Source organism: Papio anubis, chromosome 5 (assembly GCF_008728515.1).
Source record: "Papio anubis isolate 15944 chromosome 5, Panubis1.0, whole genome shotgun sequence".
In the NCBI taxonomy this organism is placed as follows: domain Eukaryota; kingdom Metazoa; phylum Chordata; class Mammalia; order Primates; family Cercopithecidae; genus Papio; species Papio anubis.
In genome coordinates, this window is record NC_044980.1 from 200,340 (window position 1) to 260,438 (window position 60,099).

At 53.1% G+C, this 60,099-nt stretch overlaps 1 protein-coding gene, 1 long non-coding RNA gene and 1 pseudogene across 6 annotated transcripts; 2 read left to right on the forward strand and 1 right to left on the reverse strand.

The window, feature by feature from the left end:
• The first annotated feature begins 5,355 nt into the window (after positions 1 to 5,355).
• LOC108586224 lies at positions 5,356 to 11,191 on the forward strand. The gene is made up of 3 exons (XR_001903169.3): positions 5,356 to 6,057; positions 6,519 to 6,598; positions 10,594 to 11,191. It is a non-coding gene; the product is annotated as an uncharacterized LOC108586224 (long non-coding RNA).
• A 23,125-nt stretch (positions 11,192 to 34,316) lies between these two features.
• LOC108586223 lies at positions 34,317 to 36,659 on the reverse strand (annotated as a pseudogene). Its single transcript, XR_004183616.1, has one exon. The product of XR_004183616.1 is annotated as an uncharacterized LOC108586223 (transcript).
• A 91-nt stretch (positions 36,660 to 36,750) lies between these two features.
• CLPTM1L (CLPTM1 like) lies at positions 36,751 to 59,564 on the forward strand. Of its 4 annotated transcripts, none has more exons than XM_017959419.3 (17): positions 36,751 to 37,170; positions 37,413 to 37,513; positions 40,183 to 40,372; positions 42,141 to 42,286; positions 43,464 to 43,542; positions 46,332 to 46,449; positions 47,111 to 47,205; positions 48,978 to 49,062; positions 50,637 to 50,740; positions 51,843 to 51,908; positions 52,847 to 52,897; positions 53,782 to 53,864; positions 54,520 to 54,554; positions 55,539 to 55,594; positions 55,679 to 55,723; positions 56,572 to 56,687; positions 58,857 to 59,451. In XM_017959419.3, the coding sequence occupies exons 1-17, from the start codon at positions 37,009 to 37,011 to the stop codon at positions 58,939 to 58,941; spliced, it is 1,617 nt and encodes a 538-aa protein (XP_017814908.2). In that variant the 5' UTR covers positions 36,751 to 37,008; the 3' UTR covers positions 58,942 to 59,451. The 4 variants fall into 4 exon arrangements, 3 of the variants coding, with proteins under 3 accessions (XP_017814908.2, XP_031521917.1, XP_021794908.1); XM_021939216.2 differs by having other exon boundaries at positions 37,009 to 37,170; positions 42,138 to 42,286; positions 58,857 to 59,564; XR_004183615.1 differs by lacking the exon at positions 53,782 to 53,864 and having other exon boundaries at positions 36,756 to 37,170; positions 42,138 to 42,286; positions 58,857 to 59,564.
• The last annotated feature ends 535 nt before the right edge of the window (positions 59,565 to 60,099 follow it).

Sequence of the window (60,099 nt, forward strand, 5' to 3'; positions counted from 1 at the left end):
GCTGGGACCACCCTCTTAAAAAAGAAACAAGAAAACAGGCCTCGGGAAACAGCCAAGGAGGGTCTTCCCCAGGGCAGCTCAGTGGTTGGTGATGAGGCCTCTCAGGGGTGGAGGCAGGGGTTGCGCAGGGAGACTAGGGGGTCACGGCCTTCTCCTCTGGGGCTTCCCCAAGTCCCCAGACAGCAGGCAGAAGTGCTGGCCCCTGAGCTCTAGAGTGCAGCATGTGAGCCCGGGGGCCCATCCTCCCTAAGACGATGCCTGTGCCCGGCAGCCCTGGCGCCTGCCGCCCACAACTGCGTCTGGGTGAGGGCAGCACCACCACCTTCTCCTCCTGGACAGTGGCTCCTGTCAGTGCCTGGAGGGGTGAGGAGGGCCTGCCTCCCCACGTCCTCAAACACAGGTTGAGCACTTCCTGTGTGCACGTGCCACGTGGGGTTTCACATCTAAGCCTTGGCATGACCCTTGCACAGGCCCCACCATCTCCCAGGCTGTCAGAGGCGAGGAGACACCCTGACTCGCCAGATCATGCAGCAGGCGGGCGTGCCCTCCCGGGGTGCCAGCTGGCAACCACCATACGGTCCCCCGGGTTCTCAGCTGGGGGAACCCCCGCCCCACTGGAGACGTGTAGCAATACCTGGAGGCACTTCTGATTGCCACTATGGGAGGGAGAGGTGCTCTATCCGATGGGCAGAGGCCAGCGTGGCTACATGATGTCCTATGCATCCCCAGTCTCTGTGCTGTGGTTGAAAAACACTGCTATCTGGTCAAGTGAGTGGTTTAGGTGGGCATGTGTGTATATGTGGGAGTGTGTGGGTGTGTGCCCATGAAAGTGGCCATGTCTGTGTGCATGTGCGCATGTGTGCATGTAGGAGTGCCTGAGTGGGTGGGTGTTGACCATGTGCATATGTGGGTGTGTGCAGGTATGTACAGTGTGTGCACATGTGGGTGTGGGAATGATGTGTATGGGCGTGTGCACAGGTGTGTGGGTCTGTGTGTGGGGTGTGCATGCGTGTATGATTGTGTGCACAGGTGAGTGTGCAAGCATGTGCAGGTATGGATGGGTGTGAGGTGTGCATGGCACGTGTGTGGAGGGGGTATGCCTGTGTGTGGATGTGTTTGGGTGTGTGCAGGCATGCATGGGTGTGGGATGTGCACAGGCGGGTGTGTGCATGGGTGTGTGTGTGCATGTGTATGGGCACATGCACATGTGTGGGTGTGTGCGCCTGTGTATGGGTGTGCATGCAGGGGTGCGTGTATGGATGTGTGCACACGTGTGCCCAGGTGGGTGTGCGACTGTGTGCAGGTGTGTGTGGGGGTGGGGTATGCACAGGTGGGTGTAGGTGTGCACATGCCTGATGGGGAACAGGAACCTCGGGTTCCTTCCTACAGTTCTTTCTGGCCCCGCCAGTGGACCCAGAGTAGAAACCAGCCGGAGAGAAGCGCAGGGGGAAGCACAGCCATCACTTTGCAAAATCACTTAGTGAAATCTGGGGGAAAATGAGAGTGGGCTGAAGGCAAAATCAGTGTGATCTTTGAGTCGGAGGACACAGCAATTAGGGGCACAGGCGCATGGAACAGCCCGGAAGCTGGATGCAGAGGGCTGCGCAGCCCTTACCTGCCCCAGGAGTAGGAGGGTGGCGGGCATGGTCACGCACCACGTGCAGCCCTGGCTGCTTTGCTGCTAGAGTCCGTTCTGGCTGCTGTGGCAACATGCCTGAGCCTGGGCCACTTGTCAACAACAGACATTTACTGCTCACAGTTCTGGAGGCTGCAAATCCAAGACCAGCGTGCTGGCGGATGCGGCGTCTCACGAGGCTGCCCTCTGCTTCCAAGATGGCACCTCTTGACAAGGCTCATGGTGGACAGAGTGAGGGAGCTCCCTGGAGCCTCTTCTACCCGGGCACTCATGCCATTCGTGAGAGCACAGCCCTGGTGATCTACTCACCTCCCAAAGGTCCTACCTATTAACACTATCACACTGGGTATTAGGTTCCAGCCTATGAATTTTGGGGGTCGCCAACGCTTAGGCCACAGAAACTACTAATGCATCCTGGGATATTGTGAAACTACCCCAAAATGTGAGTTTCTAAAGGATGAGCTACAAATGAAATAAGGACCATGAAAATGTGCTGATGTTGCCAATGGCCATGACTCCACATCAGGAGCCGATGTTTCACGGCCGCTCCAGGAGAGGTGTGCGGGCAGAGCGGGGAGCGGCGTCCCTCCATGGGCCTGCCCTCGAGGGCTGGTGCCTGCATCGTGGTTGCATTCAGCCCCTAAGAGGCTGCAGGCAGCCGCCCCGTGTGGTGCTGGGGAAGCCGGTAAGGGCATTACTCCCCAGCTTTCTGTGCGGTTTCCTCTCGGGAGCGATGTGAAGCCACTGCCTCCACCGTGAGGTTTAGCTAATGCCAGATGACAGTCTGATCTCACTTAGCCAGGTACAGATAAAGTACAACACACTCCTTAGTCCCCTCGCGTTCCTGTCCACAGGTGCCCAGAGGGAGCCTGCACTCCACCTCCTGAGCACCTGGGCTCCCACCCCCAGCCTGAGCCCCGCTGTTTCCCGCTCTCTCTGCCCTGTACCCTTCTCAGAGTCTCAGCCCTCCTGTGCTGGGCTGGCCAGGTGAGACGGAGGGATGCCTGGTCCCCACGCCAGTGCCCAGGGAACACTTACCCAGTGTGTGCATGGCCAGCCAGTGGCACCCAGCCATGGGGTGGCAGGAGCCCCTCACCCCCTGCAGTCCTGCCACCCTGCTCCTCTGCCTCCCCAGGGAGTCTCCACTTTGCAGGAGAAGTGGGGGCTCAGATAGGTGGGGGAGTCAGTGGAGGGAACAGGGAGACAGGACCTTCCCTCCTGGTCCTTAAAAGTGCAGGCACTGGTGGGCTTGGCTCTTGTGGAGGCTGCAGCTTTTGTGTTCCTTCCAGGACCACAGAAATATACCACACACCCTCCAAAGTAAATAGGTGATTAACATCAACCAGGATGGGGGCATGTCGCCAAAATGGAATACAAGCAGTAACAAATGAACATCGAAGGAAGTGGGGAAAAGAAAACCTACCACACGCTTTGGAAGACAGTATTTTGATCATGGGCTGTAAGACAAAAAGAACGGTGTGTAGACACCGTGCCCTAGTTTGTGAAGCCGTCTTGCACAGCAACCTGAGTTACCAATTATGGAATTACTGTGTGTGCTCCAGAACTGAGTGAGCAAGCACATTGTGGGTAATTAGAGCCAGATATGTAATTTACGGGACCCGGCACAAAACGAGATTGTGGGGCCCTTGCTCAAAGTTCATTAAGAACTTCAGGATGGCAACAGCAGAGTCTTAAACCCTCTGAGCAGGAAGCCCCATGTGGCCACTCAGGTCACCTCCCCGTGGCCATGCTGTGGGTGGCAAGTCTCGCTGCGGGAGAAGGGAGCTACGAGTAAGGAGCGTGAGAAGCTGGGGGGAGAGGCAGCAGTTGGAGCTTGTAGTTTCAGCACAGAAATATCAGTAGACAGCTGGGTAGACAGGGGTGAGCCTGACATGGGCCCGTGTGTTCTCAGCAAGGTTTTAGCTGTGTCCACTAGGGGACCTCAGAGCAGGGACACCCCACAGCCACAGGCACTCCCAGAGCTGGATCTTGGGCACTAATATCCCTCTCCAGGGCCAGGCACTGGGGCCCCCAGCACCGAGGCAGGGAGGGTCCCGGGTGAACCTGGAGCACCTGTGGTCCCACAAAGTAAGGCAGAGCGCCCAAAGGGCAGCGGGGTGTCAAAAGGACACAGGACCAATCTAAATGGCTCCAGAGCCAAACCTGGGACAATCAGAGCAAAACAATACTTAAGTATAGCAATGGGCCAGGCGCAGTGGCACAAGCACTTTGGGAGGCTGAGGCGGGCAGATTGCTTGAGTCCCGGAGTTCTAGACCAGCCTGGACAACATGGTGAAACCCTGCCTCTACAGAAAATAAAAAATTAGCTGAGCATGGTGGTGCGTGCCTGTGGTCCCAGCCACTCAGCAGGCTGAGGTGGAAGGATCATTTGAACCCGGGAGACAGAGGTTGCAGTGAGCTGAGATCATGCCACTGCACTCCAGTCTGGGTGACAGAGCGAGACCCTGTCTCAAAAAAGAAAATTATAGTAATAGCTCATAACCCATCTTATAAGGCTAAATGCCCACAAGTCCATACATAATTGCATAGATAAATAATAGCTAAATAAGCGGAAAGAGAGGGTGAAATGCTTGTCTCCTCCGAATTGCAGTTAATAAATGCAGAAGCGATGATGGCAACAGAGAATTGCCATTTTGCGGACAACACAGGAACCATCGAGAGATGTTATGATTAGTAGGCAAAATTAAGATGAGAAATGGGATATTTCTTGGCCTCAAACTATCTCCCCACGAGATAATTAAAGGGAAAACGCAAATTGGCGGCGGAGAGGCCTGGCAGACGCCCCTGATCCCAGCAACCAAGCTTAACACACCAGTAAAGGACAGGCCCACATCATAGATCTCCTGATGAGATGCCCTGAGGTCAGCCTGGCATAGCTTCTGTGGGTCCTGCCCAGAGGATGTGCCCTCAATGCAGCCGTGAGAAGCAGCTGTGTGCTGGACAATGACCACACTCCCCAAGCTGTCCCCACTGGGAGGCAGCCACGGAGAATGACAAGCAAATGCAATGTGTGGTCCTGGACTGGGCCGTGGGCCAGAAAGACACTGGGATGGGGCCTGTACGTTAGTTAATAGTATTGCATTTAAAAGAATTTTTTAAAAATAGTATTGCATTGGTGTTAATTTCCTGATTTTGAACCTTGCACCATGGTTCTATATGAGATAACCTCTACGGAAACGGCTTACAGGATATGCTGGAATTCTTTGCACTGTTTTTGTTTTTTGTAACTTTTTTCATAACTCTGAAATCATTTCAAAATGACTATTTAGAAATTAAAAATGAAAACAAAAGATGATCTTTTGTCCTCAGAGAATATCCTTCTAAGTATAAACAGTGTGAATGCTATGCTTACAAGTCACCTGAAGGCTGGGCGTGGTGGTTCACGCCTGTAATCCCAGCACTTTGGGAGGCCGAGGTAGGCAGATCACCTGAGGTCAGGAGTTCAAGACCAGCCTGATCAACATGGTGAAACTCCGTCTCTACTAAAAATGCAGACATTTTCCAGGCGTGGTGGCTCACATCTGTATCCCAGCTACTTGGGAGGTTGAAACAGGAGAATTGCTGGAACCCAGGAGGTGGAGGTTGCAGTGAGCCGAGACCACGTCACTGCACTCCAGCCTGGGCAACACAGCGAGACTCTGACTCAAAAAAAAAAAAAAAAAAGTCACGGCTGTTGGCAACCGTATTTCATTTGTGTGGTCACATCACCAGCACTGTGATACGTAGTTGTCCTGTGGCAAACAGTGCCCTCCAAACACCTGTTCACCGAGAACTCCAGAATGTGAACTTGTTTGGAAACAGGTTCTTCGCAGGTGCAGTGAGTTAAAGTGAAGTCATTCTGGATTAGGGCCAGCCCTAAATCCTATGGCTGATGTCATAGGATTATGACATCATACACTGTGCCCATACGCTGTGGACTCAGGGCGCACTGCCTGTGAGTAGAGACAGACCAGCACAGAGCAAGAGCCCCAGGCCGAGAGGCAGCAGACTGGAGGGATGCCACCACCAGCCAGGGTGCACCCAGGGCCTCCAGCAGCCACTGTGTGGGAGAAGGGCGTGGGAGGAGCCCACTCTGCCCACACCTCACTGTCAGACCTTGGCCTTGGAGACAGAGAGCGAGCAGGTGCCTGTTGTCCCAAGCCATGCAGTGTGCAGCACCCTGTTATGGCAGCCACGGGAGACCAACGTCACCATCCAGCTCATGTCTCCACCTCCGAGTTCACCTTCTTCCTTCCGATGCGAGGATGGCATTCTGCAGACGCGGAAGTCGTACTCGCTCGGAAGCCAAAACCACAAAGCGGGATTCCTTCGGAGAGGGCTAGCTGCCGTACAGATAACTGCTTTGTTAGACTTTAGGTTTCTTCCCACCCAACCTTCATTTCCCTGTGATCAGACGAATGGTAAGGCAGCCTCCCCCTTTTTCTGCCCCTTCGTCCTTCAATGCAGGAAAAATGGGCCCTAAAATTGGAGTTTTGCTGGGAGGGTTCTTGACTTGACCCAGGAAAGACTTGGAGGGCGAGCCGGTGGTGTTAGCTGCTCCCTGTGGAGCGGGGCTGACTCACAGGCAGTGAATCCACAGCCTTCAGGCTGTCGCAACCGTATTTATACCCACTTCTTTTAGGTGCAGATTAAGCAGGGATCAATGCAAATTGAGGGGTGGGTTACTTAGAATTGTCTAGGAAAGGAGTGACAACTTCTGGGTCATTGCCGTGGAAAAAGGTGGTAACTTCCAGGTCATTGCATGGCATTTGCAAACTATCATGGCACCGGTGGGAGGGTCTTACGCCATGAGCAATGATGGCAGCCAGGGATTACCTTTCTCGCCATCCCCTGATTCCTGTCTCCACTTCATCCCATCCAGACCAGATCCTGTTTTGGTCAGCGGGGCTGTGACCAGAAAACAAGTCCTGCCATCTTCCTACCTTATCCGCGCCCTCAGAGGTGAGATCCTTCGCCTTAATCTTAAGGGGGTGCAGAAGGGCAGGGTCTGTCTTCTAGAACTGTTCCTGCTGCGTTCGTGGGCATAGGCCCTGCATAACATTGGAGGAGGGAAAATCTCTGGTGCCCGATCTAAGGGCTCCTGAGGCCGGGTGCTTTCATTCTCCAGGTCAGAGGATAGGATGGGTTGAAGCCTGTACCAGCGTTGTCTTTGTGGAGAATTGCTGCAGTCAACAGGACTTGAGCTTTGCTACGAGCCAAAAGTTAGTAATGATAAGATAGTTATTAGAGGTCCTGGGAAAGGTCCTTTGCCTTTCCAACAGCCCACGTGGTTGCCAACAGCCCATACGCTGTGGACTCGGGGCGCACTGCCTGTGAGTCAGCCCCGCTCCACAGGGAGCAGCTAACACCGTGGGCTTGCCCTCGAACTCTTTCCTGGGTGAAGCCAAGAACCCTCCTGGCAAAACTCCAATTTTAGGGCTCATCTTTCTTGCATCAAAGGAAGAGGGGGCAGAAAAAGGGTGAGGCTGCCTTACAAGTTGGTCTGATCATGGGGGAAACGAAGGTTGGGTGGGAAGAAACCCAAAATCCAATAAGGGAGCCAAAAGTTAGTAATGATAAGATAGTAAAGGTCCTGAGAAAGGTCAAAGCCAGGCGAGAATAATCAGTACGGCTGATGACTGCATGTGCTCCTCACCGCGTGATTTGTGTGTATTTGCAAAACAACAGCTTTATGCCTTCCAGGGGCTCACAGGTGAAGGGCATGGTGCCCTCCTCTCATGCCTGCAGGGACGCAGAAGACGCAGGTTAAGTGCACCCAGCGAGTGACTTCCTAAAGTTTAACAGCAGAGGGAACACTTAACAATGCCCCACATAGGACCTTTTATTTTGGTTGTAATTGATCCTTGGGGGAATCCTCCTTTTTAAGGTTTTAATAAGACCAAGTTTTCTGGCTGAACAGGGAGCTATTTGCCATCGTTAGCTGCCATCGTGCCCGGCTAATTTTTGTATTTTTCGTAGAGACAGGGTTTCACCATGTTGGCCAGGCTAGTCTCCAACTCCTGACCTCAGGTGATCCTCCCACCTCAGCTTCCCAGAGTGCTGAGATTACAGGCGTGAGCCACTGCTCCTGGCCTTCTTATAATTTTTGAAGGGCCTTTGTGCCTGGCCTAAATTCCAGGCAGGGGGGCATAGTGAGACGTGTCCAACCCCTGTTTCCTGTCATGGCCTGAATTAGCTTTTTAGGGTTTTTTTTTTTTTTTTTTGGTGGGGGGAGTGGGAAGGGGATTTCCTTTGGACAAAGGACTTAGAGTCAAAAGACCTCTAGCCAATAGAACATTCTAGGCCAGACAAGAATAGAGGGGGGCAGGCAAGCATTAGTCCTCAAAACCCTTTAGAGCAATAAGAGTCAAAAACTAAAAGCCAAAAATAAAGTTATAAATAAAGAAAATCCAGGAACATAGCATCAAGCTGTACCGGGGAAAACGTTGCTCCCACAGACCTCTAAGATGAAACACTTTGGCATCAGGCCATGACATCAGTTAGAAATGGAAGAGAAAACATTACAGGAGCTGACGAAGAAGCTAAAGGAAAGAGCCACCATCCCGGACCTTTTCAAGGGGAGAAAGAGCTGACAGAAGAGACACACAACAGCTGAACCTCTGGGACACCAACCCAAGAAGTTTTTGCTTCTGTTTTGTGAGACAGGGTTTCGCTCTGCTGCCCAGGCTGGAGTGCAGTGGTGTGATCACAGCTCACTGCAGCCTTGACTTCCTGGCCTCAAGTGATCTTCCCACCTCAGCCTCCCAAGTAGCTGGGACTACAGACACACACCACCACGCCCAGACTACACTGTTTTTTTTAAATGTATTTTTTGTAGAGATGGGGTTTTGCCATGTTGCCCAGGCTGGTCGTGAACTCCTAGGCTCAAGTGATCCACCTGCCTCGGCCTCCCAAAGTGCTGGGATTTACAGGTGTGAGCCACTGCACTTAGCCCAAAGAAGTTTTAAAAGAAGCTGGTTGGAGCTTTAAAAGCAGCAATTCTCATAACTTGATAAATCAATACCTTAAGAAAACCCAGTTCCAATACATAGACCATTCCCTAGAAAGTCTACCACAAACAATTTTTCTTTAATCGGCGGGGCGCGGTGGCTCATGCCCGTAATCCCAGCACTTTAGGAGGCCGAGGCAGGTGGATCACAAGGTCAGGAGTTCAAGACCAGCCTGGCCAATATGGTAAAACCCCGTCTCTACTAAAAATACAAAAATTAGCCAGGCGTGGTGGTGGGCACCTGTAAGTCACTCGTCATATCCCTCCTGCAAAAAAATAAAAATAAATAATAAATAATAATAATATAGATAGATAGATATAGATATAGCTTCCATCAATAACTCTCCCCACTTCTCTCTTTTCTACTCGCTGGTTCCCTCATATTCTGAGCCTCTCATTTAATACTTTCTGGACAAAAGTTATTTTTTCCCAATAAAGAATATATCTTCCCTGGCACATTTTATATACATGTAGGAAGCAAGAAATCTTGAACTGCCCAACAGACATTAGCATTCTGTAGATGAGAAGTATTCTACAATTTCAAGATTTTTAAGCCATACAAAAGCTCACTACTTAAAGCCATTTTAACCATTCCAAAACCTATGAACATCAGTGGTTTACATAGGTAAAAATTTTCAAGTTAAATTTTAGAAGACACAACATTCCCTTCAAACTAACATATTTAGACTGACTTGTTTAATTTATGAGCACTCTTATTTATAAGCCAATTTGATAGCATGCTAGACACAACACACATCACACAAATGACATGACCCATGCAAGACAGCTGGATCCAAATTATTTATAAAATTGGGACCTGTTTACCTAACCACATTTTATTTTCCCTGGTAAGTATGAAAGATAGGGGGAAGTGGAGAAAGATTCTGTAGAAAGGAGGGGGTGAACCACATGGCTCAATGTGAGACCTTGCAGTCCCTGAGCCACCAGAGAGCTCACCCAGCAGCAGACACACCAAAGAAAAACGTTTAAGTGGCCACTTGTCTGCCTGCAGGAAGCCATCCACCAGGCCAAGGGTCCAAGGCCCCCAGTACACTTACTTGAGCAAAACGCCTCGTTGGGGTCAGGAGATTGAGACCATCATGGTTAACACAGTGAAACCCCATCTCTACTAAAAATAAAAAAATTAGTTGGGTGTGGTAGTGCACACCTGTAGTCCCAGCTACTCGGGAGGCTGAGGCAGGAGAATTGCTTGAACCCAGGAGACGGAGGTTGCAGTGAGCCGAGATCACACCACTGTACTCCAGGCTGGATGACAGAGCGAGACTCCCCCTCAAAAAAACAAAACAAAACAAAACAAAACAAAACAGAAAACAAAAAATAACGACAACAACAAAAGCACCTCGCTGGGACTACCCGAAGAAGGTTAGCTCTAGTATTGGCAGGCAGCTTTTTTCTTTCTCACCAGGGAAGGTTAGGACATTCTCATTGCCAAAGGCCCTTTTGCTTATGGTAGGCACACTGATTTTGACCCAGGGGCCAGCAAGTCAAGAGCTCTTGTCTGGGCATGTCAGATGCCAATCTCACGACACTCTCTCAGGACAGGTAAGGCTGAGGGGCAAGGCACTGACAGCAACTGTTAGCAATTGCACATTTTGGCTATTTATCTTGCTTTTAATTCTACCCCTTTTGCCCTATTCCTATTGTTGCAAACTTTAAAGGGCATATTCAGGAGTTGGCTCACAGGGTTTCAGGTCCCATTTCTGCTTTCTGTAGCTTCCTCCTCATGTTGGAGGCAGATTCAGGGATAAAATGTATACCCAGGAGAGCCTGCCTTTCTGGGTGTTCGTGATCTGCGTCATTACGTTTCCTGAGTGCCTCAACCAAACTTCCTTGAAACAGATTTTCATCCTTCCCTGACTTATTTTTCTAACCTTGTCATAACTGACTGGCTTAATCTCACACTTTTCCCTCTGCTTCTCCCTCACAGCACAGCAAGTGAGCAACAGTGCTTACAAGTCATGACAAGTGAAAGAACATGGTAGACTTAGATTCTTCCAAAAACCCCAGATTATCTGAAAACTGGCCACATGCCTCGTTGCACGAAGCCACGTCAGACCTCGTAGACTTAGATTCTTCCATAAAACTCCGGATCATCTGAAAACCGGCCACGTGCCTCCTTGCACGGAGCCACGTCAGACATAGAAAATGGCACCTGCCCTTCAGCTGCCCCCATTTCCATCAGCTGCCCCCATTTCCATCAGCTGCCCCCGTTTCCATCAGCTGCCTCTCGCCACAGACACAAGTTTGACTTTAAGGGCTGATATGGGGCCCCGCTTCTGAGGGTGCCTGTTGGGCTTGCTTCCTCAGCAGTCGGGGGTATAGGCTGGGGCTGGCTGTATAAGGGGGATGGGGGCCTGATGACCCTGGGTGGAATCCTGCACTGGCTGAACCCCCCTCAGGTCAGAACTGGGGAACTGAGGAGTCTCCAAGGAGGGCACAGGCCCTCTAGGGGGAGCAGCTAGGACGGGTTCCCTTAGATGTGCCTTCCTGGTGCCTGGAAGTAACAAGAGCCAGTAAAGGGCCATAAAAGCCTGTACATAAGGGACCTCCTCCCATTTTTCTTCTTTTTTACACAATAAATCCAAATGTGAAATAGCATTATAATGTATAGAGCCATGTTTAGACCAAATCTCTTGATTTTCTAATTTTTGTATTGGACCCAAACGGTCTTGCAATAGAAAATGAATTTCTTTAAGTTGAACTTCATCTAGTACATATTTTATACATCAAAGATGAAATTAATAGCCCTTTGCTTACCATCAAAACTATAGGACATTGATGATATTGATGCTATGAATATGCAGATTATGAAGACTTAAATTTTAATTCTTACATACTCAACAGATCTAAAGCCAGGAGAGTTATGATTACTATGAGCTATGGTGAAGCTGACAATTGAGTAGTCTTCCCTATAGAAATATCAATTTATATACTAATTTCATCAGAAGATGTTTTACGTTCATGAGTCATACTGTTACCGGGCCTGAAAACAGATGCAATTCCAGAACATTTAAACCAAGCAACCTTAACGTCTACACCACCAGGCCTTTACCAAGACCAATGCTCAGAAATCTGCAGGTCTAACCACAGCTTTATGCCAATTGTTCTTGGGCTAGAACTAGCAGAAGAACATTAAACACTGGCCAGCATAAAAGACACCCTAGCTGTAAGTATTCTGGGATGCTCATGATCGTCCCCGTGTCTAGCAAGGATTTCAACTGGGCGCAGGCGTTTTTCTAAGTTTAGCAACAGGAGAAGAAGCTGGACCTTTGCTGTCGTCCCCTTTCAGATTCCCATGTCCTGCAGAGAAGGAATAAGTCAAGGTAGCAAGGCATTAAAAAAGTGCTGGCAAACAAAATATGACAAAACAAAGCATAGAAGAAAAAGTGTAGATAAAGTGACAATAAGAAAAGGTGGTTTCAGGAAATAACTCTTGGTACGAAACAAGAAAAGGCAAGGCCAAGATTCCCCTAGGGTAGCCTCTAACCCACAATCCCAGAGGGAATGCCAGTGCCAAAAACTCTGGAGCGCCTAGGGGTGGCCTACAATCCCAAATGCCAGAAACCCAGAGCAGTCGAGTGTCAGCCAACAAGTATCCCCACACCAACGTCGAAAACCCCAGAGCATCTAGCTGAGGCCAACAGTGAACCCCAAAGGCCACGCTGGGGCCACAGGACAACATGATCCTGCTGTCCTAGGATCAACACAACAGGAGACCTCCCACAACCAAGTGTCTTGCCTTAAATAATTGCCCAAATAGAGTTAGCAGGGAGCCAAAGCAAAAATTCCAGATGAAACATACATTTCAAAGCAGAAATTAAAATAAAACAAAATGGCCAACAGACAATGAAATGGCATTAGAGGAGAAAGGATCAAGAGAAGGAATGACAAGGATGTAGCTAGTCAGGCTACGGGGACTTCAAACTGACCATCTAGCCGAAGGCCGAAGTTCCTGGCTCACCTGATTGGCAGGGGTGGGCAGAGGGGAGGACACTCACCCAACCACAGGAGCCAAAATGGCGCTGACCAGTCTCCACCTTAATCCCTCGGTAAAGGTCTCCTCCCAGGGTGTCCCCAACTTGGGCAGGCTCGGCTGTTTTGAGGAGACTGGCACGTGGACCGGTGACCTGCCAGCCAGGGCAGGGGTCCCGCATGTGGTGGTGGCACTATGGCCACTCCCCCAACCACTCGGCTCTGCTGCCAGCCAGGAAAGATGATGGCTCTGAAAAGAGCCTTTGGCTAAGGTTACAGCTCTGCTGCACTAGCAGCTCTATGACTTTGATTTTCTTTGATCGCTGCAGAGCCAATCGCCATCTCTCTCTAATCACTGCTTCTTCCGATCTCACCAATCACCGTCTAGCCAATCCCCAGATTGCTGGTTGCCGTCTTGCTACCTCTCCACTGTCCAGCCTTTTTGTCAGTTGCCCCCTCATCACTTCTCTTCTTCTGAGAGATATCAGTTGTCCCACCAACTGCGGACCACCACCTCTCTGCTGTCTCACCACCTGCCCACCCACCACCGCCACCTCCACTGTTTCATCTTCATGGCTGCCAGGTGATGCAGGGCAGGTGAGCCCCAAAACTGGGGCTTAGCCCAGGAGGGTTCTCGGCTTTGCCCAGGAAAGAATTCAAGGGTGAGCCGGTGGTGCTAGGCAGCAAACTTCTATTGAGCAGCACTCTTCCTTGCAGAGTGAGGCTGACTCACAGGCAGTGTGCCCAGAGTCCATAGCATATGGGTTGTTGGCAACTATATTTACACCCACTTCTACCCACTTTCAATTACATGCAACTTAAGGGGCAGGTCAATGCAAATTGAGGGGCGGGTTATATAGAACTTCCTAGGAAAGGGGTGATAACTTCCAGGTCATTGCCATAAAAAAAGCAGTGGTAACTTCCGGGTTGTTGCCATGGCATTTGTAAACTCTCATGGCACTGGTAGGCATGTCTTATGCTAATGACCAACAAGGGCAGTCAGGGTTTGCTCTCTTACCATCTGCTGGTCTCTGCCAGCTTCTCCACTTCACCCCATCTGGACTGGGTCCTGCTTTGGTCAGCAAGGCTGTGACCAAGAAACCAGCCCCACCACTCTCCTGCCTCCCTTGCACTTAACGCCACCTCTGGAAGATAACTTCTTATCAGCACAGAGATAACTTTTTTATTCTTCTTTACAGATGCATTTTGCAGGTGTGTCTCAGTTATTCATTAAACCTTCTGCTCTTTGATATCTGGGTGTTTCCAAACCTTCGCCACTGCATGTGATGCCACAGTGAATAGCATGGAGCACTTGCTGCATGTCTGGCCATCTCAGGGACAGATGTCACATTTGTTGCTGCAGCTGGGTAAGTGGGAGGCCCCCCCCAAGAGCCACCTCCCCTCCCAGGCAGCGGCACCCCATGAGCTGCCCATCTCCTTGGGGATACAGAGGCGCTGTTGGAAGTCTGCATCTCGGACAATCTGATGGATGGGAAATGGCGTGCGGAGGACCTGGGGGGTGCACTTTGACTGTAAGTGAGGCTGAGTCTTCACAGGGGACAGCCCTTTGCCTTTATTTTTTCTGTGCCTATTTTTCCAAGAGATAATTGGGTTTTTGCCTTGATTGTTAGGAGCTTGTTACAGTTTGCAGAGCTTGATCCTTTGTGCGATAAGTTGTAAGCATTTTCTCATATTCTATGGCTTTCATTTCCCTGTGTGCTACACCTTTGATTTTCTTCATGGGTTTTTTTTCATGCAAAAATGTATATTTCTTTTTCTTTCTCTCTCTTTTTTTTTTTTTTTTTTTTTTGAGATGGAGTTTCGCTCTTGCTGTCCAGGCTGGAGTGCAATGGCACCATCTCGGCTCACTGCAACCTCCGCCTCCCGGGTTCAAACAATTCTCCTGCCTCAGCCTCCCGAGTAGCTGGGATTACAGGCATGCACCATCACACCTGGCTAATTTTTGTATTTTTTTTTTTTTTTTTTTTTTTTGAGAGGGAGTCTCGCTCTGTTGCCCAGGCTGGAGTGCTGTGGCCGGATCTCAGCTCACTGCAAGCTCCGCCTCCCGGGTTCCCGCCATTCTCCTGCCTCAGCCTCCCGAGTAGCTGGGACTACAGGCGCCCGCCACCTCACCCGGCTAGTTTTTTGTATTTTTTAGTAGAGACGGGGTTTCACCGTGTTAGCCAGGGTGGTCTCGATCTCCTGACCTCGTGATCCGCCCATCTCGGCCTCCCAAAGTGCTGGGATTACAGGCTTGAGCCACCGCGCCCGGCCAATTTTTGTATTTTTAGTAGAGACGAGGTTTCACCATGTTGGCCAGGCTGGTCTTGAACTCCTGCCTCAGGTGATCTGCCCTCCTTGGCCTCCCAAAGTGCTGGGATTACAGGCGTGAACCACTGTGCCCAGCCTGTATATTTCACTTTTAATGTTTTATTTTTTAGAGCAGTTTTAGGTTCACAGTAAAAAAGACGAAGGTACAGAGATTTCCTAGAGTCCCCTCCCGACGATGAACTTTCCACCAGCAGTGCATGTGTTACAGCTGATTTTCCTGGTCCAACCCCCGTCATCATCACCCAGCGTCTGTAGCCTATATTCAGGCTCACTGTCGGTGCTGTACCCTCTGAGGGTTTGGACAAACACCTAACGACACGTGTCTGCCATCATAGCATCACACAGAGGAGTTTCCCTGCGCTAAAAATCCTCTGTGCTCCTCCTGTTCAACCTTCCCTCCCCTCAGCCTCTGGCAACCACTCATCTATTTACCATCTCCATGGTTTTCCGAAATGTCCTAGAGTTGGAAACCCACAGGGTGCAGCCTTTTCACAAGGGCTTCTTTCGCTCAGTGATAAGTATTTAAGTTCTTTCTATGTCTTTTCACAGTTTGGCAGCTCATTCCTTTTTAGTGCTGAGTCCACTGTCTGGATGTACCACAGCTTATTCACCCATTCACCTACTGAAGGGCATCTCGGTCGTTTCCAGGTTTTGAAACTTATGAATAAAACTGCTATAAACACCCACGTACAGGTTTTGTGTGAACAGAAGTTTTCAACCCCTTTGGGTACATGCGGAGAACATGATTACTGGACCGTGCGGTGAGATCATCTCTAGTTTTGTGAGAAAATGCCAAGCTGTCTTCCACGGTGGCGGCCCCATTTTGCATTCCCACCAGCGATGAGCAAGAGTTCCTGCTGTTCCACATCCTCATCAGCATTTGATGTTGCCAGTGTCTGGGTTTTGGCCACGCTAGTAGGAGTGTGTGGTGTCTCAGTGTTGCTATAATTTGCATTTCTCCGATGACGCGTGACGCCGAACATCCTCATGCACGCCTTGCCCCGTGCAGAAGTTCTTCTGTGAGATTTATGTTCCAGTGTTTTGCTCACTTTTAAAATCTGTTGTTCGTTTGTTATTGTTGAGTTTTAAGAGTTCTTTGCATATTTTCAGTACTGTCCTTTATCAGATAAGCCTTTTGCAAATATTTTCTCCCAGTCTGTGGTTTGTCTTCTCTTGACAGTGTCTTTTGCAGAGCAGAAGCTTCTCACCTTCATGAAGTGCAACTTACCCATTATTTCTCTCATGGATCATGCCTTTAGATTCTACAGGCATGTCGAATGTTGAATCTAAAAGGTCATCTCCATATCCAAGGCCACCTAGGTTTTGTTCTATGTTATCTTCTAGGAGCTATACAGTTTTGTGTTTTACACTGAGGTCTGTGATCCATTTGGAGTTCGTTTTTGTGAAGGGTGGGAAGTCTGGGTCTGGATTTGTTTTTCGGCACATGGGTCTCCTGTTGTCCCAGCACCATGTATTGAGAAGACTCTCTTTGCCCCATGGAATTGGCTTTGCTCCTCTGACTGCATCCACATGGGTCTGTTTCTGGGTTCTGTACTCTGCCCCCTTACCCGCCCCCTTATCTACTGCCTACCCACCCCCTTACCTGTCTTTCATTCACCGCCCTGCTTTGATTAGTGCAGCTTCATCATGAGCCTGGAAGTCGGGCAGCATGAGTCCTGTGACTTTGTTCTTCTTCAATTTTGTGTTGGTTGTGCTGGGTCTTTTCTTTCTCTATATACATTTCAGAATCATTTCTCAATACCCACAAAATAGCTTGCTAGGATTTTGATTGAGTATACACACACACACACACAAAATTTGAGACACTCCTGGAGTGCAGTGATGCGATCTCAGCTCACTGCAGCCTCCGCCTCCTGGGTTCATGCAATTCTCCAGCCTCAGCCTCCCTAGTAGCTGGGGTTACAGGTGTGTGCCACCAGGCCTGGCTAATTTTTGTATTTTTAGTAGAGATAGGGTTTCACCATGTTGACCAGGCTGGTCTTGATCTCCTGACCTCAGGTGATCCTCCTGCCTCAGCCTCCCAAAATGCTGGGATTATAGGCATGAGCCACCGTGCCAGACCTGAGTATACACTATTTTAAGTGGTAAATTTTGGCAATCTTGTATTTGTCCTTCTGAATTGTAAGATGTGGTTAGAAAGCCTTTTCCCCTCCTGTGACATCCTGCCGTTGTGTTTTCAGCCAGACCTTACTTGCTTCCTTCTCACATGAAGATCTCTGGTCCTTGCGGGTTATTCCGGTGTTGAAGATGAGCTAAAGGTTAAGTTGCATCTTTTTCTTTTCTTTTCTTTTCTTTTTGAGATAGAGTCTTGCTCTGTCACTCAGGCTGGAGTGCAGTGGCACAATCTCAGCTCACTGCAACCTCCACTTCCTGGGTTCAAGCAATTCTCTTGCCTCAGCCTCCCAAGTAGCTGACACTGCAGGCGCCCACCACCATATCCGGCTAATCTGTATTTTTAGTAGAAACGGGGTTTCACTGTGTTGACCAGGATGGTCTCGAACTCCTGGCCTTGTGATCCGCCCACCTCTGCCTCCCAAAGTGCTGGGATGACAGGCTGAGTCACCGTGCCCCGCCTGTTACATCATTTTCAATGTGGCTATCCAACTGTTCCAAAAAATTATTGTCAAAAGTCCATCTTTTTCCACCTCACCATATACCTAATCTCTACATACATCTGGTTCTATTCCATCAGTCTGCCTATCTAAAAAGCAAAATTTCAGATATTGACACTGACAGATGAAGACGCTTTCGCTTATTCCCGTTTCATCCAGTTGGGGGCTAAGTGTCCTTTGGTTTGGACTACGCAGCCCATGTCACCTTCTCTCTGTGGAACAGCAAGTGAAGAACGAGGCAGAGCCGTGTGCTCCAAACCTCAGAGACAACTGAGAAAGTGGGAACCCATCGTTCCCCAGGCCCAGCCAGCAAACCTCACCGATGGAACAGAGAAGCACTTCCTGCAGGTGGGGCTGACCCTGGCCAGGACGCGGCCCTCTCTCTCACCGCGGTTCCAGGTTGTTCACACACAACGCTTCACAAAGGTCAGAGCTCGTCTCTCCACACAGATGAGCTTTGAGGTTAACCTGAATTCACTGAACTGGCATTTATTATTATTGTTATTCTATTTCACCTCTAACGGAAGTTTAAGGTCCACATAAGTTTCGTTCCTCTCTCTGATTCTAGGGGAGACGCCCAGCGCGCCGTTTGGAGGAGAGAGCCTGGCGTCCTTTCCCTACCTTCATTTCGAGTACCCAGCTCCTAGCAAATGTGTCTTCCTCCGGGTTCTTTGGGGTAAAGACTTTGGTGAGAAGGAGCCGAACGTTACGGCTGCACTTCTCAGACACCTGCTCAGGGCCAAGCATCCTCTCACCCTTTCTTTCAACTGGTAGCCAGAAAATATGGGCTGAGCATCAGGGATTCTCAACCTCGTCAAGCTCCAGGCCCTGCCTGTTGTGACAGACATTTCCTGATGCCCTCTTGCTCTCTGGAATGCAGGTCATGGGCAGTATTACCCACACAGCCATTCAAAATCAATCGGCTTCATGACCTGTTGTGAAAGGATGGTGATTGCCGTGCCAGCACGTGACATGGACTCGGATGCCTGCACGCACAGGTGTACCTTCCAGAAGGTGAGGTCAGCCCGAGTGCCCACCCCCATGTGAGTGCGCAGTTGCACAATGACCAGTTGCTGGAATGTTCTCAACAGAGCCCAATGCCACCGACTTTGATGTGCGCTATTGTCAGATATCCGGAAAAATCAGAGTGCATTAAATTTCCGCAAAAATTCTGTGTGTCTGTCTCTATGTAAATGAGCTAGGGCTTTGCTCAGCCTCCTCCCTGCATCTGGCAAGAGGAGAAGCAATTTTTAATGCTTGTACTTCAGGGCAGCCAGCACCCAACACACCACAGCCCTTCCCAGCCAGTGGGACAATCAGTGAGAGCCCCGAGAACTCCCACGGCAGCCCCCGGGGAGGGCAGCGCAGGGCCGTGCATGCAGGGAGGAGGGAAGAACCAGGAGCAGTCCAGGCTGCCTGGACCCCAGCAGATGACTCCACTGGTCCACAGAGCGCTCACTGCATGGCCCAAACTGCTTTTTTTTTTTTTCTTTTGAGACAGAGTCTCGCTCTGTCACCCAGGCTGGAGTGCAGTGGTGTGATCTCGGCTCACTTGCAACCTCCACCTCCCCGGTTCCAGTGATTCTCCTGCCTCAGCCTTCTGAGTAGCTGGGACTACAGGCACCCGCCACCATGCCTGGCTAATTTTTGTATTTTTAGTAGAGACAGGATTTCCCACATGTTGACCAGGCTGGTCTCGAACTCCTGACTTCAGGTGATCTGCCCTCCTCAGCCTCCCAAAGTGCTGGGATGACAGGCGTGAGCCACTGCGCCCAGCCAAACTGCTTCTTTTACTTTCATTTCCCTGTGGAGCGCCAACGCCAGTCACTTTCCATGGAAACCTGACATTGGCTCTCACTGAACTGGAAACAGAAGGAAGATGGCCGTGTGGACTCCTCCGGAACTTTCTCAGCCTCGCTCACAGTATCCTCCTCACCACGATAAGGGCTAGAATTATTGTGAAAGCTGGAGTCATGCACTTAAGAATAGGGTGGAAACTCGCTTTCTTTTGTGTAGATAAAGGAAAGCTGCTCCTCGATTCACAACACGGCCGACAACAAGCGTGTGGGTTTTGCACACCAGCCAGTTCTCCAGTTCTCTGCAGACACCACACGAGTGTCCTGTAATTTAATTCAACTCCGACACTGTCCGGCGCTAGTGCAGACCCTGAAGGTTGAAGGCTTTGCCCATAAGGCTGCCCCCACTCCGCCAGTCACAAGCATCGTGTCCCCGGGCCACCCACAGGTCTGTCCAGCGTGGCTGCAAACGGAGGGTCCTACTATCCCCTCCTTAAATTCATACTTTGCTGGGACGGCTCGTGGAAGTCAGCGAAACACTTTACTTACCATTACTGCTTTCTTGGAGAAGATATTGTGAAGAATACAAGCGAACAGTCAGATGCAGAGGGGCCTGGGGCAAGGTCTGGTGCCTGGGGCGAGGGCTGGAGGGGTCCTGAGCACAGGAGACTCCGTTGTCCCTGTGGGCTCGGGGTGCGCCCCTCCCACATGCGGATGTGTTCACCAACTCTGAAGCTCTCCAAACCCCATGGCCAAGGGTTTCTGATGGAGGTGTCATCACATGGACACAACTGGTGACATCACTGGCGATTGTTCACTGGCCTCCATCTCCAGCCCCTGGCCCCAGAGATTGAGGAATGGGGCTGAAAGTTTCAGCCTTCGATCATGCGGCTGGTTCCTCTAGCAACCAACCCCACCCTCAAGCTATCTAGGGGCCTACCAAGAGTCCCTCACAGCATAAACTCAGGAGAGGTTGAAAGGGGCTTGTTACGAATACTCACCTCCTACCACGCAGGACATTCCAAGAAGTACTGCGTCAGGAACTGGGGACAAAATAGAATAGATATTTTCTTTTTTTTTTTTTTTGAGACAGAGTGTAGCTCTGTTGCACAGGCTGGAGTGCAGTGGTGCGACCTTGTTTACAACTTCCACCGCCCAGGTTCAGCTTTCCGAGCAGTTGGGATTACAGGCATGCGCCACCACACCCGGCTGATTTTATTATTTTTAGTAGAGATGGGGTTTCACTATGTTGGCCAGGCTGGTCTTAAACTCCTGGCCTCAAGTGATCTGCCCGTCTCTGCCCCGCAAAGTGCTGGGATTACAGGTGTGAGCTACCACACCAGGCCTGAATATACATTTTCTACTATGTCACAGCAGATATTCCCAGCATCCCCTCCCAACTTCCCGCCCCTGAACCCAGCCCCACCGCGAGCCCCAGCCTGCAGAAGACCCCACACCAGCCTCAGTCCTAACCCAAGACAGCCTCCAGCCCTGACCAGCCCCCGAGCGTCCCCTCCAATGTGCCCCCGGAACCCGCGGACCTGCCCTCCACCCTGCCCTGACTGGCCCCAGGCCTCTGCACCCCACCCCTGTGTCCTCACCAGCTTTCTCCTCTCTGACAGGGTAACCCACCACCAGCCACACCCGAGGCTTTTTTCTTAAAAAAGAAAACCCCCACCCACGAGCCCACCGCACATCTCACTGATGCTGCCAGTTACCTGCGTCGTCAACGCCACAGCCCACCCCTCCCGTGGCTTAGCACCTGCACTGGACGCCATTAACCACACCCTCCTCCTGCCCTCTCCCCTCAAAACCCCCAGGGCTCCCCAGCTTCTTGTCCCCCAGTCCCTGCGTGTGGATGTCTGGGACACTCAGTAGCCTGGGTGCCCCTGGGACCTTGCAGAGTGCAAAGGTAGCTAGGGCTGTGCTCCACCTGTCCGGAAGATTCCAGGGTGTCCCCAGGACCATGAGGGGCCCCTGCAGGGACCCCTTGGCTACCATCTCACTCCATCTGTCCAAAGCCGGTGCCTTTGGAAAACTCTCCTTATACCCCTCGTGCTTTGAAGCAGGAGCTGGATGCCGACCGGAGGGTCCCCGCCAGGAATCCTCTAGGCAACCAGGGCCTGAGAAAGGAGGAGCCTCAGGCTGTGATCAGGCCGAGAGCCAGAGTCAGGCCCCACGTGGAACAGAAGCCACTTGAGGGTCAGACCCCAGGAGAAGGGTCCCTCCATCGGGCCCACTCAGGGCCCTGTGCAAAATGAAAATGTGGAGTGCCTCATTAAAAAGCAGGGGAAAGTGCCAGCAAGGTATTAAAATATACAACTTTTTCTTTTCTTTTCCTTTTTATCAGACAGAGTCTTGCTTTGTTGCTCAGGCTGGAGTGCAATGTCACCATCTTAGCTCACTGCAACCTCTGCCTCCCGGGTTCAAGTGATTCTCCTGCCTCAGCCTCCCAGGTAGCTGGGACTACAGGCATAAGCCACCACGCCCAGCTAATTTTAGCATTTTTAGTAGAGACGGGGTTTTGCCATGTTGGCCAGGCTGGTCTTGAACTCCTGACCTCAGATGATCTGCCCACCTCAGCCTCTCAAAGTGCTGGGATTATAGGCATGAGCCACCGTGCCCGGCCTAGCTTTTTCTTTTTCCACGGTTTCTCTCTCAACTTGTAATGTTATTTTTTAGTTGCTATTTTACGTCATTCTAAGAAATTCTGAAAATTAGAATCATTAGCATGGATCTGCCATTCATCTTATATTGTCCAGTTTTTTTTTTTTTTACTTTTATTTTAAGAAACACATACAAGAGTTTTAAGAAATGATGAATATAACCCAAAATCACGGTGAGTTATTAAACCCATTTTCTGTATTCAAACACTAAAATTCTGAAGGTAGAGTATCATCCAATGTGAGACACATCATAGCCCGGCCCATATGTACACGGCACACGGAGCTCTGCCTGCACTAACCTGTGAATTCCTCATTTGCAGGTCACTGATACAAAAACTTGCAAGGGAACTTCTACTCTTCACTTCTCCTCTTTCCCATACATTGTCACATATTTTTAAGGAACTTTAGAGATATGAAGAAAACGCATTAAAGTGGGCTTCTGCTAAGGGCTCTCCATGTTTTGCTCTGACCAATTACGCACTACATCTTGAGAAAAGCTTTTGCAGCTCATTTCCAGCTAAGATAGCAGAAAACTCTAGGTCTTTGCTGATATGACATTGTCCAGTTTTAAATGCAAAAAAGAAAGCATGGAACTCACCCGGAAGGTGAAATCTCAGTTTCTGTTTCACAGTTCGCACATGCACCTGTCCTCAGCGACGCCCAGAAAGGAGGAAAGGTCCCACAAAACCAACACAGAGGCTGCTTTTATTCCACCTCCCAGTCACCACATCCCACCAGCACCGTGCCTTCCACGGGACCGGCTGAGGAGGAAGGTCGGGGGCCTGGTTGCTGGCGTTTCCTCCCACTGGAAGCTGCTCAGCTTGAAGGGAAGGCGAGGCTGGGGCTGCAGCCCCTCACCCCGTCCTAGCTGCGACCAGCCCTGTGGCTGCTGTGAGCCTCGCTCATGCACTCTGTGCAGGTTCTGAGTGGCGCTGGGCTCAGAAGGCGCCCGTGGCTTGCTCTTGCAGGGGCTCCATGCCCGTCCTACGTTGCTTGAAAAACACAAGCTTAGTGATAAAATTGGTAAGAATTTCAAGACAGTGACCCTGGAGCCTTAAACCCGAAGTGGCCCTTGCCCTCCACAGGCACAGCGGGGCACCCAGGGCAGGCAGGGTGGTCCTGGAGGTCATTCTGGGAGGGGCCAGTGCCTCTGCCTTGATGCCCATGCTGTCCCCTCTCCACACGTCCTCGCCTATCCCCGATTGCTGAGTGACTGGCAGGAGCCAGCCTGCACCCCCGCCGTGAGGCCTGGCCCTGCTCCTGGCACTGCAGGCTGGAGTTGCCTGTGGGACTGCCCAGTGCACAGCTCCTGCACCACGCGGGCATGGGTCCTTGTCTCCATGGAAGGGCGGTGCTGCTGCCGAGTTCACGCATCGGCCTGGGCAGACGCAGGGGTGCAGCCCAGCTCCTGCATGGTGTGCTGGGTCCCCCACGTGTGACCCTGTGGTTGGGGGCTTGCAGCCCTTCCTGCCACCTGGTGGCCTCTCCATGGCCACATGCTTCCTTCCCACTCCCTGGATGGCGCAGGTGTGGCGTGGCCTGTGTCCTCCGACGGCAGGGGGCACATGCACAGCTCCCAGCCTTGTTCTCCCACCCTCTTTCCCCTGAGGTGGGGCTGGGACTCTCAGGACAACAGCACCTCTTCCCCACGGCCCTCCTCGTCGGCACCACTGGGCCCTTGCACCTGCTTGCCAGGGTGGGCCGGGTGGGCAGCTCAGCGGGTGGTCCTGAGCCCTGGCCCCAGCCCAGGCATCTGGTGAAACCCTTCCTGGCCTCGGCTCCTCGTCTGTGCGGTGGGCATGGCCATCACTCCACCTCAGGCAGTCGTGGGCATGGAACTGAGTTAATCCACCAACAGGGCTCAGGATGGCACCCACTTAGGTCCATTGGTTTCTTTTACATCATCTGATGCCATCTCTTGTCAAGCGCCTGGGGCCACATCTCTGTGACATGGGGCTTTCCGCCACTGGCATGCACCTAGGAGCATCCCAGGCCCTGTCTGCACCCGCACCCCGTGTCCCAGGAGCCCAGGGTCCCCCAGTAGCCTGGTCCCCTCGGCCCACAGGGGTGCTGCCTTGCTCTGGGAGGGCTCTGTGTCCCACTTTGTAATTGTACATCACAGCTGTCACCATTACACTAGTCAAGGGGGCAGTGACAGCAACAGTCAGGCCATGGGCTGAACTCCGGGCACCCATCGGCGCAGAGCTAGGGGAAGCTGGATGAAGCAGCAGGCGCGGCTGTGGGGAACTGACTTCTTCCAGAAAAAGAGCTATTTCCATAAGCTGCTGGCTGTCAAAAGGCATTTAGCTCCCCCTGTGTTCCAGAGAACATAATCTATTATTTGTTCAAAAGTAGGTTTCCTGAGGTAGCTACAAACCCCCCCCCCCAGTATTGATGCTAAGTCACATGGAAAGCTGCGGGAGGCTGGCCTGGCTTTTTGTAAGATAATAGCAGGGCTTGTGTGCTCTCTGCTGAAACCTGCCATCCCATCCATTTCCTCCTGGGAAACTGGGCCATCGATGAGGGTGACAGCCCTGCCAGCCAGAAACGTCCTCCTATACTCAGTGCCCAGGCAGCGTGGTCAAAGGGTGCAAATCTGAGTGCTGGAGAGCCCTCTCCTTCCCCCAGTGTCTGCCACCCACCCCCTTCCTCCTTCTGACACTGGCCCCCAGTAAGCACAAGGGCAGCATGCTGCCCCTCCCTACAGCCCTGCCCAGGTGGGAACCCCGGGGGCGGAGTCCAAGGTCCTCCCGCTTCCCAGATCCCTCCCATCCCCTCCGGCTCCTCCACTTTACCCCCTTGACCCTCATTCTCATGAAGCTCACAACGGCAGAGCCTGTGCTGACCCTTGGAGAAGACGCAAAGTGAGATTGGAGGACTGTGGAGGACTGTGGAGGACTGTGGGGGACTGTGGAGGACAGTAGGGGACTGTGGGGGACTGTGGGGGACTGTGGAGGACTGTGGAGGACAATGGGCTGTGACGGGCGGGACTGTGCCTGCCTCCGAGTTTAAATGTGGAAGTCCTGACCCCCAGGACCTGAGAATGTGACGGTATTTGGAGATGGGGTCTTTACAGAAAGGATTTCAGTTAAACGAGATCATGAGGGTAGACCCGTTGTGACTGGTGTCCTTGTAAGAACAGGAGATCAGGAGGAAGACACGCAGAGAGGGGCGTCCCAGTGAGGACTCAGGGAGAAGACGGTGTCTGGAAGCCAAGGAGAGGCATCGGGAGGCAGTAGCCCCGCCACACCTCGATGTGGGACCGCCAGCCTCTTGGACTGTACTTTGAGCAATAAATGTCCTGTTTAAGCCCCAGTCTGCGGTCATCAGAGGCGCTGGAACCAGAGCGACTCCATCTTGAGTGAGGGCTAGAAAATGAGGCTAGGGCTTGCTGGGCTTCGTTCCCAGAGAGTCGGGCGTTCCCAGCCTCTAGATATTTATGGATAAGGGAACAAATAAATAATGTTCACTAAACAGACCCAGACTTGGGAGTCCAGATACCCCGATATCCAGAGAACAAAGGCATTCCTAATTTTGCCTTGAAGATAAATAATATCGATTCTTGCAAAATATAGTAATGAAGAAAATTCTTTATCACCAACCCTCGTAGCAGAGCACATCTCCCCATATATACCAGGATTGTGCCCAGGGTGGGCGCCTTTCTCCTCTTAGTTTTGGGAATGTCCTACTGTGTCTATGGAGTAGCTGTCCTTTCACCACTTTACTCTCTTAATAAACTTGCTTTCACATGAGACTGCGGACTCACCCTGAATTCTTTCTTGTGCAAGATCCAAGAACCCTCTCTTGGGGTCTGGACCGGGACCCCTTTGCTGTGACATGGTGCTGCTCCGTGGCCACGTGGGCCGACCGATGCAGAGACCGACGGCGGGCTCTTCGTCACCCTGGCCCACCCACCAGGCTCCCACGCTCCCCAGCCCTTCCGTCCTGATGCTCTGATGGTGGCGCCGTGTGGCTGCTCTGCGTACTGTGCCCTGCTCAGCTGCTGCTCTGCGGGGCGTGGGCACTTCCTGACACTCTACAGAGCGCAGCCTTTCTGGAGTCATGAGACAGGACACTGAGGCGGCCGCCTCGTCTGGAGACTGAGTCCAGTGTCAGGGACAAGCAGTGACAGCCTCCCTGACCTCTGCCTCCTCCACTCTGGCAACAAGGGTGGGAAGCAGGAGGCCGGCCTGATACCAACGAGCAGATGCGAGGGGCCGCACTTCATCCCAACGCCCAGCAGCTATTTCTGAGAGTTCTGCTTGTATGTAGGTGACGCCGGGAACTGCATTGTCCACACTTCCCCAAGCCTACAAATTCGCTTTGTAGGATTTTTTTTTTACTGAATGAATCCTACAGGGCTTGTCTCCCAAGTGCTGAGATGAACAGATGGTGGTGGCTATCATCCCTCAAGCTCACACATCCCCCAAGGGCACCACAACTCCTGATGCAAATAAGCCTGTTACTTTCTTTTTTCTGTTCTTTCTTTCTTTTTTTTTTTTTTTTGAGATGGAGTCTCACTTTCTTGCCCAGGCTGGAGTGCAGTGGCGCAATCTCGGCTCACTGCAACCTCTGCCCTCCAGGTTCAGGCAATTCTCCTGCCTCACCCTCCTGAGTAGCTGCGATTACAGGCGCCTGCCACCACGTCCGGCTAATTTTTTGTATTTTTAGTAGAGATGGGGTTTCACCGTGTTGGCCAGGCTGGTCTTGAACTCCTGACCTCAGGTGATACGCTCACCTTGGCCTCCCAAAGTGCTGGGATTACAGGCGTGAGCCACTACATCCAGCCAAGCCTGTTAGTTTTCATGATCAGAGAACTAGAAATGAAAACACGGAGTTACAACATCTCTCCCATCAGGTTGGCAAAACTCCACAAGGTCACCACCACACCCTGATGGGGAGGAAACACAGTCTCATGCTTTGCTGCCGGGATACAAACAGCACAGCCCCTGTGGGAAGAAGCTCGGAGATGCCCGGAAAGATGCGTGTGCATTCACAACTGCATCCTTCAATTCCACTTCTAAGCAGCTACCTTAAAGTCACACTGTCAAAATATCAGAAAATGGATGTTCAAGGTCATTCAATGTAACCCTGCTTTTAATACCTACAGACTTTTTTTTAACCAAAGGATATATCTCGGCAAAATATATTATGTATGTATATAACTAAACGGAACCTCTGAGATGAAAAATACATTTGAAATGAAAAATTCATAAAATGAGCTTAGCAGCAGTTTGAAAACTGCAGAAAAATGCCAGTGAACTTGAACACAAGTGAGAACTTGAATACAAGTATTAGAAAATATTCAAACCTAAGCACGGAGATGGGAGAAAAGTTTCAACATAAAAATAAACAGAACCTCACTGACACTGAAACAGCATCAAGCGTCTCATATACATATAACTGGACTTCCAAAAGGAAGAGGTAGGCAGAAAAATATGTGAAGAAACCTTGACTTCAACATTTTCAAACTTGAAGAATCTCACAGATTGATAAGCTTAGTAAGCCCCAAGCAGGACAAACAAGGCAAAAGCAGCCAGACGAATGCACACTGACCACAAAGAGACACAGAACAGCCGGCAATCTGTCATCACACGCGGTGCACTGACCACAAAGAGACACACAACAGCCGCAATCTGCCATCACACGCCGTGCACTGGACCACAAAGAGACACACAACAGCCGGCAATCTACATCACACGCCGTGCAATTTCAATTCACAAAGAGAGACACACAACAGCCGCAATCTGCCACACGCCGCACTGACCACAAAGAGACACACAACAGCCGCAATCTGCCATCACACGCACTGACCACAAAGAGACACAACAGCCGGCAATCTGCCATCACACGCTGCGCACTGACCACAAAGAGACACACAACAGCCGGGTAATCTGCTACATCACACGCTGGTGCACTGACCACAAAGAGACACACAACAGCCGGCAATCTGCTACCACACGCTGCACTGACCACAAGAGACACACAACAGCCGCACATCACACGTGCACTGACCACAAAGAGACACACAACAGCCGGCAATCTGCCATCACATACGCTGCACTGACCACAAAGAGACATACACGCCGGCAATCTGCCATCACACGCGGTGCACTGACCACAAAGAGACACACAACAGCCGGCAATCTGCCATCACACGCGGTGCACTGACCACAAAGAGACACACAACAGCCGGCAATCTGCCATCACACGCGGTGCACTGACCACAAAGAGACACACAACAGCCGGCAATCTGCCATCATACGCGGTGCATTGACCACAAAGAGACACACAACAGCCGGCAATCTGTCATCATACGCGGTGCAAGTCAGAAGACAGCGGACGGAACGGTGTGATTTCACGTGGCAGACGAAAAAATGTCCGTCAACCTAGAGAATCAGTGAAAATATCTTCCAAAAAATGAGGGCAAATTAAGGATATTTCCATACAAATGACAACTGGTAGAATCCATTTTCAGTAGATCTGCATCACACGAAATGCTAAAGGAGGTTATTGGGGCTAAAGGAGTATACATCAGCTTATTTCATGTGAAAGTGAAATGTATGACAATAAAGAAAGGAATAGGACAGAGACGGAACGTTACTGTTTAAAGTCATTAAAATCCACATGAAGGGTTTTAATATCACCGGGAAGTATACTAGCTGAAGTTTAAGCTACAAATTGACAATTGTAGAAAACACTGAACAAGTAAAGCAAAAAGATCTAGCTGAAAAGCCAGTAAGAAGACACATTTGAATCCAAAAAAGATAAATTTATAATTCTAAAAGAAGGAAGAAAAAAGAGGGAAAAGAACGAAGAATGGATAGGACAAATAAGAAAACATTGATAATTACATTAAATTTAAATGATGTAACACTGTAATTAAATGGCAGAGATTGTTGACTGAAATAAACAAAGAACTAACTCTAAGCTGCCTACAAGAGACCCGTTTTAAATATAAATACACAGATAGGTTAAGGCCGAGCATGGTGGCTCACGCCTGTAATCTCAGCACTTTGGGAGGCCGAGGTGGGAAGATTGCTTGAGTCCAGGAGTTCAAGACCAGCCTGGGAAACATGGTGGAACTCCATCTCTACAAAAATTACAAATATTACCTGGGTGTGGTGGCACACCCCTATGGTCCCAGTTACTTGGGAGGCTGAGGTGGGAGGATTGCTTGAGCCTGGAGGGTGAGGCTGCAGTGAGTCAAGATGGTGCCACTGCACTCCAGGCTGGGTGACAGAGCAAAACTCTGTCTCAAAATTTTACTTAAAAAAAAACAAAACAAAAAAACAGGCTGGGTGTGGTGGCTCACACCTACAATCCCAGCACTTCGGGAGGCCGAAGAAGGTGGATTACCTGAGGTCAGAAGTTTGACACCACCCTGGCCAACATGGTGAAAACCTGACTTTACTAAAAATACAAAATTAGCCGGGCATGGTGGCAGGTGCCTATAATCCCTGCTACTCGGGAGGCTGAGGCAGGAGAATCACTTGAACCTAGGAGCAGAGGTTGCAGTGAGAGTTAGATAGTGCCATTGCACTCCAGCCTGGGCGACAAGAGCGAAACTCCATCTAAAAAAAAATAGATAGATAGATAGATAGATAGATAGATAGACAGACAGACACATATGTATATATATTTAAGACACAGGTAGGTTAAAAGTTAAAGGAGAGAAAAGGGCACGCCAGGGAAGTGCTGTCAAAAGAAAGCTGAAGTAGTTATGTTGACATGACACAAAGCACACATCAGAACAAAGAACATCACCAGGGATAAAGAAAGACAACAGGGTCAAGTCATCAAGAGGACATAATGACCCCAAATGAGTAATGCTCCTACTAACAGAGCTTCAAAATACATACAGTAAAATTCAAAAACTTTCATCATTGAAACATGATTACATTGGATGTAGTAAAAATGTTCAACTTTTGATTTTTGAAAGTCACCAGAAGGAGAGTGGTGTTGGCAAGAGGGCTGGCTAGAACTGCCTGGCACTCATCCCCTCCTCCCCACACGGAAGGACCAAGGCAACAAGTTAACAGTGACAATTTGACTGGAATGTCGAAGGCGGAGTGCTGGACTGCAGCAGAGGCCTTGAGACACACCTGTGGTGTTTGGAAGCCCAGGAGGCCTCTGCCGCCCACTCTTCCTCACCCACCAGTTTGACCTAGAAGCAAAGAGGGACTTCCTGTGGCAAGGAAAAGGTAAGCAGATCTCCGCCAGCTGCCACTGTGACAGCAAATGCTGACAGTCCTTGCTGCATGAGAACCCACAGTCCCTGCAAGCCCTGAGCCCAGTCGGGAGCACTGCAGGGAAGTCACACAGCAGCGTTGCCCCGATTAGAGGCACAAGGTGTGCACCTCCCAACCCATACCCACACCATGAGCCAAGCTGCTATTCCATCTAGAGGGGCTCTGCCCTGGGGCCAGTACCATCTGCACCTCTCCAACGCTGGGGCTCCACCTTCACGCCACCAAGCCCACATGGGCGGCTGAACACCACAACCCCAGCTGCATGGAGCTTGGGCCCAGGCTCAGCTCTAGCTCTGGTCCTGCACAGCAGGGAAACCCATCCCCACAGCAGCTCTTCCAGCTGTCTGCCCCTCCCGCCTGCAGCAAACCCATCCTTGAGCCAGCCAAACAGCTGCAGGCCTTCTGAGGTAAGACCCGCCTGCCTCCAAGCAACTGATAGCAGGAGCTCAAGTCCTGATAAATCAGCCCCACAGCGCCCCCACCTGCAGGTATGCCCTGGCCTGCCCAATGGCTCTGTGTCTCCAATAAGGGCCTAAGAAAAAGTCCCACAGGCTGCCCCTGGCAATATACAAAAATTAGTAGCATTTCTATACACAAACAAAAAACTAGCTGAAAAAGAAATCAAGAAGACAATCCTATTTCCAACAGCAACAAAAAATATAAAATATCTAGGGATAAATTTAACAAAAGAGGTGAAAGACCTCTACAAGGAAAACTACAAAACGCTGATGAAAGAAATTGAAGAGGATATGAACAAATGAGTAGACATCTCATGCTTAAGGATCAGAAGAATTAATATTGTTAAAATGATTGTGCTACCAAAGGTAATCTACACATTTAATGCAATGCCTATCAAAATATCAATGGCATTCTTCATAGAAAAAGAAATAATATTAAAATTTGTATGGAACCACAGAAGACCCCAAATAGCCAAAGCCATTCTGAACAAAAAGAACAAAGCTGGAGGCATCACACTCCCAGACCTCAAAATACACTACAAAGCTACAGTAACCAAAACAGCATGGAACCGGTATAGAAACAGACACATGGACCAATGGAACAGAACAGAGGGCCCAGAAATTAATCCACTTTCTACAGTCAACCGATTTCCAACAAAGGTGCCAAGCAAACTCACTGCAGAAAGGACAGATTCTTCAATAAATTGTGCTGGGCAGTGGCTCACACCTATTACAGCTACTTGAGAGATGGGAGGATTGCTCATGCCCAGGAGTTCAAGACCAGCCTGGGCAACATAGCAAGACCCCATCTCTACAAAAAGTTGAAAAATTAGCCAAGTGTCCTCTCTTCATGGCCTTCCCCACCACTCTTTGTCCAGGCTTTCTTAACATTAGTGACTCTATTTTGATTCTGACAACTTTCACAGCATGTATTTAGAGCAGCCGCTAGGTGTTCGTTCACAGAGGTGGCTGTGAGCAGTTCCTGGGATCATAACAAGAGTCCATTCTGCTTGGGGCTTACCACAAATGAAGTAAAGACAGGCCCATGGGGACAGGTTGGGCAGAGTGAGCCCCACATGAGCAGGGCAGGAGAGGGGCCCGCACCCCAACAGAAATGTCAGGCGATCATCAGGTGATGGTCAAGCAGTTGTTAAACTGACTAAAATAATTATTGGTTGCAGCTGGTGCCAGGAAATGGCAGGCTCACAATAGATAGAAAACACCTGAAGCTGGTGATGAGCTGCTTCCCAATAAGGTCTCAGGTGTTGGCATAGGTGGGAATTGAACAGTGAGAACACTTGGACACAGGGCGGGGAACCTCACACACCAGGGCCTGTCATGGGGTGGGAGGGTTAACATTAGGAGAAATGCCTAATGTAAATGACGAGTTAATGGGTGCAGCAAACCAACATGACACATGCATACCTACGTAACAAACCTGAATGTTGTGCACATGTACCCTAGAACTTAAAAAAAAAAAATCTCAGGAGACCTCAGGTGAGAGAGGTCAAGCACGCGCACTACGAGGCAAAGTGGCAAAGTTTAACCAGTGTGTGACCTTCCCCTAGGAACTGGTAAGAGAAGACTGCCTCAAGAGGGCACCACACAACTCCAGTAAGCACACTGTGCCCGCGGCCCTCCCAAGTGCTGGCAGGCCACTGCGCATGCGGACAGCCCACCCCAAGGGAAGAATCAGGGGAGAAGGGATGCAGCCCCCCAGAAGCAAGCCAACATGTAAACCCCAAGTCAAAGGTCAAAACTGTGTACTTGGTCTCTCAAGATGCCCCCCTGGCCCTCCTCCAAGTGTACTTTACTTCCTTTCATTCCTGCTCTAAAACTTCTTAATAAACGTTCACTCTTGCTCTGAAACTTACCTCAGTCTTGCACTCTGCCTTGTGCCCCCAGATGAATTACTTCCTCTGAAGAGGCAAAAGCTGAGTTGTTGCAGACTCATATGGATTTCTGCTGCTGACACCAGGAGATGGCGTTCTGGGCTCCCTGCGGCCCTGGAGAGTAGCAGCCTCCCCTCTTTCTCTAGGAGCCCCCTGACTAGGAAATGGCAGTAGGCACTCAGCTCGTTACATTCCATGCCATTGATACCTGTGTGTGCATGAGCCCCAGTCTCACGCAGGGCCCTAGGAATGAGCCACAGCCTCCCTCTGGTGTGAACGGTTAGCTTTTGGGGAACCCTAAGCAGATGCCCACATTCAACTGGCAAGATTCTCAAACACCAGCACACAAGCCAGCCCCGGAGGGCTGCTCATGCGCATGGTGGCACTTATCAATAACTTTTCAACGATGGAAAAATGCTCTAGGGTGGGCTAGAAAGTCCTGTAAGAGCTGTGTCCTTGCAAGAGGAGAGCCAGCAGCCAGGCACAGGGGTCACACCTTGGGCCTAGATGTCCCTGCCTCTGACCTGCTAGAAAGCTCGCTGGTCTGCCACAGAACGCTTCCGCTTTGCCTCCAGGAAAAGGCCTTGTTATCTGCAAACTCCCAGAGGCACCCATCGCAGGATACCCAGCTTTGCCTGAGGGCTCTTGTCCCTGCTTGCCTATAAGTATCTGCAGCTGAGACAGAATCTAATCCACATCAAAACTCAGTGTGAGACTTGCTTTCCTAGAACTACAACCCCAGGGGCAGGTGGTGTGGGCAGAGACAGAGTCCCACCCGATCCGGCGGACACAACATCTGTTGAATGAGACCAAACATGGGTTTGTGGCCCTTCATCCATATATCCTGCAGATGTGCCGGGCGCAGCGGCTCACGCCTGTAATCCCAGCACTTTGGGAGGCTGAGGTGGGCGGATCACAAGGTCAGGAGATTGTGACCATCCTGGCTAACCCGGTGAAACCCTGTTTCTACTAAAAATACAAAAAATTAGCCAGGCGTGGTGGCGGGCGCCTGTAGTCCCAGCTACTTAGAAGGCTGAGGCAGGAGAATGGTGTGAACCGAGGAGGCGGAGCTTGCAGTGAGCTGAGATCATGCCACTGCACTCCAGCCTGGGCGACAGAGCGAGACTCCGTTTCAAAAAAAAAAAAAAAATCTTGCAGATGTTAGAATGCGCGGAAGAGAGAGAAACCCAGCGTCAATGAATACAGAGAGGCAGGAGATCCAAAACCTTCCTTCCCAGAAAAGCCTGGGTGTGAGGTCCCTGAGCTGAGCTGAGCCTGGGGCCGGGCTCCAGTCTGAGGACACCCCACAGCCTTCACAGCAGGGAGTATCCACATTCAGATGCCCTCCTCTTCCCTCCACCCGCCTCCCAAGGCTGCACAGCAGCTATGGCCTGTAGGGAGAAGTGCGGTTTGCGGGTGCCATTCCTATTTCCTTCGTGTCTGACCACTGCCCGAGGGCCTCACAAAGGAACCAAATCTCTTGGAGCCTGCATTTCCTGTCATCCTGAGTGGCCATTGGAGTCCTCAATGAATAAGGACAGCAAGGGCCAGCTCTTCATGTGAGCTTTCTAGAACATTCCAGGCCCTCCATGTACTAACACGTTCCTTGCTGGAGGGCCCTCAAATGATGGAATTGATAAAAGCATTTTAAAACGTTGATAAATTCTCTAACCATAGACTTGGAGCTCAGTGAGTACAAATGCAAGATGTGACTCCCCCAGGCCTAGAAAGCAAGCCGTAGCTTCAGGGATGTGGTAACCTTGGCTCTCCACGGGAATGAGGCCAACAAAGTCAGCAGAACAGGGTCAAGCAGCTCCTGTTCCCCAAGCAGCCACAGCTGCCTGGCCTTCACTGCATCCAGCTGTGCAGTGGCCGAGAGGGTGCTGCGTGGGGACAGCGGGAGGAGAGGCCTTCAAGACCCAGGCCAGCTAAGCCTGGGGAGATAGAAGCAGCCACCACACTTGGGGAGTGTTGAGGGGGACGCAGGAGTTTGAGGAGTTCTGCGGGGTGCTGAATGGGGTCCTCCTCTGGCGCTTTCTCGAGGGAGTTCTGCAATGATCCACATCCTTTCCAGGGACTTTCCGTCAAGTGCTGTCACATGCTGGCACGGCTGGCTGGCAGCCCAGCCTCTGGCGGTCAGAGTGGGGAGGCGACAGGTGCAAGGGTCCCCTTTCCTCATGTGGTTTCTCAACAGGGCAGGGGGATGCCCACGAGTGTGCAAACGTGTCCAGACCACTGCAGAACCCCGTCTGCTCAACAGGGCAGGGGATGCCCACGAGTGTGCAAATGTGTCCAGACCACTGCAGAACCTCGTCTGCTCAGCTAAAGAGGCCCTTCCTCTGTGATCTTTCCCAAGATGGCAAATGTCCTGCACCACCAGCCACCCCTTCCGTTGGCCACTGTGGATGACACTAGGGATGGACACTGACCAAGAAGGTACCAACCTGATTCCAGCTCCTAGAGCTGGCCAGGTGCCTGACAGGAAAATGAGGCATCTGAGGAACACAGAGAGATGGGGGTAGGGTGGTAGGGAGAGGGAGATGAAGCCACACCCCAGAGCTCCTCGGTTTGTAGCTCTTTCCCGAGGCCTGGCTAGGTCCCTGCCTTGGATGCCATGAGACATCCACCCTGGATAGCCTGCCAGTCCCTTTATGTTTGACAGCTGGAGTTGGAATTTGCCTCCTGCAGACCACAGGACTACAGCCTTCATTCACATGTTGCACAGACTGTGGCAGGACCAGCACCTGCTGCCGGTGTGGGATGCTTGGCCCTGTAGGGGGCCCCAAAAGTGGCTGAAGAGCAAGGCGTGATGCCTCTTGGGCCACCCTGCAAACCGCTCACAAGCCCGTCGAGGAGGATGCATTTGATCAGGGTAACTGGAGTCAGCAGAGGGCTTTCCAAGGACAGGTTTGCCAAGAAGCGAGAACAGACTGAAGGGGGAAGGATAGAGGCACTGGGTGTAGTCAGACACCACTGCAGCGGTAGACGAAAATCGCGCAGTGAGAGGACTCTGTGGGGAGGGTAACTAGGTGCATGAGAGTGAGAGGGGCGAAAAAAGACTCGAATGGCTCCGAAGCTCCTGGCCCAGCTTCCAAGGGTTGGTGGCCCAGGACTGCCCCTGCACGCGGCCTCGGGTGCCTGCTCTGGACAGGCCTCCTTCTCCGGCCCAGTCTCGGCACCAATCATTGTCCCATCCGCCAGTCAGCCAAATCCTGAGTTCACCCCGGAGCCTAGCACTCTGATGCAATTGTCCCTGCTCCGAAAACCCTCAGCAATCTATTGGGTCTTCAGTAGCATCTACTCTTTCTAGAAATGTCGAACAAGGTTTTCGATTGTGGTGCGCTTGTGGTGCGCGTGTGGCAGACACAGAAAATGAAACGACCTTCCAGAGAACTGGCCAAAGGGCAGGAGCCGCTCCAGTACCTGAAGGGCACGGACTGAGCGCTTCTCACGGAGTCGGGGAGGTCGTCGGCCCATTCACCGGCTGCCCGAGGGCCTCCCACTGGCCTCCCACGGCCGCCCTCCGAGGGGCCGCTGCTGACCTCGCCGTGCTGGGCACGCCTGGCTTTAGCGGGAAGCTGGGGGTCAGGTTCAAGGCTGTGAGGAGCCACTTCAGCCTGGGAATTTGAATTCTTCCTTCAAAAGCGCCTGTCCCCACAATGGGCTTGTACTGGGGAAAAAATCCACACACGGGATGAGGTGCTCAGCTTCTGTGAGGGTGAGGGAGGTTCTGAGCATTTCGTTTTTCTTCCCTTTAGATTTTGACAGCCGTGGACTAAAACGGTTGCAGGCTCAGTGCCGGAATTCCCGTACCGCCTTCCACCAGGCTCCCCGACACGGCCCCCACTTGGTGGTCTGGCAGGCGTGGTCGGTTGGGGGCGGCGTCCCGGGAACCCCGAAGCCCTAGCCTTCCCCGGCGCCCCGCGAACACCCTCTGAGGCCCCAACAGCGGAGCTCCTGGGCCCCTGGGAGGCAGGTCCGGAGGGTGGCGCGGGCTGGTGACGTCACACACGCGCCGCATCCCGGACGCGCGTGCGCGGCGGCGGCCGAGACTCCGCTTCCCAGGGAGCCGCGCGGCGTGTCCACTTCCGGCAGGCGGCTGGGCCCGGAAGCGGCGCGCGGCGCCGGCGAATCCCGCGGCGCCAGGTCGGAGCGGGGCCGGAGTATGCGGGGCGGCCGGCGGTCTGCGGCGCGCGGCGCATTCGTTCCCCCGCGGCGGTGGCGGCGGCGCGCTGCGGCTCTCCAGTGAGCGGCGGAGGCCAGAGCGGCGGGCTGGGTGCCGGGCGGGCGGGGCCCGCGGCTGAGAGGCGGGCGGGCCGGGGGCGCCGGGCGCGGGGCAGCCATGTGGAGCGGCCGCAGCTCGTTCACCAGCCTGGTGGTGGGCGTGTTCGTGGTCTACGTGGTGCACACCTGCTGGGTCATGTACGGCATCGTCTACACCCGCCCGTGCTCCGGCGACGCCAACTGCATCCAGCCCTACCTGGCACGGCGGCCCAAGCTGCAGGTGAGCGTCCGCGGGGTTGGGGGTTGGGGGCCGGGGGCCGGGCGGGTTGGAGTGGGGACCACTCCTCCAGGCCCTAGACGCCGCCGTCGCGTCTTAGTTCGGAGCTGTGGCCGCGCGAGTCGAGATGGAACCTTTCCTGGTTCCCCAGCGGCCAGGTCTTCCGCCCTCTGACTGGCCGTGGGATGCGTGTGCGCCCAGCCAGGGCCTGGCCGGGCTGACTCTCGGCGCCCCCTCCTTTCCAGCTGAGCGTATACACCACGACGAGGTCCCACCTGGGTACGGAGAATAACATCGACCTGGTCTTGAATGTGGAAGACTTTGATGTGGAGTCCAAATTTGAAAGGTATGGTTGTAGGACAAAATGCCAGTGAAAGGGAAAACATTACTTGTGTTCAGGTCGTTTGAAAGTTAGCTTTCTGTACCTAACGTGTTTACCTTAGAGAACTAGTCTTACCGAATGTCTCGAAGTAGTAGAATATCGCAAGTGGAGGCCTATGCGTGGCCTGTAAACATTCAACCTGGAAGGTGACAGGTGATGAATGTCGTTTGGGAGGTAGCTCTCAGCAGAGCCTGATGGCAGTGGGATGTCCTGCGGCGGGGAGGCTCCGAAGGAGCAGGGGCCACGCTTGAACCAGTTGAGAGCGGACAGCTCTGTAGTTTCACTACCGGGGCTGACTTGTCTTTTCCTGGTGGAAGTAGTTCGCTTAAGTTACTTGTGAAGGAAAAGGGATGGGGATGGAGGAAGCAATTTTGTAGAAAATCATAATTAAGTGACATGTGACGTTAGAATAGATCAGTGTCCAAATATGTAGAGTAACTTAAAAATTACATCTAACATATGGCCTAATTTTTTTTAATTGAATAATTTTAACTGTGATTTGCTTCTCACAAGTCAACCATTTCCCTTCATTGCTTGGGAGGTATCTGAGGAGAGAATAATGAAAGCTTGAGACTCTAGCTGGACTCCACGCCCTCGAGGCGGCCAGTCCCTGTGGGTAGCTGGAGGCATTGGCAAGGCGGTTTCTGCCTGGCCTCTTTGGGCCTGTGATCTCAAGCCAGTTGCTGCCCTCTCTCTGCCTCCATGAAATAGAGGCCAGAAGTGCTGGTTTGGTCACCAGTCGGTTGTAGCTGCCCACACCTTTCAAAAATGCTCAGGATTCATCTGCATTGGGTTTAATTTCCCAGACATGAATACTGCATCTTCCATGCTGGGCCCTGGACCAGTTATCAAGGACAGCTAGTGAGGTTTTCCATTTGACCTGGCACAGTGTCAGCCTGGAGGTAGCGGGGAGAATGAGCACTCTGACACAGCCCCACCTCAAGTGTTTCTGAGTGCACGTTCCATCAGAGATACACAGCCCTGCACCCCCGCCTAAAGAGAGACCCTTAAGATGTCCTGGTGGAGACGGATTCTTTCTTGGGTAGTGAGGAGCCATAGATGCCTTTGTGTTTCTCATTAGAACTTTGGCCATAAGATTTTTTTTTTTTTTTTTTGAGATGGAGTCTCGCTCTGTTGCCAGGCTGGAGTGCAGTGGCGTGATCTCTGCTCACTGCAACCTCTGGCTCCTGGGTTCAAGTGATTCTCCTGCCTCAGCCTCCAAAGTAACTGAGACTACAGGTGCCCGCCACCACGCCTGGCTAATTTTTGTACTTTTAGTAGAGACGGGTTCACCATGTTGGCCAGGCTGGTCTCAAACTCCTGATCTCATGATCCACCTGCCTCAGCCTCCCAAAGTGCTGGGATTACAGGCGTGAGCCGCCGCACCTGGCCAACCATAAGGTTTTTAAGGAGAGACCAGGCACAGTGACTCACGCCTATAATCCCAGCAGTTTGGGAGGCCGAGGCGGGAGGATCACTTGAGCCCAGCGGTTCGAGACCAGCCTAGGCAATGTGACAAAACCCCAGCTCTACAACAATTTTCAAAGTTAGCCGGGCGTGGTGGCACGCACACCTGTAGTCCCAGCTACTCGGGAGACTGAGGCGGGAGGTCCCTTGAGCTCAGGAGGTTGAGGATGCAGTGAGCTATGATTGCACCCCCTGCAGTTTCAGCCTGGTGACAGCGAGACCTTGTCTCAAAAAAAGACTTTTAGGCCGGGCGGGTGGATCACAAAGTCACAAGTTCAAGACCAGCCTGGCCAACATAGTGAAACCCCGTCTCTACTAAAAATAGAAAAAATTAGCCTGGTGTAGTGGTGTGCGCCTTTAATCCCAGCTACTTGGGAGGCGGAGGCAGGAGAATCGCGTGAACCTGGGAGGCGGAGTTTGCAGTGAGCCGAGATTGCGCCATTGCTCTTCAGCCAGGGTGACAGTGCAAGACTGTCTCAAAAAAAAAAAAAAAAAAAGACTTTTTTATAAAGAGGAACCATAAACCATAAACCATGTAACCATAAACAGGTGGCATGTGAGGTTTTCCACGGGGCTGTAGTGTGGACGTCGGACTCTAGCGTGCAGGTGAAGAGCCAAGTGCCTGGTCCGAGGCCCACAGTTGTAGCAGCTCACCGGGCCTTTCCTCAGCTTGCACTGGAGGCCGCGCAGTCAGGGCAGACAGGCTTGAAAGTCAGTCCTTTGTGACTGATCATCTTTTTATCTTTAAAAATGCAACACCCAAAAAAACTACCCACATTAAATTTCTGAGACTCCAGTAGCGGGCGTACGGAGCCCTCGCCGCTGCTGCCCTTCGCTTCAGAGTTCTGGGATTCAGTGTGTGTGGTCAGCTGGTGTCCAGCTGGCTGCTTCAGCCCTGTAGCCTCAGGCGGGTCATTGACCTCTCAGCCTCCCGAGATGGAGGCAGGAAGTGCGGGCCCTCTTGCTTTCAGCTGTAGGCACCCACACCTGTGCCGAGTTCTCAGGACACACACACCCAGGACTCGTAAAGCCCCGGGCAGGTGGGTTTCATTTTTAGTACTTCTGAGCTGAAATTAATTTACTGAAACAGCTCTGTAAAGGTACTTGAATAGTTTCTAGAGACAGAATGTAATACGTATGTGGTGTAAATGGTTGTTCTGTTTCAGGACAGTTAATGTTTCTGTACCAAAGAAAACGAGAAACAATGGGACGCTGTATGCCTACATCTTCCTCCATCACGCTGGGGTCCTGCCGTGGCACGACGGGAAGCAGGTGCACCTGGTCAGTCCTCTGACCACCTACATGGTCCCCAAGCCGGAAGAAATCAACCTGCTCACTGGGGAGTCTGATGCACAGGTGAGGGTCTTTGTGGGTTACTGACAACAGGCTGTGCCGCCCCGTCAGAACGGACGTGTCTGTCTCCACACAGGCAGGAGGTGTCTAGGGCTCCAGTGACTTTGTTGGGAGTAAAGCCATTGGAATGTTACTGGCATGCATTTCTGACTTTCAGCTGAGTCATATCCATGAGTTTGCAGACAAGTTTTATCTAAAATTAGGGACAGTTGAAGTGGTCGCTGGCATTCTCTATGCAGAGTCCCTCAGGAGTGGGCCCTCTCTGTGTCTGGAGGCACCTGCTGCACCTGGTGGGATGGAGCTCTGGTCCTGCAGAGCTGGCCTGCAGCCTCTCACCAGGAGCTCTGGGGATGAGAGCTGGGCTCATTCTGCATTCTGTAGGACTGGACTATTCCTAGATGTTTATTCTAAGAATATAACTGGAGCTGCTGGAAAAGGTAGAGATACGAGTTGTAGTTTGTACATCTGTAGAAAGGTGTATGTGCAAATAAAAACTGGAAGTCACTTAAGTGATCATGAACACAGGCCAAGGATAAAGCAGGGGAATTCTGATACCCACCTTTGTGTTGAGTGGAAAGTGAGACAATTTATAAAACAAGGCTGGGCGCTGTGGCTCATGCCCGTAATCCCAGCACTTTGGGAGGCTGAGGTGGGTGGATCACCTGAAGTCAGGAGTTCGAGACTAGCCTAGCTAACATGGCGAACCCCGTCTCTACTAAAAATACAAAATTAGCCGGGCGTGATGGCGTGTGCCTGTAATCCCAGCTACTCGGGAGGCTGAGGCGGGAGAATCGTTTGAACCCTTAAGGTGAGATGGCGCCACTGCATTCCAGCCTGGGCGACTGAGGGAGACTCTGCCTCAGAAAAAAAGTTTACAAAACAAGAAAGATGGCAGCTTTCCAGGAAGAGGCTGTGAAATTGTTCCAGACAGAGAGAAAGAGAGGTGTCTCGGGGTTCATGTGGTTTTGAAAGCCCTGCCAATACCTGCTCCTGCCTCTCCCCAGTTTGCATCTGTGTCTCCTTAGGAACATCCCGCACCTGCCCCTCTCCGTGTCCCCCTCATCCGGGGCCCGCGTCCCTCCTCACCGGTGTCCTGAAAAGTGGGTGGGGTGATGGGTACGTAGCATGTAGCGCAGGGAGCCTCCCTTCCAGGTAGCAAATATGACGAGGTGTGAAAAACCAGTTGTAATGTAAATTATTGCTAAACTGTATCTTTAGGTAGGAAATGGGTAAGATCATAGTGTTTCCTAGGATGTATCAGATCTGAAACGAGCTAAGATTTCCCTGTCAGTCAGTGTGCCTTTGAAGTTTAACTTCATTTAAGAGCCGTGCATAGTCCTCAGTGTGTCTCCTCCTTTAGGCAGCCCCACATGCTTGGTTTTAGAAGCCATCTCCCTCTCAGTCTCCTTACAGCCACTGGGCTGTGTGAGCTCTGGACTTGCACAGTCTTCTGCCAAAGTCAGGGGGCTCTCACCCTCTCAGCTTCTGAGAAGTGGGCCCACTTAGTTTGAGAACCCCAGAAAAGGAATTGGTGAGATCCGTGACCACATGTTGCAAAGCAGCATGCCCAGGCTTCCATGTTGATAAGGATTGGGGGTGTTTGGTGAGAGTCTGGGGGAATTGGCAGCCTGGGGCCACTGTGCCCTCTCTGCTAGGCTGTCCCCTAGTTGTGCCGTGCATGGCTGTCTGTTCACAGGTTAGGGTGCTGACCCTGCTGTCCCGGGCACGGTTTTCTGTCCTAGCATTGGCCTCTGTTTTCCTCACTTAGCAGCAGCTCGAGGCGGAGAAGAAGCCGACAAGCGCCCTGGATGAGCCAGTGTCCCACTGGAGACCGCGGCTGGCGCTGAATGTGATGGCAGACAACTTTGTTTTCGACGGGTCTTCCCTGCCTGCCGATGTGCATCGGTACATGAAGATGTAAGTGGGGCCCCAGAGCTGGAGCGCCGGCGGGAGGGTGCTGGGACCCTGGCTGGCCAGAACCCGCCAGCGGGCTGCCCCTGCATCCTGGAGTCCCCTCTGTGCCGGGTTCATGTTCACATACCAGCTCCTTTCCTCCCTCTGGCACTGAGGTCTCTGCTGCCTGGCTCCAGTTTTCCCTCAGGCCGAGGTCTCGCTGCTCAGGCTGCCCATTTCTCCCCTTCAGGCCGAGGGTCTCAGCTGTCTGGCCCAGTTTCCTCCTTCAGTTTAGGCCCCGCTGCCTGGCCTCCAGTTTCTCTTCTCTGTAGCCGAGGGTTCTTCGTCTGGCCCAGTTTCTTTCTCGGGCTTGTGCCGAGGAGTCTCGGCTGTCTGGGTCTCCAGTTTTCCTCTTTCAGGCTGAGGTCCTCACACCTCGGCCCAGCTCTTCCCCCTCTGTGCCGAGGCCCTCGCTGCCCGGGCCCCAGCCCTTCCCACTTCCTCCTTGAGGTTGTGCTGCTACCAGAGGGCTGGAAGGGAGAAGAAGGGAATTCAAGCCGGAGCATCCTGCCCTTTGCTCCTGGCTGGCGAAGGCTTCCATGGAGAGAAAATGGAAGGCGCTCACGGGAATGTGTTGCTTTGCTGCCCTTGTGATTTTTTAACTTGGCTCATTTAGATTTACCTAAAAGTTAACCTTTAGATTATTACTTTAGTGTAACTTGCCATCAATTAAATACAATTATTGGAATTTACGTGTTTGGCCACCTGAGCTCACCCCGTGTCTCCCATGTGTTGGGGATCCCCCCCAACTCCCACACCACAACTCCGTCTCCTAGGTGGCTGCAGGTGACTCGCCCTTCCAAGTGTAGCAGCCACGTCCTGGGATTGCTCCATGTCCGTGCACAGAGGGCCCTGGGCTCTGCTGTACGGCCATGTCCCTGTAGTTCCCCCTAGTGGCCGTGGAGGCATTTTCCCACCTGTGGCCATCACTTCCTGGGGAGTGGGTCTCAGAAGCGTGCATATGTTGTCCGGCTCTCTGATTCTGTTTGGGGAGGCTGTGCCCTGGGGTCATTGTGACTGAGAAGCAGCTGAGGGTGGTGCTGGGGGGACTTCTCTGGGGTAAACCCAGTGCCTGGATGTATTGGTTCATTGAAAGGGAAAAACCTTGGACTGATTTTGGAAAGTTGTGCTTTAATCCCAGGATCCAGCTGGGGAAGACCGTGCATTACCTGCCCATCCTGTTCATCGACCAGCTTAGCAACCGTGTGAAGGACCTGATGGTGAGTGACGCCTCTGCCCACTGGTTGTGCAGCTGGCGAGACTGATCCCAAGACTGGCCCCGCAGCCCCAGCACCCTAATGGACAGGGCCATTGCTGACATTTAGCACAGAGCTTTTATCTGTGCTGGGAAGCACTGCCTTCGGGCGTGCGAGGGCTGTGACGGGGGGCGGCCCTGGTGGTGCACTGGGTTTGCTGTTGACTGGACGTGGGGTCCTCCTGAGCCTCTGGATTGTCGCTGGTGAAAGGCCCCTGAAAGATTGTTTATGCAGCGCTTAGAGGGCAGGCACCTGAGCGCTGTGTGAAACAGCGTCTGCGTGTGAGCTCCTGGTGTGCCATGTAGATTAATTCAGTGTGTCCTGAGCAAACTCCTGCTTTCCCCGCCAGGGCTAGTCCTGCACAGGCGGCCAGAGGAGCGGGTGACAGCCTTCCTCAGCTCTGGGGGTGACCCCTGGCAGGGCGGAAGGCCTGTGCGGGAGGGGAGTGGCTGCACTCTGGGCTCTGGCGCCATGTGGTTACGGGCAGTGATGGCGCTTGCTTTCCCAGGGTTGCTTTGAGGGGAGATGAAATGTGGCTACCCTTTGGCCAGTGTCAAGACTCACAGAAGCGGTTAATATTTAATGTCCCTTGCTGCACATGCGGCACTGTGCTAAGCACCCTGTGAACTTTCTGTAATCGTGCTGGGAGCTGTGGCATCGTTGCACGGATGAGGTTATTTGGGGTTCAGAGGTGAACGCTCAGCTGGGGCCCTGCAAGATCACTGCTCTGCCTTGCCTCCCTGCAAGCTGTCGCTGTCACTCTAGACCACCCAGTAGGAGCCAGGCCGCTTCACTTACGGCTTTCGGCAGCTCTGAGGCGGGCCCTCTCCCCATTTTTGTTGATGAGGAAACAGTCCTGGGGAGAGCAGGGAGCTTGCTGGGGGTACAGCTAGGAAACGGGGGAGTGGGCACCTGGAGAGCAGGGAGCTTGCTGGGGGGGTGGGTACAGCTGGGAAACGGGGGAGTGGGCACCTGGAGAGCAGGGAGCTTGTTGGGGGTACAGCTGGGAAACAGGGGAGCGGGCACCTGGAGAGCAGGGAGCTTGCTGGGGGGGTGGGTGCAGCTGGGAAATGGGGGCGCAGCCTCCTGACTGCTTTGATCTCTGCCCAGGCCCTGCTGCCTCCTGCTGACTATGGCTCTCAGAACCGTCGCTCTGTACAGCTGTTCCCTCAGACCCCTTGTGGTCCCTAACACTGCCTCCTTCACTTCTGGGGTCACCGATTGCTCCTATACAACCTGCAGACTGGGGGCCGGACAGGCAGTGACTGGCGAGCAGGTCTGGTGTTCCAGCCTCTCCCTGAACAGTTTCTCTGTCAGCCCTGCAATTCCAGTGCCTTTCTCTGTTGGCTGGAGTTTGCTGGTGTGCCGCTGACAAACCTCAGGACAGCAGCTTCTGCTAAAATGTCCCATACGGAGTTGTGTGAGCTGTGGCACCAGCCCGTGGTCCCCTCTTGTGAGGCCTCATGCTGCTGACTCCTTGCAGGCGTTCAAAAGACGGTGGAAGGGGAAGGCGGCTGCAGAAGGCTGCCCTGTGTGTGTCTGCAGATCTGTCTGTTAGAGGCCCGGGGCAGGCTTTGTGGCACAGCTGTGCCGGTGGTGGCCCGCGCTGCAGTAGTTATGGAGACACGTGCTGACAGCAGCTTCCCTGAATCCCGGTCTCTCATGTGCTGTGTCTCTGTTGCTGTGTCTCACTTGGGGCCAGATTTGAGAGGTGCTGTCTTAAGAGAGGAAGCAGGCAGCTGGGACGCAGCAGGCGCAGGAAGTCGGCACCTTCTGTGGCTGGGCCCAGCACTGCCAGATGGAGCAGGCAGTGACACCCTTCAGACACGCTTGGCAGCTCGAGGGGTGCCTGGAGGCCACCGTCCACGTGCACTGATGCCACTTGGCTGCGTGGGGCGCCCTGACAGCTGCTCTCAGGACAACCTGGCACCTGCTGGTTGTGGCTCTGACTCCACCACACCCTTGACACCAGCAGTGCCCGCCATGGCGGGTCAGGGCGTGAGGCAGGGCAGGTGGATTAGAGCACAGCCCTCGCTGGACGTTCCAGCATGTGGGGGGTGGCGCTCACCGGGTGTGGTCACTGTGCATGTGCTGTAGGGTATGGGCTTGCCCCTGTGAACCCGTTCCTTACCCTCCTACCTCGGTGCCCTGGGACCTGGCCTGCAGCCTGTGTGCATGAGACCCTGGCGGGCCGCAGGACTAAGCTTATTGTTCTGAGGCCCACACATCCATGCCACTGCCCGTGCTAGCTCTGCATTCTGTTGTCCTCATGGCCACCGCCTGCTCCATGCTTTAGGCCCTGAGGGCACTTTGCCCATGTGCTGCAGGGCTGTGCGTGTCCCGTGGTCCCCAACTCTTAGGACAAGCCAGCGCTCTGCAGGCCAAGCTCAGCGCTGTATGCTGCGCCGTGGATTCCTAGCGGATGGGTGGCAAGCATCACCTCCAGGGAACCAGGACTTGTGCACTTGAAATTGAAGGGGCATGTGCAGCAGAACAGCCCAGGCAGTGCTAGCACTGCTGAGCTCACAGGGTCCTGGTGGTGGTGGGAACCTCCCTGTGCTGGGACACAGCACGCTGGGGCCTGGGTTCTGTGGTGACAGAAGGAGGGACCTCAGGACACCTGCTGGGTCCCGTCATGTCTGACATGGGGCCACACAAGGATGGGAAGGGGGATGGCAGGGTTGACGAGGGCTGCCAAGCAGCTGGGCGCAAGGGTGTGAGGGCAGGGCCCTCAGTGTGGCTGTCTTCATCAGGTCATAAACCGCTCCACCACCGAGCTGCCCCTCACCGTGTCCTACGACAAGGTCTCTCTGGGACGGCTGCGCTTCTGGATCCACATGCAGGACGCCGTGTACTCCCTGCAGCAGTTCGGTACGTGCTGCACACGGCCGGCGTCAGGATGAGGCTGCCCTGGAGCCCCTCGGGCGTCTGAGTGCAAATCCTGACACAGGCCGAGGCCTCCACGCCTCCTGCTGCAGATACTCACATAGACGTTGAATCGGAGGCTCAGCAGCACCTGCCTCACTTCTCTCCTTGGAGATGACCTGGTTGATTGTCTGGAAATTGGCTTTATTAAGAACATAATATGTGAAATGCCATGATTTTGGTCAAATGAACCTTAACTGTTGACGAGATTTTTATTTATTTATTTATTTATTTTTGAGACAGAGTCTCACTCTGTTGCCCAGGCTGGAGTGCAGTGGCGCAATCTCTGCTTACTTCAGCCTCCGCCCCCCGGATTCAAGCGATTCGCATGCCACAGTCCCTCCAGTAGCTAGGATTTACAGGCGTGTGCCACCATGCCCAGCTAATTTTTGTATCTTTAGTAGAGATGGAGTTTCACCATGTTGGCCAGGCTGGTCTCAAACTCCTGACTTCAAGTGATCCACCCACCTGAGACTCCCAAAGTGCTGGAATTACAGGCATGAGCCACTGTGCCCGGCCTAAATTTTTATATTGAAAACTGTATTTGTAATGTTAGGTAAGATTGATATTGCCTGTTTTATATTGTATGTTTTTTTTTCCTTGGCAGGGTTTTCAGAGAAAGATGCTGATGAAGTGAAAGGAATTTTTGTAGATACCAACTTATACTTCCTGGCGCTGACCTTCTTTGTCGCAGCGTTCCACGTGAGTCGTCCACCAGGAGGGCTTGCCGCAGGCACTGGGGAGACTCCCTGGGTCCCGGGCCTCCTGCAGGGGCCCTGGACCTGGGGTTTGTGGGTGCCGTCCAGCCCTGTGGCCCCAAGCATCTGCTCCCATTGCTCAGCAGCCAGCGCTCCTGACACTTGGCGACCATTGCCCCAGTGGGCGAGTTCTCCCAGTTCTGTAAAGGGAGGAACCATAGAGCTCCGTCCACAGCCTTGGGGACTTGGGGACCTGGGCTGTGCTGTGCTGGCTTTGGGGGCGGTTTTGAAAAGGATCCAGAGTACTCTGAGCAGTGTCCACACCAGTGAGATGAACAGGTGCAGGCATCTCACCCTCCCCTGTCCGGGCCCCGACCCCATGCACGCCCATGCAGAGGTGGGCAGCTTCTGGCAGAAAGTACTTGTACAAATTCTAACACACTGATTTTTAAATGTAAAAAGTCCTGTGTGTATACAGTAGTCCCCCTTTATCCTCATCCGGTGTGTATACAGTAGTTCCCCCCCATCCTCATCTGGTGTGTATGCAGTAGTCCCCCATTCTCATCCGGTGTGTATACAATAGTCTCTTATCCTCATCCGGTGTGTATACAGTAGTCCTCCCTTATCCTCATCTGGTGTGTATACAGTAGTACCTCATTCTCATCTGGTGTGTATACAGCAGTCTCTTATCCTCATCCGGTGTGTATACAGTAGTACCTCATCCTCATCCAGTGTGTATACAGTAGTCCTCCCTTATCCTCAGGAGATATGTTCAAAGACCCTCAGTGGATACCTGAAACCAAAACCTAGAAAGACTGATTTTTCTTATAAATATATATATTATATAATGCTTATGATAAAGTTCAATTTATAAATTAAGCACAGTAAGAGATTACCAATAATAACTGGTAACAGAAACAGGACAGTACACTGTAATGAAGTTACATGGGAGTGGTCTCACTCTCAGAATATCTCATCGCACTGGTTTGTGGGTGACAGCAAACCATGGTAAAGCAAGGCTGTTGTGCTCTTATTTTCGCCCGTGGAGTTGAGCTGCTCGAGGAGAGCCATCCTGTGGCTGGTAGGCTGGTCTGTGGTTAGGCTGGAAGGGTGAGGAGGCACCCAGGCGTGCGGCTGGCGCTGGTTCTGAGTGCCTGGGAGTTTGGCTGCCCATCAAGCTAAAACTTTCTAAAGCCACATTGGAGAATTAAATGATTTTTATTAAAAGGTCGATGTCTCTAAGGATGAGCTCATGCATGGTTAGGTTTTTTTTAAGTTTTTTTTCTTTTGGAGACAGGTCTCACTATGTTGCCCAGGCTGGTCTCAAAACCCTGGGCTTAGGCAGTCCTCCGGCCTTGGCCTTGCAGTAGCCGGGACCACAGGCATGGGCCACCACGCCCAGCCCTTGCATTTCTAGCACAGTTGAGAGGTGAGGCTGCCCTGACTAGCCACAACCCGAGAGCAGGGTCGGGACGCCCAGCCAGCCCCACAGTCCAGGGGAATCCAGAGCCTCCAATTGCCTGTGGGCCTTTCCAGCAATTCAAGTCATTATTTCAGAAGGGCCCCTGCAAAGCCTGCCTGGGCACTCTAGGTTCTGACAGGACATGGCAGGCCAGGTGCATGGAGGTGCGGGTCCCGAGTGTAGACATCTGTCCTGATGCGTCCTGAGGCTGAGCACACTGCAGCCTCACAGTCACACGTGAGGCCTCTATCTCTGTCTCACGGGAGATAGAAACAGCAGGAGATGTGAGTTGCTGTCGTGTGTGTTCTCTCTAGCTTCTCTTTGATTTCCTGGCCTTTAAAAATGACATCAGTTTCTGGAAGAAGAAGAAGAGCATGATCGGCATGTCCACCAAGGCAGGTAGGCGCCCCGAGCGTGGCCCTGCTCAGATCCTCTGCCCCGGGGATGCTCACTGGAGCCTGCAGTTGCGGGCTGCCCGCCTCACTGCTGGCTGCAGACACAGCGCCGGGTGTGTGCTTGGCTCTTGAGAAGCCTCTGAGACCAGGCACTGTAAAACCCAGAGAGCCTTTGCGGCAATTGCAGTGGGACTGTTGGGGGCTGCGTGGCTCAGGGCCTCCAGAGGCTGCGCAGCTCAGGGCCTGGCTGCAAACTGTGGCATGCGTGTGGTGTGACTGCCGGAGGCTGCATAGCTCAGGGCCTGGCTGTGGACTCTGGCGTGCATGGGGTTTGGACCTGGGCTGTGGGGAGTGAGAAGCATGGACCTCTCCAGCCCTCCCGGCTGCTCACGGGCGCTGAGCGGGGCTGGGGCCTCACATCCCCTGTCTTAGTTCCCTTGCCCCGTCCTCCCGCGGGTCTTCCTTCCCCGACCAGCGCAGGCCTGGGTGTGTGGGGCCTGCCAGGTGATGGCAGTTGATAGGCCCGTGGTGCTGTGCCCGGCAGCGATAGGGAGTGTGCAGCTGTTAGGTAGGGCGGTCAGGGACCCCTGAGGCCAGGCAGCCCGGGCAGGAGGCCTGCCAAGATCTGGGACCAATGTTCCTGGCCAAGGGTGCCTGCCGTGGTTAGGGGGCCCAAGTGAGTGAGGGTCCTCCTGACCTTGCAGGGGTGGAGGTTGTCACAGTGGGGTGGGGAGCGGTGGTCTGGACAGGGGCGAGGGGTTGGTGGTGTGAGGACGAGGAGTGGGTGAGTCCTGTTGGTTAGTAGGAGTGTTCGGCTCCAGTGAGGGGTTGGCGGTGTGAGGACGAGGAGTGGGTGAGTCCTGTTGGTTAGGAATGAGGAGTGTTCGGCTCCAGTATCAGAGACCCAAACAAGTTGTTTTTCTCACGTGGAAAAGATGCCCAAGCAGGTGGCCCTGGCTGCCTGGGGGCCCTGCCGTGCTCTGTGGTGGAGTCTCCTAACCCTAATGCCTTTCCCGGCGTCCCGGGTTGGGGTGGCCAGCAGACAGCGCTGTGGCCATGAGCACTGTTTGTCGTGTGGCTCCATGGATCTGCTTCCCCTGCCTGCCCTGGGGGTTTGCGGGAGGAGGAAGACGTGTTGAATAAGCTGGAGTGGTTGTTAAGGTACAGGCTGGGGAGGAAACCAGTCCGGACTTGAAAAGCCACGCGCTTATCACAGAACCAGCATAAGACCTGCCTGGAATCTAAGCTGTGCTGGCCGCCATCCGACCTCTGCCCACGCTCCGTGCTCGTTTGCAGGTGTGGCTCAGACACGTGCTTGTGGAGCTGGTGTGTGTGGCTCAGACACGTGTTTGTGGAGCTGGTGTGGGGCCAGCTGTTAGTTCAGCAGCCTTCAAGACACTTTCCTGGCTGCTGGATACTTCCCTGTTCTTTTTAAACAGGGGAACATGGACTGGGGAGTACGTGAAGCTTCTCGGGCGTGGGGGTTGGGATGGGGGACTGGGGGTATGTGTGCGACTTGGGGGCACACAGGCGGGGTCTGCCCTGCACCCCCTCCCAGCCCGACCGTCCTGTCCCCAGTGCTCTGGCGCTGCTTCAGCACCGTGGTCATCTTCCTGTTCCTGCTGGACGAGCAGACGAGCCTGCTGGTGCTGGTCCCGGCGGGCGTTGGAGCCGCCATCGAGGTGAGTTCCGGGCAGTGACCTGAACTGTCTGAGGTCCATGGGCCTCCGCGCACTCGGGAAAGGCTTTCAGGCCCAGCGTGTGAGACCTTCCGTGGAAGCCTGTGTGCTTGTTCCCGACGGCCTTGGTGTTCTGGAAGCTGTGGAATGGCAGGCGGTGGCTATAAAGGCTTTGAACAAGTGGAGAGCAGGGAAATGGGTGTTCTGATGGCATCAGCTCCTGAGGCCTGTCCACCAAGCAGAGTGGTTTACGTGTTTGAGAAATCCCACCACGCGCAAAGCAGAGGCGTAAACCGTGGGGCCTTGAGAGGCTCGTGCTGTGGCTGCAGAGCTGAGCACGGCGGCCAGGTGGGCAGTGACGGAAATCACTCGGTGCCCTGTGGTCCAGCCCTGTTCGGAGCTCAGAAAAGCCAGCCAAAAGGGAGCCTCGTGGGGCAGGGCCAGCTTGGGAGCAAAACTTGAGGGGCCGATGGCCTTCGGGGTGAGAGGGCCCAGACACCCGCCTAGCTCCTCCCTGAGCTCTGTGCCACCCCGGCAGGAGCCAGAGTCTGAGGGCCCCGCAGTTGGTGGCCCATTTGTGGGTGGGGGCCTGCACGGCCGTCATGCCTGTTGAGGAGGAGCTGGATTAGACGGTGCTGGAGCACCGCAGGCGGGGCCCTCCATAGGTACGAGTCACAGTGCCACGCCCGGCTCAGGCACCAGTCCTCTGTGAACGATGCCTTCCAAGGATGCAGCCAGGTGGTGGCAGCTCTCAGAGAGGTCCTGAAACAGGCTCCACGGCTGCCCAAGTGCCAGGCAGAAGGAGGTGGGGGCTAATTTGGGTGCAGGCAGGGTGGTTTAGAGAACCGCACTTGCATGCTCGTTTTGTCGTCTGCTGGTCGGTGGCTGTGCAGCCCACCTGACCAGGTATACCTGCCGGGTGTGGGTTAGAGGCCCAGGTCCGGCCCCCACCATTCTGCCCTGAGCTGTGGGAGGGACAGGAAGAGGACAGTGGGCTGGGCGGGGCCGTGGGCGGCAGGTCCTATCCGTTACCATCTGGGTCATTCATTCGGGGTCTTGTGGCCTTGGAATATTAAAGGAACTATTTCCAGATTTCTCCCCTCAGCTGTGGAAAGTGAAGAAGGCATTGAAGATGACTATTCTTTGGAGAGGCCTGATACCTGAATTTCAGGTAGGATTTAACTGTAGTGGCTGAACCCCACGCCCTCTCTGAAGAGTGTGGTTTTGCCTCCTGCGTGCAGAGTAAAGTGGCCATCCGCGGATGAGTCACTGTGGGCCTCTGTCGGGAGCCTCCGTGGTGGAGGCAGCACTGGTTTCCGATCGCAGCCACTCTCTTCGCCTGAGGACTCCCCAGTCATGTACCTAGTTCTGACCCTCTTCAATGCCGATGGCAGTGCTTCTGGGCCTGAGCCGGCCTCTGGGAGAAAGGATGCTGGCCGGCCAGCGGGAGTGCTTCGTTTTGGCACCTTGCCTAGAGCGCGCTCCCGAGGCTGGTGCTGACTGGGGTCAGTACAGTCCTGGCAATCCCCAAGTGAGTGAACCCCTGCCTCTTGTGGCTGCCCCAGTGCCTGGGTGCTCATGAGGCCCCTAGGCAGATGAGGGCTGGGGCAGAGCTGGAGCTGAATCTCAATGCCCACAGATGGACCTTGGTTGAGGCAGGGCCCTCAGCAGTCACGGCTGAGATTTTCCATGCTGTGGGCAGAGGAAGGGCAGGAAGCCCAGCAGATACAGCACAGCCACTGTGTTCCAGCCTGGCCCCGTGACTCCTGGCCGGCTGGTTCAGAGCATTGTCGGCTGTGCCTGTGCCCTCTGCAGTGTTCTCACTGTGAAGCAGCGGCACTGAAAACCGAGCCACCCAACGAGGAACAGCAGTGAGGCCGCGCTGTCCCCGCTCAGGCCTGCGGGACCCAGGGCCAGGGTGAGGTGGGAAGGGTCCATGCAGATCCCTGTCCTCTGGGTCCTCTCCTCGGCCGGTAGGGACCTGAGCGCCCTCTGTAGCGAGGCCTGGGTCAGCTCTGCAGCCATGTGTGACGCCCGTTAGTCACAGCTCACCTGTGCTCAGATCCTCCCTGAGTCTGTTAACATCCCCTGTGTTGAATTTCACAACAGTTTGGCACTTACAGCGAATCTGAGAGGAAAACCGAGGAGTACGATACTCAGGTAAGTCACATGTGATTCAGGGCACGTGCATGCCAGGCACATCCCACATCCTCGAAGACGGGGCTCTTGCTGTCACTGCTCAGTGCGGAAGTGTCCTTGGAGTACGGGTCAGCCCGCCTTGAGCAGGGATCCCGAGTGAACACATAAAACCCAAATTTCTTACTGGGAAGGGCGGGGGCTTGCAGAGACGCTCATTCTCCAGTCCTTACAGGCACAGCCTGCCTGTGTCACCGTATAGTAGGGGTATTTTCATCGTTTGTAAGTCACATTTGCCAGGCAGCTGACACAGGCCTTGGTGTCTGCTGTGGTTGCTGGGAATGCACTTGCTGTCACCAAGGCCGTAACAGCCTCGGCAGCTCGGTGGCCTGGAGGATCGGCCCCAGAAGCACAGAGCATCACCTTTCCCCAGTGCTGTTGGGGAAGCTGGAAGTCTCAGTTCAAGTTAAAAGAACATTTCTGCACAGGAGTGATTTTGGTTTGGTTTAACGTTCACCAGCTTATATCTAACTTTCACGGAGTTGTAAAGCTGAAATCAATAGATACAGCTGGCGATGTAACTACATTACTTAGTAGACAGTGTTTTCAGGTGTCTTTCCATTATGTTTGTTGATTTGTTGTGGATTGGTTGGTTTTGACCAGCCCAAATTGATCTATTATTATTAACTAGCGCCTGTAGTTACACCCGGGCTGTGGCGCATGCGGTGCCTCCTGGGCTGTGGCAAGTGCATGAAGCCCTACGTACGCCCCTCACCCCGCCCGCCCCCTTCAGAGCAGCCCTGCCGCCCCGAGTTCTGTCCGTCCCTGTCGTAGTGAGCTCCATGCAGTGCGTTTACACAGGCCTGGTGTTTGGGCCTCTAACTGGAAGCTCCCTTTGTTCCCCGCAGGCCATGAGGTACTTGTCATACCTGCTGTACCCTCTCTGTGTCGGGGGTGCTGTCTATTCCCTCCTGAATATCAAGTATAAGAGGTAGGAGGCCGCATACGCTTCACCTGCTCCGTCTTTCCCCTGAGAAAGCCATTTGGATGACTGAGCCAGAGCGGAGTGTGGCTGGAGGGCAAGCTAGGGGCCAGGGCACTTGGGCGAGTGCCTGGGAGGGATCCTGACCCTGCAGCTGCGCACGGTGGGCTCTGGGCCTCAGTGTCCCCCCACCGGTAAGGTGTAGCTGAGAGGACTGACTCCGGCCACCAGGCTTCATGGGAAGCTTGGCCCTGAGCTGAGAGGGGTCCTGGAGCCCCTGGCCTCCGCTGCCTGGGTGGGATGCTGGCCTTGAGCCGAGAGGCGACGGAGCCCCTGGCCTCTGCTGCCCGAGCAGGGTGCTGGCCCCGAGCTGAGAGGGGTCCCAGAGCCCCTGGCCTCTGCTGCCCGAGCAGGGTGCTGGCCCTGAGCTGAGAGGGGTCCCAGAGCCCCTGGCCTCTGCTGCCTAGGCGGGGGCGCTCAGCGCTGTCTCCAGCTTGAGAACCAGGCTCAGCACTGCTGCTCTTGGCTGCCTAGCTGCAGTGAGAACACCTGGGGTTTTTTTTAAGAGAATTTTTAATGAAAGAATTATTTTTCGTCAATCTAATACAGATACTAAGCTATGCAAGAAATGGGACTTCTCCTTTTTTTTTTTTTTCCATTTCAGCTGGTACTCGTGGTTAATCAACAGCTTTGTCAATGGTGAGTCCATGTGCTTCCCTACTTCAGTAATAGTATTTACAGCAGGCACCAATTTAATTGTTCTCACATTGTAACCCAGTGTGGCAGGTGCCTCTGCGGTGTCCAGGGCTCCCCCCAGGCTGTGAGCAGATAAAGCCCTACGTAGCTTTGCAACAGTGACTGGTTCTGAGAAACAGGTCCTTGTACAAGCGACAGGGAGTGCTTACACCAGATGCGGCAGCCACTCCACACCAGGCTGTGTGGTGCAGCCGCCTGGTATCCATGTACGTCGCTGATCACAACAGCGTTGTGTGGTACGGGACTGTTGTCTGTTTTCTTCATGAAAACAAGTAACCATTAAAACAACACCATCCACGTCTGGTTCCTTAGAGCAAATGGAAGCACCAGGCTCTCCTGCCGATGCACTGTGGGGACCCTGCAGGGCCCTGTGCTCGGGGCCACATGTCCTGGGAGGCCCGCCTGCCCCCACCTGCCCCAGGTGGCACTTTCAGCTGCATGGGCTGCTGTGTCCATTCCCCCGCCCCACCAGACCAGCCCTGATCACAGCTTTGTGGTCTCTTTGGGAAGTGGTCCCTTGAGCATTAAGGGCGAGGGCCTGTCTGGTGCAGAGCAGGTGGGTCCCGCACTGCCGTCCTCTCTGGTGGGAGTCCCACAACTGGTGGGAGCCCCACACCTGGTGGGAGCCCCACATTTGACCCCTGGGGCAGGACCTTGTGGGTCAGGAGGCCGTGTCCTCAGCCCCAGGGTGCTCAGCGCCCTCACTCACTTGACCCCATGGGCAGCAGTTACACTGATTAATAAATAGAAGAGCTTTGCTCTCCAAAGTTGTCACAGACTCTTGATAAACTTACCAGCCAGAAAGTTGCTTCACACAATGACAGACTCTGAAGTTGTCTGGATAGCAGACCTTGTTTTCTGCCCGCTATGCACAGACGTGGCAGCCTGGCCCTCCACGCCTGGTGAGTGCTGTCTGTCTCTCTGCAGGGGTCTATGCCTTTGGCTTCCTCTTCATGCTGCCCCAGCTCTTTGTGAACTACAAGGTAAGGTGATGTGTGCTGCCTGCGGCCCGGCCCCCGTCTCCTGTGCTGCCCGCAGCTGACCTGTGCCTGTCTCTCCTGTTTCAGTTGAAGTCAGTGGCACATTTGCCCTGGAAGGCATTCACCTACAAGGTGAGTGTGACAGTTGGCGAGGAGTCCCCTCTCACTGAGCAGAGCATGGGTGAGGGCGTCTTCCAGCCCCAGCATTACCGGGGCAGTCTCTGCCCAGAGTGCATCTGCAGCCATCCCTTCCACTGAAAAATATTAAGGAGGCTCCTTTAAGAAAAGCGAAGAGCTGTAGAGAACTTCAGACCCTGAAAGACTGGGGTTCTCTCACTTGTCACAGATTTGGTTTTGGTTTTTTTTAGTTTTTATGTTTCTTAGCATGTGTGTCAAGACACAGACCCCTGTGGCCCAGTAACCGGTGCCTGGGGACAGTGGATTCAGGCCTCCCAGGCAGGAATGGAAGCCCCAGTGGGCCGTGGCCATTCCCCGCGGGTAGAGCTGTGGAGGCCCCCTTGGCTCCTTGTGGGATTAGAAGTGCCTCAGCATTGCAGGCGGAGCTGAGTTAATGGGATGTAATTTGCACTTTTCTGAAGTCAAGTACAAGCTCCCAGAGGAAAGGGCAATGCTCGGGCAGCTCTCCCCTTGGCTCTCCCCTTGGCTCTGTCTCGGGCGGCTCTGCCCTTGGCTCTCCCCTTGGCTCTGGTTTCAGGCTGTTCTCTTTGGGTTCCCCGATGTGAGTGGGAGCCTGGGCAAGACCTGCAGTGTGTCAGGTGCCAGCGGCTGTGGGGAACCCCTGAGGGAACAGAGCGTTGTGTCTCCACTTGCCGGCTTTCTGCTCTTTTCATTGTTGCTGTGAAGAGTTCCAGTTAGTTCCAAGTATCTGCCAAAAGCCATTTGCTTGGTTAGGTTACCAGAAACAATAGGATTCCAGTCCCAGCAACTGGGATTCACCTTCCTCCCGTCTGGCCCTGCAGGCTTTCAACACCTTCATTGATGACGTCTTTGCCTTCATCATCACCATGCCCACGTCTCACCGGCTGGCCTGCTTCCGGGACGATGTGGTGTTCCTGGTCTACCTGTACCAGCGGTGGTGAGTGCGGCTGTGCACGCTCAGCTCTTAGTCCGTCTCAGCGGCGTGGCGCTGCTGCTGAACAGAATGACGGCTTTCACGGCACCCTGCGCCTGTGTGTCCATTTGAAGGCAAAGATAATTTGCGGGTGGTGGTTTTTCCTGTCTTGCCTAAACTTGGGTTCCAGTTGCCCATGATATGACCTGGCAAGAAACTGTTGCAGCTCTGTCTCCTCATTGTGCTTTAGAAATGCTCATTTCTATGTGAATTTTTGATTAGCCACTGAAAGCAAATTTCTCTCCTTAAGCTATTTACTTATTCACAGTCATTGCTATTGAGCAGAACAGAGACCGTAGCACGACTAATCCATACTTGGCACTAGCCTTGAGGTGTCCAGCTGGCAGTCCTGGGGTCCAGGTCTCCAGCGTCGGGAACAGGCTCTGGGCCACTCTTGGGCTGTGTGTCCCTGCAGGGCAGAATGTCACTGGAGAGCGCGCTCACCTCAACATTGGCCACACCCCTTAAACCAGCCACCCGGGCCTCTGAAGATGACATTGTGTTGACCTCCCGGCTTGGCCTTCAGGTCGAAGGCTGATGGCTAAGGAAAAGGCTTTGTGGAATTTTCTAAACGCAGAGGCTCAGGTCCCGCCCCGGGCCTCCTGCTTCCCTCCAGGGCTGACATCTGCCCTCTCAGTCAGCAAGAGCTCCCTCAGCTCTGCTGTGCCAGGGTAGGAGCCAGGGATCTGGGGCTCCCCTCAGGAGGGTTGTATCCAGACCACTGCAAGCACTGCCCTCACCTCCAGTCCCGGCCCCAGGCCTTGTCCAGGGGTGGAAGGAGTGTGTGTCACCCCCAAGGCCTGTTGCCAAGTGTCTCAGAGCCTCCTGGCTATGTCCTTTCTCTGACCCTCGAGATCCCTCTTCCCATCTCCCCCCACCCCGACCAGGAGGCCACCACTCATACACCATGGCTGTGACACTTCCGTGCGCCCTTCCCAGGCCATGGCCCCCCTCAAGGCCTGGGCATCCTCCTAGTGCTGGAGAGAGAGCCTTTTCCCCCAGGTCGTCCTGGGGGGTCCTGCCTCGGTCTGGGCTGCCGGCCCTTGGGGAGCACAGTGCTCCCATCCCCGCCTGTCTCCACACACAGCTTCGCCGGGTGTTTCGGAGCCTCTGTCCCGGCCAGCGTGAGGCTGGCATTGTTCGGCCTGTTTTAACTCTTTGTTCAGGTGCAGTTGGCACATCCACACAGTGGCGCATGGCCGCCCTTGCCTAGCTCTCCAGGCCTGGCCGCCGGCTGCCCACCCACCCCCTTGCTGTCTCGTGCAGCCCCTGCACTGGAGCTCCAGCCTGGGTCTCAGCAGGAAGGGCTGTTTCCCCGTAAGCAACACTCACGCTCACAAGGGGCTTGGTTCCCATCCCCCGTTCACCATTCTCAGATCCCCCAGTTGGCCTCCTGCCCCCTGCAGAGCTTGAGGTTGTCCAAGCCATGGAGCCCCAGAAGCTGCTGCGCCTGGCGTGGTTGTCACTCTTCAGGGTCCCGTCTCAACCGTGAGCCCTTCAGGTGGCTCCCAAGTCCTCGCAGGTGGCCCAGGGCGTGCCTGAAACTGTGCTACACTCGGGCTCTGTGTGTTTCTGGTTCCAGACCTGCAAACGGTGTTTGGCCAGGACCACAGGGCCCTTGGTGGGCAGCAGGTCCGTTTGTAAGCTGAAACCCTGTACGTCTACTGTTCGTGGCTGTGTGGAGCTGCCCCTCACGTCACAGCTTTCTCATCCATACGTAGGGGTGATGTTGGCAAAGCCTCGGGGGCTCAGGATCAAAGGTGGCGGCAGTGTCCTGCCAAGTGTTCACAGCTGAGGAGACGCGCTCCCTGAACATGGCAGTTCCTGTTCTGATCGCGCAGGTCTCCGTGATTCCACAGTTCCCAGAAGGCAGCCAGTGCAGCCTCCGGGTCCTCCATTTGGCCAAGCTTCCCTTTCCTAGAGAGCAGTGCATTGGCCTGGCCATGCAGAACAAAACACAACTCAGAAATCCCTCCTCAGCCCTCGGCAGTAAAACTTCGGAGGATCGACTTTTTAGTTAATTTGCTCACTGTGGCCGCTCACTGGAAAATAAATCAAGGATGCCAAGTCCTCCTCTTAGGAAAATAGGCGCTGCAGTGGGGTTTGCTGATGTGCTCATTTGTGTCGTTGTAGGCTTTATCCTGTGGATAAACGCAGAGTGAACGAGTTCGGGGAGTCCTACGAGGAGAAGGCCACACGGGCGCCCCACACAGACTGAAGGCCGCCCGGGCTGCCGCTGGCCACGTGCAACTTGAATTGTCCATGAGTATTTTTGGAAGCATTTGGTGGAATTCCCAGACATTGCATTTTCTGTGTTGCCAAAATCGCTTTGGACATTTCTCAGACATCTCCCACGTCCCTCACATCAGATTTGGAGCTGGTGGCGCTCACGGTGCCCCCATGTGTGAACGTCTGTCTTGGTCACAGAGCTGGGCGCTGCCAGTCACCTTGAGCTGTGGTGGCTCCTGGCGCGCGAGTGTCCGGGGGTCGGCCATGTCCTCACACTGGCAGGTGCGGGAGCCCTCACAGGCAAGGGGGCTGTGGGAGTTCCATTTCAGGTGGTTTTCTAAGTGCTCCTTATGTGAATTTCAAACACATACGGAATTCATTCCGCGTGGACTCTGGGATCAAAGGCTCTTTCCTCTTTTGTTTGAGAGTTGGTTGTTTTAAAGCTTAATGTATGTTTCTGTTTTAAAATAAATTTTTCTGGCTGTGGCATTTTTCTTGACCTGGTATAATGAAAGTATTTCAGATGTTTGAGTTTAACCCTTTTCCAGAAAGTAATACATAATATGGATTTATTTATGCATTAAAAGAGCAAATTTAAAGAGCCCTTCCCAAGCCTTTGAGTCATGAGTGTTCTTACATACTTAGCATCTCAGTTATTTAAGACTAAATTATTGTACAGAGCCATGACCCGTCGGGTCAAGCCTATCTTGCCCTAGGTTGAGGCAGAGAGGGAGAAATGGAATAGAAAGATGGATAGAGAACTGCTGGACTCAGTGTATAGTAAAGTTTCATGTTTGCTGAAGTTAGTTCTTGTGGGGTTTGTTGTTCTCAGCCCACAGCAGCCTCCACCTCCCATGTTCACGTGATCGATTCTCCTGCCTCAGCCTCCTGAGTAGCTGGGACTACAGGTGTGCGCCACCACATCCAGCTTTTTTGTATTAATATTTTTAGTAGAGATGTGGTTTTGCCATGTTGGCCAGGCTGGTCTCAAACTCCTGAACTCAAGTGATCACTCGCCTTAGCCTTTTGAAGTGCTGGGAGTACAGGCATGAGCCTCCCCACCTGGCCTCTAAATACGTAGTCTTTTTTTTATTCCTGGGCATTTCCTTGCTCTAAGTCTCCTTTGCCAATAACAGCTTTCATCCTC

Excerpts from the sequence above, each read along its gene's own strand:
- CLPTM1L (XM_021939216.2), top strand. The coding sequence starts at position 37,009 with ATGTGGAGCGGCCGCAGCTCGTTCACCAGCCTGGTGGTGGGCGTGTTC. Across the intron at positions 50,741-51,842 it reads GCGTTGGAGCCGCCATCGAG|CTGTGGAAAGTGAAGAAGGC; the intron begins GTGAGTTCCGGG and ends TTCTCCCCTCAG. Across the intron at positions 54,555-55,538 it reads AATCAACAGCTTTGTCAATG|GGGTCTATGCCTTTGGCTTC; the intron begins GTGAGTCCATGT and ends GTCTCTCTGCAG.